The sequence below is a fragment of the Falco punctatus genome (assembly GCF_963210335.1).
Source record: "Falco punctatus genome assembly, chromosome: 2".
Taxonomy (NCBI): Eukaryota; Metazoa; Chordata; class Aves; order Falconiformes; family Falconidae; genus Falco; species Falco punctatus.
Window position 1 is genome coordinate 92,961,822 of NC_137581.1, and position 72,089 is coordinate 93,033,910.

At 42.8% G+C, this 72,089-nt stretch overlaps 1 protein-coding gene across 1 annotated transcript; it reads right to left on the bottom strand.

Moving 5' to 3' along the window:
• Positions 1–25,347: 25,347 nt before the first annotated feature.
• GRPR (gastrin releasing peptide receptor) lies at positions 25,348–52,938 on the bottom strand. Its single transcript, XM_080375169.1, has 3 exons — positions 52,057–52,938; positions 34,100–34,451; positions 25,348–30,478 (listed from the first exon to the last, which is right to left on the bottom strand). The coding sequence occupies exons 1-3, from the start codon at positions 52,473–52,475 to the stop codon at positions 30,086–30,088; spliced, it is 1,164 nt and encodes a 387-aa protein (XP_080231295.1). The 5' UTR covers positions 52,476–52,938; the 3' UTR covers positions 25,348–30,085.
• Positions 52,939–72,089: the final 19,151 nt, after the last annotated feature.

Below are 72,089 nucleotides of genomic sequence, written 5' to 3' on the forward strand. Positions count from 1 at the left end.
TGATGGATGCAGGATACACACCTGAGGGAAGCTTATACCATAAATGTATTTTCTCTGTCAATGTTTCTTAGGCAGTCTCAGGTGCTGTACATATGCCCTTTTGTGCTCTTTTCCTTTCTTTTTTTTTTTTTTTTTTCCCTGACTTCTTAAGGACTGCCAGGAGTAATGCTGAAACCCAGTCTGACTTTTAATGCACCTCTGGAGAACTACTGGATGAATTGTTTTTCTTCTGTAAACAGAATTTTGCTTCTTCTGCACATCATTTATGACACCTATCTGACATTTTCACCGTAACTTTGGAATGGGTTCTCCCAGTCCCCAGAGTTGTCATTGCTTACTTTGAATTATTTTGCACAGGAAATTAAGAGGCCTGTGTTGTTTACATTGAGATACAGTCAAACAAGCACTTTTTTACTGTGCACATAATATTCTAACAATGTTCTTTAATTTTAGAAGGCTAATCTGCGTTCCTGCTTTTGTAATAAGGGATGCCTTTACTTCTAATAGTCAGCAAAGGAAGAAAGGAACTTGTCAAGCCAGGAGTGAGATCACTCTCACAGATCAGATTTGCAGGTGTATTCATGTGGTCAGAAATCTTTTGCTATCCAAATACCATAAAAAATACACAGAATTTTTCAGAAGTGGCTATTTAGAAAAGATAATTTATTGATGCTCTTCAGGATAATTAATGGATGTGCTAACTTTTAGAACTTTGCCTGTCAGATATGGCAAAGCAGCTGATGCTAAACCATCCATCTCTCCTCCCAAACCCCTATATTTAGATGCAAAGAGACTTGCCCTTTCTGAAGATACGTTACACAAAAAGACTAAGCATGCTGCGGCAAAAATATACCAGAAATGAACAATAAAAGTCTTATGAGGAGTGCTGAGACAACTGAGGCTGTTTAGCTTGGAGGAAAGGAGGCTGAGGGGAGACCTTCTCAGTCTCTACAACTACCTGAAAGAAGGTTGTAGTGAGGTGGGTGTTGGTCTCTTATCTCAAGTAACAAGCAATAAGGCAAGAAGAAATGGCCTCAAGTTGCGCCAGGGGAGGTTTAGACTAGATATCAGGGAAAATTTCTTCACCAAAAGTGTTGTCAAGCATTGGAACAGGCTGCCCAGGGAAGTGGTTTAGTCACCATCCTTGAAAGTATTTAAAGGACACGTAGATGTGGTGCTTAAGGGACATGGTTTAGTGGTGGACTTGCAGTGTTAGGTTAACAGTTGGACTAGATCCTAAAATTCTTTTCCAACCTAAATGATTCTATGATTCCGTGATTCTAAATATTACTCTGTTCGGACTGAACTAAAGGCAGCATAAATGATGGTATTACTCAAAGTAACATTTGTTAAGAACACAGATAGTTAAAATGAGGCTTCTAGAAACAATAAGGCGCTGAAGAGTAAGTATTTACAACTTTTGTCCCAGTTGCTCATATGGTTAAACCTGCATTTGAAAGCTTAATTTTGGGAAGACATTAAAAATAAAGAAGATAAAATAGGACTTCTACTACTTCTAGTACAGAGATTTGCTTTTCTAAGTCTATCAAACACTTCCGTTTGTCATTTCTTAAGGGGAAAGAAAAAGTAAAAAAAAGAGCAGATTTCATTCATCCCTCCAACCCTGATGGAGTAGCAGTATTAAACACCAGCTAGGCAGGCTGGCAGGCAGCAAAGTCTTGTGTCTTTTTTTTAAAAAAAAAAAAATTGGTTGGAAACAGAAGTGCTGAGGTATTAACAGACTGACTCCTGTTCTTACCTCTGCTGTCAAGAGTGGTTCCAAAGAATGTTTATCAATATGGTGATAGGCACTTTATAAATATAAAAAATATAAATATAAATATAAATATAAATATAAATATAAATATAAATATAATATATATATACACACACATTCAAATGTGTAGTGGACACAGAAACTTCAGAACTCCTCTAAAACATTTTCTTCGACTTTTGTAATCTCTGTGCTGAAACTCCCACATGCAGTAAAACTCCTTTACTCTGTATTTTATTGTAGAATCATCAGAAGAAAAAACAACAAATCAAGGCATCTTTATTTCCATATTTTTGTTAGTGTTCATGACCAGTAGAAATCAGGAAGAAAGCTTTGCCTAACTAGAGGCCAATGCTGATTTCTAATGCAGTCAGCACGTAAAAACTGGACACCTGGCACCAGCCAGGAAGCTAGCCCACATCTTTCCTCCTCTGGGCCAGTTAATTCAAATGTCTTAACTCCCCAGATCTTTCCTCCACACTCCCAGGAATTCATGCATAAGATTTCAATGTGGATGGAGTTTGGTATCTGCAACTTTATGATGCTGCCTGATATAGATTTTAAAACAAGAAGCAGGAACACACACCAAGGCAAGGCATGAAAAAAAACCCCAACCCAAGCAAGAATTTAAAAGATTAAGGGAAAATATTTGTCCATTGCATTTGTTACTTACAAAAAACAGACTCTTCGATGAAATGAAAAAGTACCCCTTAGGCCAGAAAAGAAAATGTGTCATGAGTACTGTTTGTGACCTGGTACAGTTGTGATCTGCAGGTAAAAGAGTGGCAGAAGGAAAAGGAATCAAAGCATACAGCAGAGCTTTTCATATGAAACACAACTTCAAATAACCTCCAGTGAATTATGTCATTTGCCTGCTGTCTCCTATCCAGTCTTGCGGTCATGTCGCTATGGGGGCTTCAGTATGCTCCTATAAGCACAGCCACGTTGGACATGCCGTCAGTTGTTAATGCAGCCATTCTGCGTTTGGCTTTCTTGTGAGAGATATTGATCACAATGGGGTTGTGGAAACAGCCTTGAGGGAAGGAGTTCACACCTGGGAGCTGGAGGATAACCATTCTGAGAGGGTGCAGCTCAGAGATGCATCCCACCCTCATGTGAGTTCCCAGGGGGATGGGGTGGTGATTAGGACCACAACGCCCATGTGTTCAGAGCACATCTCTGTAGTGGCACATCTTCAGTCAGCATAATTAATGCCACTCGCTTCAAAGAAACCATGCAGGCTGGTCTGCCTGGTGGCCTGGCCACCTAGATGGAAGAGGTAATGCTGTGTCTGTTGCTTTCTGCACTATGTTTCCCACTAACAAAGAAATTTAAAGCTGTATTTCCAACCAATTTCAGCTTATATCAGTTACAGCTAACAATACCCTGTGCCCCTGTGATTAATTCAGACACAAGCACGTAATTGTTTGTCTTGGCAGGTTCACTCCATTGCACAGTAACTTATGGCCTGAATCTCAGAAAGCCCAAGCCATACATTAAAGTCAACAAGCACTGCAATTGCTCACCACTTGCCGAGTCCGGCAGTTGAAGCTGCCTGGCTTCCGAACACCTTTGCCATTGCCTAGAGGACTTCCTCTGTCATTTATCTTCACAAATTGTTAATGATAACTGTTAGGAAGATGAACACATTGAATGGATTAGTAATCAGACACATATTTAAAAAGGCATAGTATCAGTTTCAATGGTAATAAATTTGTGTTACACTTCTCTGGCAATCGCATAAATGGTTTCTGCTCCTATTTAAGGCCTTGCTTTCCCTCCATACAGCATGAATTTTTTATATCTGCAGCAATAATAAATAATATAAAGTCCCAGTGTAAAAGGAGGTCTCAGCATGAGTTCTCTAACTAGTTTACAGCCTGTACAGGCAGTTTGGTACTTGGGTACCTGCACATCTCAGGCTCAGAAGCAGCCCAAGCGCACTCTTCTAGTGCCAGTGTCACCCTGAAGCCAGATCGTGCTTTTCCAGGCACTTCAGTAGCCATGTTCCAGTGGTGTCCTTCTTTGATTTCTCAGTTGGGAGGTCTGGGTCTAGCTCCCTTTTCTCCAGCTACTGACTCTTGTTAGACTTTGCTCACCAGAGCTGTGGTACTAAGGAACCACTGAGTGTGGATCTCTCCCAGTCCATTCTTCGGGATGACCTTTTTTGTTCACCCTTTTTGACAAATCATTTTCCATAGAGATTGCTTCTCCTTTGAAAGACCAACACACCTTTCAGACACCCTGCTTTTCCGGGCACAGCACCTCTTTGAGAAGAATGACTATCTTCCCTCCTACCCTGATGTATAACTTGCATTTAGCTACACCCAAATGCACTTTCCTCAATGTGGGAATTTACTGAATGACCAACATGCTTTGTTTCCCCAGTCCTTAGTGTTTGTTGACCTTCCTGATAATCTCTGTCATGCCTGTGATTTACCAGATGTAACTGTATATCTGCTTGCCGATCACTGATGATGATCATGAGGCAGATCCTCATGAGGAACCAGAGGTACCAGAGGCAGATCCATGAGGAAGATAAATATCCCCATTCAGTGACCTCCTTGCTGACAGAAGCTTGAAGTCTGTCAACAAGCTAATTATTTTGCTCTCCAGCCTGTGTTTTTTTTCCTCCTCTAATTCTACATTTTTAATCAGAGTATTGTGAGTTAATAAGTAAAATGCCTTTACGCAGTGTAAGTCTATCATATCAATGCATTTATCTTTAGTCATTAAATCTGTCAGCTTATTGAAGAATGAAATCATATTTGTTTGACAAGATTTCTGTTATCCAGAAAATTGTGCTGAGCAACACTAACTATATTTCTATAATTTAATTCTTTTTTAATCAAATCCTTCCATTAGCTTTTCTGGTATTTTAACTGCAATTTATGTCAGGCTGGGCTATGAAAAAATGCTCCACAGATGGAGAAAATAGGAGGTTATCCTCCTCCATCCATCATTAGGCACTTTTTTCCTGCACAGTGCTGCCCAAGGTGGTCCCAATCCGTTTATAAGAACTGAGGCATTTTAGAAAAATAGCTTAGTAATAATATAAAAAATACTTTACCCAGAGTAGGCAAAGCAAAGAAGAATAACTTTTTCTCTTCTCTTAAGATGAAGTGCAGAGCATTAAACTGATACAATTTTGGATACATTCTATTTCGCAGTTGCCAAGAAAATCCTGCAATTGAACTATTAATGGATAATATTTATTCCTATTTGTTTATTTAGACGTATTATTATAGAACAGTTTCTAGGAAGAAACCCTCCTTTCACTCAGATATTTATTTTGCCGAGCTCAGGCCCTTTCAGTAATTCTGCTTATCTGCTTTTTTTCAAAGCAAGAGCTCTTGGCATTCCCAGACCTCTTGACTGTTCCCACTCTTAAATAAAATTTTCCTTTGATAAGCCAAGAGTTTTAACATTTATTAAATTTTAGTTAGGTGTTCTGTTGCAAAATATGACTTTATTCCCACCCAAATCCACTTGAAGGTCTCTGGCCAGTCATGGTGTACATCCCACTAGAGCCTTCCCTTTGAGGCTCAGTTCCCTGAGGATCTGCATGGACTGGGTCTTGGACATCTTGCCGAGCCTGAATGAGTGACCTTGCTGGAATATCTGTGGTGCAGGAGAGCACTGGGGAGCCTGGCCCCCTGGAGAGCTGGATGAGCACCTGAGGTGGAGTGGTGTGACCACATGGGGGAAGCCCACGTGGCTTTTTTGCTGGAGTTGGACAATGTGACATCTGTGGCCATGATCACAAGTGACCTTAGCCCCACACTTCCCAGCACAGGCATACTCAGATAGGGCGGTGTGGTTCCTGCACTGTCATCTATCTCCTAGGTCCCTGGTTTTGACCAGAGTTGTGCTGAGCCTGGAGGCTGGCAGGTTGTCCCTCTTTGCCTAGCCAATACTCATTTTAAAAGCTGAGAAGGGCTGTCAGAAAGTCAGAGACTGACATTTCAACCTGTGCAACATCTAATTTTTCACCATTTCCTCCCAGCTAGTGAGAGTCAACAGGCCACCACAGCATGTGACAACCGTACAGGCATGCAAGTATGTGGTACAGAAAGAGGAATGTGTTTTGTTCAGTGTGAAGTACTTTGCTGCTGAAATATTGATGTGCCCAGGTCACCACCTGCCTTGTTCCCTCCTAACTCAATGCTTTCTCTCCTTCCACAGCCCGTGAATTGTGAAAGCAGCAGAAAAGCAAGCTGACTGTGCAGAGCAGAGTTGTGTCTCATGTTGCTGCCTAGCCAAGACTGTGGGCATATTTCGGCAGGATAGGTGGGAACAACTCATGTCATCCCTTGCACAGTTGTTCTTCTGCATCCTTCTGCTTTCCTTTCTTCCCTTTTGTTCAACTTACCTGACTTCTGACCTCTGTGATGATCTCAACATGCCTATCCACATCACTGACTTCCACCAGTGCCATGTTAAGTCCAGCTCCCACAACAGATCAGACTTGACAAGAACTTGGCTAAAATGCAGGGTGGAAGAAAGGCATTGCCACTCTGCCTTTTCTGAGAATGTGTTTCAAAATCATCATGTCAGGTTATGGATCTGGAGACTGGAGAAAGAGGCCATGATGAGTGCTGAGTGTTCTCATCATTTGTACTGGTCTAGTATATGACTTTCTTAACAGTCATTTCATTGTTCTCCTCTTCTTAGAAGGAGCCATCTCAGTTTTTTGGGTCAATGGTAACAACTCTCCTAATAAACATGAAAAAAAAAAAGGGTGTGGAGAATTACACACCAATGAACTAAAGAAATTATTTGAATCAAATGATGACGTGTTTAGAAAGTACCTGGAAGATAAAGAAAGAGTTAAGGAAGCAGTTGTGGATTTGTAAGGAACAAATTGTATAAAAATAATCTAATATTCCTCTGCAGCAGAAAAGCAGATGTGGAACTAATCTATAGATCTTTACTTTGGGAATTCTTTTGATTTGATCTTACATGACATTTTTATAAACCAGCAAAAGAAATACAGTCTGGATAAAATCACTAGGTGGTATATATAAAGCATTTACTGTATCTATACTCAGAATTAGTTCAATGGCAAAATATAAAGAGGTAGCAAGGGCTTTTCCAGAGGTCTTTCTGCTCTGATTCTGCTCAGTGATTTTGTCAGTGATCCTGCTCATACGCTTACAAAAGACACACAGCTGGGTTGAAAACAGGTTTGTGGTTCAAAGTTATCTTGATAAAGTAGAGAAAGGACATCTAAACCAAGGGCAACTGCAAAGGAAAGCTCTAAGAGGGGAGTGCTCAATGGCAGGGGCCCTGTATGTTTTAACAAGTAGTCAGGTTGCTGTTTTTGGAGAAGGATCTGTAGGATTGTGATGGATCACGAGCAGAACACAACAATGCACTGTTATGAAAAAGTCAAACATCGTACCACAATATATAAACAGACATCAAGTTGGCAAAACACCTAATGTATCAGGAAAGCCTGGGTGGGAATACCTTTCCAGTTTTGGGCTGTGGTTCAGTGGAGATGGAGGCCAATTGGGGAGTGTCAAAAGAACAATGCGAGCGTATCCATACTGCTGAACTCTCTTACACTCTAAAATTGGCTGTAGGCAGACAGCTCCTTGGCCTGCGCTAACTCATCAGGTATGCCCTGCAGCTCTCTGGGGGAGTGCTAGCTGGCCCAGGTCAAACTGGGACAGCAACTGCTTGTCATGGCCTAAAGGGTTACCGAGTCTGCAAGTATATAGACATCATGAGCGTGGTTTTGCAGGATTCTGTAACACAGAAGAACACAGAAGCTTTATCTTCTAAATTTATCTACGTTATTACAGATTATACAAATGCCACGCAGTATCACCACTAGCAAGTATTACTAATAAAGTGAATATATATATATATATCTCAAGATATTACAAATTACTTACTATCAGCAATCAATAATATAGTATCAACCAACAGTATCACAACAATCAATTGTATAGCAACAATCAATATTTTAGCAATCAATAGTCAACAACCAGTAACAGCAGCAACTAAGCAGGCGTATATACTATCACAGGCTACTACAAACTTATCACTAGTGAAGCAAGCTTATCAACAATGTTATCAACAAGCTTATCAACAATACTTATGACAGATTACTTATACAGGTGTCTAATAGGGGTGTCAAGTGAATTAGATAGATTTCAGAAGAGGCCAAACCATCCTGGAGGTAGGAGGGCAAACCAAACTGACCCCAAAAGTAAAATAACAGAGAAAGAGCCCGGTGTCACAGAGCCCAGCGTCAGTCAGCCAGGTCCCCAGTGAGAGCCCAAGATCTCATAGAAAGTTCATGTGGAGAATTCAACCTGTTTAAAAGATGAAAAGTATGTGCAGCATGCATTGTTCTTGAGAGAAGGGCTCTATTCTGGATCAAAATTAAGCCCTTCTCATATCATAGATATATAAGAGAGTGTAGACATCATCATTTCAAGCAGCCAATAGATACTTGAAAACAGAATTTTTGCATGTAACAGACAATAGATGATGATGATATTTTCTGTTTATTCAGAACAATTTTTATTTTTCTAGAGGCTTTTCCACCTTTTCAGATGATAAGTTACCATTACAGTCCCTTGTTTTTGCACTTACCAGTGGTATATCAAGATGTCTCTTGTTTCTAGATACCCAGAGTATACTTCAAAGAGGCCAGTTGCACTTTTCAAGGATGTTCCTGGTTCACAGGCCTGGTTCTCAGGCTCACAGCTCCCAGGCTGGCAGGTGTTTTCTCTGTCCATATATTTCACCAGACATTTTCTTCTGTTCAGTAATTTTCCCCTTCTAACCAGGTTGCCTTTGTGGCTGCTCACATCACTGGTCTAACACCTACTGCCCAGAAATACTCTCTGATGTTATTTGAATTATAAAAATAGACAAAGCCTATGATTGTATGACCCTGGTCTGAAATGCCTGGCATCAGCCTATGAAAGAGAGCTTTTGTCTGTGCACGCTGGTCAGATTCATTGCCAGTAATAGTTTTGGGGCATGATCCTTAGTATTGAAACATCTACTATGCATTGTGGATGCCAACCATAGGCCTTCAAGCCATATCTGGGTATACTGATTTCTTTGGTATTTTTTCTTATGAATGAGTTTGCTGTGTTATATTGAGTCAATAGTTCAAAATGCAGCTCTTCAAATTGATTTGAAGTCTATCCCAGGAGAAAAGAGAGCCCTCCAGTTTTTTGTAGGACAAAATGCTGTCTCAGGGGGGCATACACAGCAAGGGTTCCCTTGCTGGTGTGGGCTTTTTGCTTCAGGGTCCAGATGAGAAAAGGTTGGCTCCCCATGAAGTGTCTTCTTTCAGAAATCTCAGAGAGGGTGATTTGGGGGAGAGGGGAAATCCATCCATTACTGTGACAAGCAGCTTTCAAACAATGATGTGTCATGGAGATGCTGTTTTTTGGGGACTGTCTGTGTGGGTCTGTTCCTTGACCACCACTCTTGTGAGTGAGCAGATTTTTAATCCAAATGAGGTAGTTCTTTTGCTATTTCTCCAAGGATACCTGGTATGACACTTGGGTCTTTTCTTTTTGTGTTGCCCAGGGAAGTTACTTGGGTCTAGTTTTGCCCTTTGTCCCACGGAGAGACATACAGACCCTGAGAGGTGGCTGGCACTTGCTTCTGTCAATATGGCCTGAGCTTTGCCTCTCTGCTCCCTGAGATGCTTTGGAAAATCTGGTCTAGGCATCCAGGATCCCACAGGACAGAGCCACCCTGGGAACACAATGGAGAAAGACAATAGGACATGCTGTGAGGGTTTGACCATACTGTCTTCAGCAAGAGTCTCAGCTAATCCTGTGTCCTGTCCCTGATTTGGGCTGGTAAAAGAGGGAAGTGGTATAAAAATAGTGGTTCTGTGAAGAGGTACTTCTTGAGCAGGAGTTAATAACAAGATGCTTAGCCATCTTGGATGGGCTTTCTCCCCACTAAATAATCTAATCAGTTTCTGAATTAATCTAAACTTCAGGCAGCCACAAAATTGTGTAGTGATTAATCCACAGTTAAATTATTAACTTTGCAACACCCACCACCATTTCCTTTAAGGTTTTAAACATGTTACCTGAGAATTTAATCAGCTGACCTTTATATATTTTGTTGTGAGAAACAGTGAATGCGAGTTCCTATTCACTCCTCCATGCTGCTAATGACTACGTACACAAGCTCCTCTCTGAACCTTTTCTTTCAAATATTAAAACATTTTGAGCTCTTTAACCTTTCCTCATATAAAAGTCATTCCATAGCTTTGACTGCTCTTGCCTTTTTCTCTGTATTTTCTGCTTCTGTCCTCTTGGAGAAAGAAAGAATCAGAACAGCATGTAACATTCACAGTACAAGCATGCTTTACATGCATACAGTGGCAAAGGATTATTATTATGTTTGTTCTCTGTTCCTTTAAGAATTCTTAATGTTTTATTTACTTTTTTTTATGCATACTGAGCATAGCAATGAGATTTTAATGGTATTGTCAACAGTAACTTGAAGATCTTTCTTTGCTGCGTGCTGATAGCTAATTTAGAGCCCATCACTGTTATGCATGGTTAAGAATGGTTTTATCCATGTGCAATACTTTGTATTTATCGGCATATCATCTGACATTTTTTTGCCCAGTCACTCAGTATTGTGAGCCATCTGCATCTCTTCACAGTTGAATTCCATTTTATTGCCTTAAATAATAGAGCATCATCAGGAAATTTCATTACTTCATTTTTCCAGATGACTTATGGACTTGTGGGATAACATGAGCTCCAGCATGAATCCTTTCAAAGAGCTACAAAGTGAAAAGGCTGTCTGTTAACTTAATGATTTAAGGACATGCAATGACAAGAAAGAAATTTCTTAATAGGTGAGCAGTAGATGGTCTCTGCCTTCCTGTGATATTTTTTTTGCTTTTATCGGTTCTCTGGGGACTCAAATGGAAGAATATCTACAGAGGATATCACTGAATATTTCTAAAGATTCTGCTTTTTACTTTTGCATTGGTGCTACTTTTGCATAATGATCTGTTCTGTATCAGGGCAAGATCTAGTTTACCGCTCAATGAGAGCTACTGGTCCTTCATGCAGTATCGTACTTAAGCTTCTCATCATCTGATCCAGAGATACGTTTTTCATTTTCATCTTATACTCTCCACCTGTAATGTCACAGAATGAAAAGTCTCTAAGCCATGCCTTCCTACAGTATTTTCAAACAAGCGTTGCAAAATCAGTTGAGCTTTCACATAGTGTCTTTTGTTTGCTCCACTAGCTCCATAGCACAGATGAGAATTTCTCCATCCCCATTGCCACTCTTTCTCCCAAATACAGTAAAGGGCTACATAATAAAGAACTTTACAGAAATGACCTGTTGGCACCATCTTAAACAGCTAATTCATATCAGCGGCTTTTCCCCTTTTCTCAAGCCTCTTGCATTGTATACAGTAGCTTTGTATTTAATCAGGGGGCCTGGCGTACTGTCGACAGTATCTCAGTTTCAATGTCTGCTTTGAGACATACATAGATGCAATTCCCTTCTTTTCATCAACATTTGAAGCCAGGCTTCAGCAATTACATTTTTTCCCAGGCACGATGCCATGGCAGCACACAGTGCCGTTTGCAACATCAAGAAGTGACATGCTTCATTAGGCCTCTGAGACTCTCCCAGCACAGAGAGGAGGATGCTCTCAATGAGAATACCTAGCCACAAGCACATTTCTTGCTCTGCTTGGGACAGCTGGAGGAGGATGATATGCATGGTTTTGTTCCACCTCTCTTCTTCTTGGTCCATGGTATTTACAGATCAGGAATGACTGTACATTTATAAAGGTGCTTGCCTGCAGGAATTCCCCCACCCTATTAGATAGTGCAGGAAAAAAAGTCACATTGGAACCAGGAATCAGGGTACAAGAAGCAGCACTGTTCTGCACGCTGTCCCCATCACTGGAGACAGTGAAGATCACTGCATGGTCTCCAAGATCTGCTTGCTACTGATGGAGCTTTTGCCATGTCAAGCCTATGCTTCATCTAACTCCCTCTGTGAAACTTTGGGAATTCACTTGGTTATTATTTACCCACCAAAATCTTCACGTTCAGCACTTGCATCACTCAGGGAAGATGGAGTACACATCTTTTTTCATAGAACACATATATTTGGGCTCATGTCAGGAATGAGGGTATGAAACTGAGTGGCAGCCTCAATGGAAAAGAAAAAGGAAGACAGCTAAGTTATTGTGGTGTTTCCCTGGGTAAGAAATCTGCTGCCAATACTCATAGTGGATGGATCCCTCCTCCCTAACAAACCAGAGCCAGTGTGAGGCTCCCAAAGGGATTCAGGGATAGGACTGGTGTTCCACATGTTTGGTGCAAGAAGATAAACCCTGTTGCTCAGCACACAGCCATCTCCCTCTTTTCCAAGAGAGGTATGAGGTGGTGTTGTAGCGTGGAGTGGGATAAAGGTTGGATCAAATGGAAACTCTTCACTGGGTGAAACTATTCAAGGAGTAAATCCCAAGGGGTGGTTTTTCTGCTATATAAAAAAAAAAAAAATCAGTTCAGAAATGGGTCTGGCAAATTTTCTGTATTTAGCCACCCAAGGCAGCACTGGCTCATGCTCATGACAGAGGGGAAGCTACTCAGACCCATTCATGCATCCCTCTGAAGTTTATCCTGTTTCCTAGACTCCTCAGTTGAACCAGTTTCTGCCACAGAGAAAAACAGTTGAAATATTTAATCATGATTGTTAATGTGAATTGTAACATGATTATTGCATGAACAAATGAAGTCTACAAATTTTTGCCCCACTGCAGATGTGTGGGACTGTCCCAGCAATACTATGGTAATTGAAACTTGTGTGTCCTGTCTTGTATTAGGGAGGCATAAAAGCAGCTAAAATAGTTTCTTTTGATGGTTTTGCCTATATAGAGAGGATGGGGTAAAGGTTACAAAAGCAAAATGGAAGTAAGGAAGCTTCATTTACCACTCTTAAACCCTATCACTGAGACAAGCCATTATTTGCAGCCAGCAAACTACTGTAGTAGGACTTTACCTCTTGCACTTCCCCATGCCCAGTTTCCCAAGTACGCAGCACCGTTCACCTCTAACTCTTCACAATTTACAGTTCCTTACATAGAACTACATGGTCCTGCTCTCAGTGTTGTCAGGTTTGCTTTCTTCCCTTCTCTCACCTTCAGTTAGCAGTTTGCAAAACCCTCTCTCCAGTCTCTAGAATATGTTAACTTTACATCTGTCACAGTTTATTTGGCTCAGATATCATCTATAAACAGCTGGGATAATCAGACAATCAAATGTTACATAGAAACTTTATTTATCTTTTAAATAGCTCACATGGGAGGGTAAACAGAGAGAGCACCACTTTGAAGGAGGGACATTCCACTGGCCAAGTGGAGGGACTTAAAGTTCACATAACCCAGCAACCAGGCACCCCTTCTTGTTGGTGAGAACAAGGTCCAGCACAGCACCTCTCCTTGTTGGGTCCTCTATCGCTTGGAGAAAGAAGTTATTGTCAGCACATTCCAGGAACTTCCTGGGTTGCTTTTGCCCTACTGTGTTGTCCCTCCAACAGATACTGGGGTAGTTGAAAATCTCCCATGAGGACCAGGGAGGGTGTGGGGGATGCGGGGTGTAGCCTGTAGCATACCCCCACTATAATGTCACCTGTCCCTGCCCTCCCTTTAATCCTGACCCATAAACTCTTGGTTGACTCCTCGTCCATCCCCATGTGGAGCTCCATGCACTCCAGCTGGTCATTGATATAGAGGGTGACATCCTCTGGTCTAGTGGAAGGTGTCCCTGCCCTTGGCAGCAGGGCTGGAACTAGATGGTGTTTAAGGTCCCTTCCAACCCAAAGGATTCTATGATTCTATGAAATGTAGATAAGACAGAGTATCATTTATATTTAAAGTATGTACAACTGTGGTACAACTTGCAGATGTATCACCAAACAGTATTTCTTTGTATCCACAGCCGCAGAAGAAGAGAGAAGGAACAAATCCCCAGGAGAGCAAGGAGGAGCAGCAGGTACATGCTGATCATGGTGTCAAATGTACTTTGCTCCCTTTGACCACCCGACCCTGCTGGCCTGTGTTTCCCAGGTGAGGTACCGCAGTGGAGAATTTGTGTCTATTCCTGGTACTGGAGGTATCAGAACCATTTGAGTCTCTTCTCATCTTGCTCCTCCTGAGTCAGTGCAGCAGGAACAGCTGCAGTGAAGCCCTTTTGATATCCAACCCATTCATCTCTTCTTCTGTCACAGCTCTCTGAGCGTTTTGTTTTCCAAGCCATTTGACCTGGCGAACAAGGTTAATGAAATTTTTGTGAAAGGCTGACTTCGCTCTGAGACCACCACTCACTGCACATCACCGTGTGAGGTAGCAGAAGTTATTACTAGCCCTTTCAAGGAATCGGGGCACAAACTATGGGCCACCAAGACCCAGCGGTATTTTGTTATTATCTGCAAAAAGCCTTTGGATTCAACTGTCACAACCAAATCCCTTTGAAGGGAGCCATCAGGCCAGCTGACCCAAGGGGGAGCTGGCATGGAGCATGAATGGGGCGTACACAGTTACAGAACCAGTGTCACACCTTGCAAACTGGGTAGTTTTTAGCTGGGAAACTTTTCCAAGAGAGAGAGGGGTAATGCTGGATGTTTGATAGGCTGTCCAAAAGGATGCAGTCCAAAATATAAACCCCAAAGTAAACAAAAGAACATTTTGGAAAATTGCACTTCTGAAGTCAAGAGAGCGTTGGAGACCCTTTTACATCGTCTGTTCTAGTTCAGCTGGCACAAATAAAAGAAATGGTGTATTAAGCTCCATTTCACACCCTCTGATTCCACAAACACAAACATCCACTAGGGGGAAAAAAGAAATATGTATTTGCAGCTTGGCAGCATGTCACAAGAGTGGGAAGTTGGGTCTACCTTTCCATCTGTTGCAAGTCACTTTGAATGACAGCAAGATCTTGCCCCAGCCAGCAACTAAGCCCCACGCAGCCACTCACTCGCTCCCCTCACAGTGGGATGAGAGAGATTCGGAAGAGCAAAAGTGGGAAAGCTTGTGAGTTGAGGTAAAGACAGTTTAATAGGTAAAGCAGAAGCCATGTGTGCAAGCAAAGCAGAACAAGGAATTCATTCACCTCTTCCCATGGGCAGGCAGGTGTTCAGCCATCGCCAGGAGAGCAGGGCTCCATCATGTGTAACAATGACTTGGGCAAAACAAACACCATCACTCCAAACGTCCCCTGCTTCCTTCTTCTCACTACAGCTTTATATGCTGAGCACAGTGATATATTCAGTACAGAATATCCCTTTGGTCAGTCGGGGTCAGCTGTCCCCGCTGTGCCCCCTCCCAGCTCCCTGTGCACCCCCAGCCTGCTCGCTGGTGGGGTGGGGTGAGGAGCAGAAGAGGCCTTGGCTCTGTGTGAGCACTGCTCAGCAGGAACTAAACATCCCTGTGTTACCAGCACTGTTTTCAGCACAAATAGAAAACGTAGCCCCATACTAGGTACTATGAACAAATTTAACTCTATCACAGCCAAAACCAGCACATTCTGGCACCATAGCACAACAGATTTATCTCTCACTTCTTTCCATCACCTCCAGAGATATCAATATGGTAAATAATCAAGATTACAAGCAATAAATATCCCTAATATTTATCTTGCAGTTATATGAATAATTCTTGCTCACTGCTGTTTCTCATGTCCTGGTTTCCTGCATATTTTACTGGATGATATCCTACTTTTTTGCTGCTGCTAATATATAATAATAATAATAATAATTCATTATTAAGTGCAGATCAAATATTATATATAAATAAATCTTCTAATAACTATGACACTAAAATAATCCTTCAGGGATGGAGAGAGATTTGCATAACTACTGATAAATCCAAAACATTAATAAGTTCTGAAAGACAATTTAGAAATAGTAATAGAATTTAAGCCTAGAAAGATTCAAGAAGATTCTGCAAAGACTAGGAATGACAGATGAAGAGCATCTAATAACCGTTTCACCCATGGCATGTAAGTGATGAGCTGCTCTGAAAGGCTTGGGTGTTTTGGAAGGTGGTACCAGAGCAGGTGTAATGATTAGATTTATTTCTCATCTTGGTCTCTCAAAAAGTGTTTTAGAAGCACGCCTTCAAAGTATTACTTAATTAATCTAATGCGAATTTCAGGCTTTGTGATCCAGTTCAAGAGGTATAATAAGGCATCTCTTAATAAGGTTTGAAGAAGATTGGATTACCATGGGAATTGAAATTTCCATGGCATAAGCAGTAAGTCATGATTTTATGCAGGGTGTTATAAATCATAAATACAAGCATGTCCCCACTGAAAAATGCCCTTGAATCTCAGCACAGATGGTGTTTAGTGTTTTTCTTATGAAAACTGCCATGCAAGCAAGTTACTGGAAGGTAACTTGGAGTGTGAGTTTCCAGGGCTCTGATACAGCAGAGCATATGCATGGTCGGTCTCCATGGTTAAGTGTGGGGTTGCTGACCCCAGGGTGAGAAGCCCAGGGTACCTCATGTTTACAGCCAGTCCTCTTAGGCAAAGAACTTGTGCAAAGTCTGGTGTCATGATGTCCATACCTGACTGCTGCTGCATCTGCAGCTCCCTGTGGAAAGGCTCTGTAAGCACTGACAGAATCAGGTCTTGGAGCTTCTTTTTGAAAATGCTGGAATGTGTTAGTACCAGCTAGGATCTATGCCTGCCTCAGGTTGCCAGAAGGCAGGTATGCCACCATCAGCTGTAGGCAGACCGGAGGCATTGTGAGACAAAACAATTAGCACAGTTATTTAGAAGTGTTCTAAAAATCCTAGCTTTGTGTAAAATACAATACTGGAATGAGACACCAGAAAAGTCTAGGGATACAGAGTCGTAACAAGCTTGTGACAGCTGACAGACTTGTACCCCATCAAGCGTGAGTGCTGTTCATTCCCCTGCCTTTTAACCACTATCAAGGACATGTATTCACCAAAGCACAGCTGAAGAGAAGTTTGAACCTATGACCTAAGTGTTCAGCCTTGGTGGCGTCAACACCAAAGATTGGAACGGGCTGCAGTGGTACAAATGGGAGCTGCCTCAGGATGTCTCAAGATGGTCTGTTACTAACATCTGTGACTGAGAATATTCCCTTTAAGGTGAGAATTTACCATTAGCAAACACTTATCACAGGAATGAGTCATCATGTACGTGGCTCAAATGACAGTTAAAAATTGCAGTTTGAGAACTTTTTTTTTTTTTAATCTCTAAAATCCACACTAACTAACTTTCCCTTCAGTCTTTTAGCTTTTGTGGAAAAGTGCCCTGACAAGACCCTGCACAGCCAACTTAGAAAATAAGAGGATCTGAGAGTGCCAAAGGCAAACAGATCTGCTGATGTGATGCTTTGCACCTCTGCCATTCAAACAGTCCTAGAAAATCTCAAAAGCAACCACCAGTAGATAAGGACCATTGAGATACACCCAGGAGAAGCTTCACACTCACATGCTTCTCTTCAGTATTCAAGATACATATGCCTCCCCACTTTGGAAGGGGCTGAAGACTATATTCAATCCAAAACAACACCAAACTCCTTATATCTTCCTTTAAGAAGAGTCTAATGGGTTCTTACAGTATCCTTGAAGTTGAGGGACCATCCATCCCCAAAGCAAGTTAGAGGTAGTGCTGTTCTCTGTAGTGTGTCCAACTGATAATTGTTGCAGCACACAGGGAGAAGATTAACTTTGTCATTGGGACTACAGTTTAGACTGTCAAGACTGATAAATGCTTAATCAAAAAGAGTACTTTATAAAGGACCTGTCAATGTTTTCTACAACTCATCGTTTAAGGGCATGAAAATTAACATTAGCTTTCTGTTTCATGTTGGTATAAAGCCAAACCCTTCCCTGATATCTGTGGAAATGTAGCTCTTGTGGTAACGGTGCCTATGAAAGCACGGAACTGGTGTATTTCTGGTGTTCGCATTTTGTCTATACTGCACCAATTTTAATTACGAAATGCACTGCAGCAAGAAGCAAAATCTAGAAGCAAAGAATCATATTTTTGTTTTTAGCCATGTGCTTTGCTTTTGTTTGGAAATTATGTTTAGACTCACCTTAATGTTGTCCATATGCTGCCAACGGCCATGTTTGGATGAGAGGCTGATCCTGCACTCCTAGAAGTCAGCATGGCAATGATGCACGCTCAAATAATGTAATGAAAAGAATTTGAAACATTTGGCAGGAGTGAAATCTGTGTGACTTTTTTAACGAAGAGGGTTCAGGCAAAGCTAGGTAAGGCACAGCTGTAGCTCACTGCAGTGCCCATACTGGAGGTAATGGCAAGGGCTGCTATTCTTTGAGAAGTGTCCTGACTCTGAAAAAGAGAGTAGGGTAACGCGCTTTTTTTTTGCCCACTGAAAGTAATACTGGCCTGCGTGGCCAGTCACTTTTGCAAATTTCAGCCTTCCTTTTGGATTTCTCTGTCACTTTTTTTTTTTTTTCAGTTGCCTCCCTGCCCATTTCCCCAGGCACAGCAACAGCTTTTCTCAAAAAATAAGTTGCATTGTTTAAGAAGACTCCACTTATCCTTCTCCATAGCTTTCTTTGAAGCCTTATTTTCATGTGGCACCTAGAAGAAATCTGCTGTCACTGCTGCTGGAAAGAGCTGGCAGGGACTGTTTTACAGGCACTTTCTGTCACCTCTGTGCTCTTACACCCAGCGTGCTCATAGCTGGTCCTCTGACCTCCCTCCCGATCACCCATCAGTGGCTCACCAATTTTGATGGTTGTAATCAATACCTGCTTGTATGCATACACTACACATAAAGCAGCAAGGCCCTGCTACAGCAAGCAAAGAGAAGACACATTTAATTAATGAGTACATTATAGTGTCTTAAAACATTAGTGGGTGTTGGTTCAGCTCCTGCTGTTTGCAGTAAAAGAGGGGTTACTGTGTGAGCAGTAAAGGGGTACAAATTTGTGCAGGTGGAGGTATTAGAGTTTTATAGAGTTTCCTTTGTGCTCTCTCATGTGGACCTGAAAAAAGACTTGGTGCATTGGTAGGGTTCAGAAGACTTTTTAAAACTGATCTGCCACTACAGCCTTGGACCCAGAGGGGCTTGTTAACAGGCTACATTAAATGAGATTAGATTGGGAGGCGTTTCCTTTCCATAGGGAACACTTTATCTCCAACATCAGAAGTGTTTCAGCTCTAATTTCTCAACCACTGACACACCACAACTCAGCTGTAGCAACATTTTGCTTGGTCCTTCCTGCATAAGCTCATTTCTATTTCTGGAAAAGCTGTATGTACCAGGTAGACATCCTTGCAGACAGTTATCCTGGGCTGGTGAGACAGCAGGGAGAGCACGTTTTTCTGTCAGCAAACATGTGTTTGTTTCTGCCAACACCATATGCTATATTCCTTTTTTCAGTGCAAGAGAATGTATTTGTAGATCCTCTGCCTCAATTTGCATTTTAGAGTACTTTCTAAGAACTCTTTGTATTTGTGGTGACTGGGAAGTGACTTCTTACCAGATCTGTTCCCTTCTTACATGACAGTTGCAGTCCCAACCTTACCAGAGTCTCTCCTGGGGTTTTAACAAATTCATGAACAGTTGCTACTAATAAATTCAAACATAATAAAGAAAAATAATAATCTACCTAAATCAAAGGCAAATATTCTCTGCTCTAGCAGGACTAGCAGGCAGTTGAGGTTTCACAATGCTTTGCAGGGTGGGGAAAGCCTAAGAATCAGTTCTAAATCATATTAATTAAAATGAATTGATTAAGTAGCCGGAAGGACCCTAGAGTAATTCCCTGTAAAAACATCCTTATCCACATTTGACCAGCTCTGAATGAGAGTGCAGCTAATCCTCCTAATATAAATATAATATGGAAAAGAAGCTTCATTAGCTCCATTGCCTGGTAAGAGTCTCTAAGCCTGTGGCAGAAAATTTAATAAAACCCAATAATCTGAGGAACTACTAGGTGGAGACTTAAAGTATTTTCTTAATGAATATCTTAATAAATCTCTAAGTCTGTGGTAGGAAACATCAAAGAAATATATTTCCCCAGTAGAGTCTGCAAGATCTCCCACACAAACGGAAATACGTATGAACTGATAACTAATGTTAACATCAGACACCAGGCAGCAGGAACAAAGAAAAGCACAGAAAAGTGGGCAGGGACAGAAGTTCTGCCCTAGAACATTTCTGCTATCTGAAAGTAATGTAAGGCAGCATAAGGCGATTCTCTTCATGTATTGTATGACAAAGCTGTTCAGGATTTGCTAATGCATGCTACCATACAAAGGTACAAAACTTTCCTAAGGCTAATCGATAACCAATTTAGTATCATTTTAGAATAGATGATCTGGCATTAATATCAAATGTCCCATTTACATTTTAAATTTATGCTGATAATTTCTCATAGTCCAGAATTTTTAGAAGTATCAGTAGATGACCAGATTTCTTTAAAAATCCCAGTCTTAAAAGCTATGCAAAGACACTAATTATTTTACTCTTTCATGTGCAGAATTCATGAGATCACTGACATGCCAGCACAATTCATACTAGCCTCATCTGCCTGAGTAGAAAGAAACCAGACTGCAGACATGTAGAATTTGCAGTCTTCAGGCACTTCATCATGTGCAGTGCTACGAGAGTTCTTACAGCACTTCTCCACGCTACAGGTTTTCCAAGGAGCAGCAGGGACTTTCCAATTTGTGCAAAGTGCTACACTAAAAAAAAAAAAAAAAAAATTAAAAAAAAGGAGATTATTAAACTCCATACCTTTTCACGTGAAATTCACAGTGAAAAGTCTGTTTTGATACCCATACTGTCTGTAAAATACCTGCTCAAATGCAGCATTCTGCTTATTTCATGGTGTTTATTATTATAACACACAGATTATTTGCACAAAAAGGCAATATAAGAAGAACTTTTGTGTAATAATATACAACAAAACTGTAACCAACAGGACAGAAAAAGGAATTCAAGCTTTAAATGGTGGATAACACGAACATGTAAAGAGAACCTCTCCAATAAACAGTCCTTTGTCAGTTGCCTATATTGTTTAAGCTTTAAATAATATTATTAATAGTAAGTCAAATATGGAGCAAAGTGTAAGCAGCAATGTAAATCTGCATCAAAAAAATGCCAAACAGAAAAAAAATAAAGTATGAAAGACTCAAAGAAACAGCACCTCTTAGTGTGACATTCTGCCTCCTGCAGCAGTCCTACGTGCCTAATTTCAGCATCCAGCTCATGTTTTTTGTAAGGAGGATGGAGAAAGTGTTAAAGGCTTGGTGGAACGCGTTGATGACCTCAAGTGCAATAATGCTCAACAAAAGCATCATCTCCTTCAAGCTGCGAGGTACAATTGATCCTCGGTGGGCCAAAACTGTTGTGTAGCAGATGTTCAAAGTGACACAGATGCTAAAGCAAAGGCTACTCACAGTTTCTTTCCAGTAGCCAGACACAAAGCCCAGTGATGCCAAGACAGCATAGGAGAGCTTCCATAACTTGGTTTTGTATTTTTCTTTTAATTAATCAACCTAATGCAGCTGAGTTTCACAGCCAATAATTGTTAGGCACATTCAATTATTCTAACACAATTGCTCTGAGCCTTTTGTTTTCACAGGCAACACCAACTGCAGCTTTTCATTGCTCTCTGTGGCTGTGGCCTTCTCTGTCCTCAGCTCCATCTGCAGCCCCTTTGCACTGCATCTGCATCTCCATTGCTGCTGCACATTAATGGGGGCAGAAATGGGAGTACTAAAAATTTTAAAAAACCTCACCAAGTCCTTAGGGTCTACACATCTGTTATCAGTCTAACGGTACCCAAAGGAGAAAACTGGATCAGGGATAAGGGCTGTCAGCAGGAAAAGAGAATTTCTCAGTTTTTTTGATGACACTGCCTCTGCTGTTGTGTATTTGGTCTCAGGAAGATAACTCTTTCTAATGCTTGAAAATTGACACAAAAGCAAGTGAATAAAAATGCTTATGAAACTTGTTATTTTTTCTAACTAAAAAGCAACAAAAGCCTTCATATTTTGTCTATCATGCTTTATTAGCTGTAAGCCTTGTGTAATCCAATATTTACTTTTTGATAGTGTGTTCAGTTTGAGTGCTTATTTCTGTAGAGGCCACTCATGAGCATTTTTAAAAACATGGTGTATAAAATTAGAAAATATAACCAAAGGCAAAGAAAAATAAGAACACATGCTTTCAATTTTTGAATTTTTTTCTTCTAAATTTCCTTCTAAATGTTATTTCAAGGGAGCTGGGACATTAACATTTATGCAAATTTTCATCTGATAAGGAAATTACTTTTCAGTGGTTTTCATACTAGATTACACAGCCTCTGGAAAAGAGAAAGCAAAGCATGTTTCAAGTAAAATAAACTGCATTGCCTCTGTACAAAGCAATTCAAGACATTTGCATTCTATACAGATGGCTGAACGCACACATACATTACAAAGCAATAAGTTATATTCATAGGAGATATTAAATTTATGCATACTTTATGAAATATGTGCAGTCTTGTAGTTCATAACTAAGCTTTTTGCCCACATGCATTTGGAAACTGATATGAAGCGGGTCGTGTCTTCAGCTGTGTTCAGAGTGCCCTACTGGTAAAGCCTGTCTATGATATGTAACTCTCTCTGTCATAGTTTTTATAAAAAGCAAATACTGTGTGGTCTTTTTAAGATATTTTTAAAGTGTGTGACACGGCAATAGATCACCACGCTTCCTGTATCAATTCCTGGTTTGTTCTAGACTACCAGCAACTGGCCCTGAATGCACATTCAGAACAATTAGAAGTGCACAATGATTTTTTCTCCAGGAGCAACCAAGTGAACTGGAAATGCCCTTCTGGCGTTCAGTGCTCACCTATCTTTCATAGGGCACTCCTTGGAAATGAGATGGGTCCACTTGGAGACTCCTAACAGCCGAGTGAAGGAAGTTTTTCACTGTTGTAAAATTGGAATTTTTTTCCCTCACATCATTCAGCACAGCCTACCTCTTCCCTGAAACGCAACACAACACTTACAGGGAGAAACACACCCAACTTTCCCTAAGAGCAACACATTTCCTTCTGGACATCAATAAATTATGTCGTTCCTACAGGTTGCCCCTTTCATGGCAGACACAACACTAGTGCATATCAGACCAATGGCCATGACTAACCATTGCTCTTTCTCTATACCTTCAACCTCTGGCATAGATAGCAAAAGTATAAGCACTTTAGGCCTGAGATTGGTCTGAGAATTATCTGGATTTCCTATTATCTTCTCCTGAATGCGTCTATGGCAATAAGACATTTTTCTTCTGAGTTTTCCTCTTATTCAGTCTGCTACATGAGTAATCACATGGCACAGGGGAGACAGGCCACTTCTCTGTTAGACTTATGGTCTAACAAAACTTGAGCAAGATGTTTAGAGTCATCTCAAAGGATGACTGTGGCCATTAAGAGTGTATCCACAGCAGGTTCCCTCTATCATGGCAGCAAGGAGCTAGACAACCACAGAGGGCCAGCCAAATGAGCAAAGGCTTGGACCACTACCTGAAGAGGTGTCCTATGTACCTAATCAAGGTTACTTATGAGGAGTAGGAGCCCCTTTCTCCTTGTTACACCATCTTAACAGCCTGCCTAATGTGGCACCAGATGATGCTGACAGGTCTGAGGCAGCAGTTAGTAAGAACAGAAGAATGGGGCATCATGTGCACCCTTCTGCTGGCCAGCCTGGAGGCAGGGCAGGCCACTGAGGGGCCCTGGGCTGAGGCTCAGGTGTGGTGGGACTTGGCTGGACAGACATCAGCCATTTAAAATTTAGTCATCTAGCCTATGCTGGTCATCTAGAGTTGGTCTGAGTGGTGAGAGATGGGGCATAGTGTCTCATGCAAAAGAAGGTGTCCGAAACAGGAGGTAGGGTGTGCACTGGATGTGGTGCCATCTCCGTGGATGGTGGAGGGAAGATGGCAGCTCACTGAGGCTGGGCACCTGTTTTTTCAGGGCAACAGCTAGGAGAGAGGCACCCCACCCCTGGGGACTATGCTCGACTTTGTTGGTGACCTCCAGGGCCCGTAGGCCATCCATTTCTACCTGCTTTGGCTTGGTTTTAAACCAGTCATAAAACACAAATATAAACATCACTTTTTTTTTTTTTTTTTCTTTTTTTGTAAAATTCCTTGAACCCTTTGGACAAGAAGGCTTGTTCAATGGACAGGTGTTAGAATCATCCTTCTCTGCCTCGCAGTGCGGAGACTGGTGTCAAATCTGCCACTGACTGCAAAGCAGCGGCAGGGTGGTGGTGAGCAGCAGAGATACACCCACCGCCTGGCTGCGGGCCTGGGAGGGCTGACACAGAGCACAGGTCCACCCGCGCCAAAGCAACACACTGGAGAGACCTGCGGGACTGACTTGCCTTGAAAACACTGAGCAGCACTTGCAATGAGATGTTTAGCATTAGGCAGGCATTTTACCACTGAGCATAATTAATTTACATTAAGATAGATTAAAACTTTTATTTAAAAAGAATTCTATGATCAATTCTCTAATTTGTATTCACTTATGGTAAAACAGTCACGCTAATCACAGAAATCATCTGAAGTAGCTATTTCTGTAAACAAGCAATTAGGCACTTCTGAAATGTTTTGGATGTGATTTTAGTATAAAATTAGATATACTCTTCACTGATAATTTTAGCATTAAGCAGAGTGCTATTCAGTCTCTATTCTTAAAAGATTTTTACAATTGCAGTGATCAATTATTATGAAGTGCTAAGTAGACATAAATACTCATCCAGTCGGCCAGAAGTGACAGACTTTCCAGGAAGGCACTCTTCCCAGAGGGAGCTCTTCCATCCCTTTTGTGGCATGACCTACACAGATGCCCTACCTGAGTGAGGACTCATAGGTTAAGTGTGAATCTGCATCCAGCTCCAAAAATTTCAAAGTATCGAGCTGTTCAAAGCAGCCTGGCAAATAAACTTCAGGCATCCTAGGGAAATTATTACAGAGGAGAAATAAGTTATAGGAGATCTGTAACCTGGACCCAAGTTAACAGCACTTGGGGTGCCTGAAGTGACATTTGGAGATGTAGAGTGCCTCTCTTTCCAGGGGTCCAGCAGGATTCCACACATCCCAGCACCCCTCCCACCCAGCTGCTTATAACCCCAGCTGCAGGCAGGATGGCAGGAGTAAACCCTGCCAGCTCTTTTGGGAAGAGAGAGAGAATAGGGACAAGACGGTCTCCCCAGAAGAGATGTGCAGGCACACAGCTGGTGCAGGGCTACTGGCTTTGGGGAACAGTCAGGCTGCAGTCTGTGTGTAGAGGAATGAAGCTGGGTTAATTAGCACTGATAATATACAGCTGTGGGCTGGCTTCAGGGGCGGTGGGTTGGCTGATGTAGGTAAGGTGCAGCTGTGGCTGGTGCTGTTCAGTGGTTGAGAGCCAATGAAGGGAGAGCAGCTGAGGGAGAGGCAGAGGGAATGCATGCCTGGGAGGAGGAGAAGGCAGCAGAGGGACTGGTATTAAGAGTATGTTGGTATGAGATGGTAAATTTACAGAAGACCCAAATCAGCTATCTCTTTACATGCATGTTTTTCAGGCTTAAAAGTTAGTATCATGTATAAAGATGGTCATGAAAATAAATAAAAAAAGTTAAAATGGAGTAGGAATAGCACAAATATTTCAATAAAGGTGCAGAAAACTTTCAGGTTTGAATAATACCATCTAAATATTTCATTGCCTCCTTGAACTTCTGCCTTCTTCCTCTTGGAACGGGCAATATAAGAAATCTCTAAAGGTTTATTGTGAATGATACAGGCCCATCACCTGCTGTGGTTTCCCAGGATGGAGAGGACAAGCTACCCTGTTACCATCACGGTACCCAGCACTACCAATGAGCCAAGCAATTAATGTTCGCGGGATTGCTTACTGCTCAGATAAGTAATACTGAATTCCTTGCCTTTAAAGAAGGCTGAAAGACATTTTTTTTCCCCAACTGAATACACACAGATAGTTTTCTGCTATAAAAAATATTGTATTTTGTCAGAAAAATGAGCCAGAAGGTATATTATTTCTACCAAACCATGCATAAACCTGTGATCTCTCTGGTTTTTAACTATAGCATTCATTCCATATAAATCAAGCTCATTGGGAGAACCAGGACTACACATAACAATAACAGATTTCTTGTTTTCTTGCTAGGTAAATAGACCTTTTGGGTTTTTTTGTTTGTTTGTTTAAAACAAATTAAAAATTCATTACCTTATATATTATTTTGTGGGGTTTTCTACTAAAATAACTATTTGTGTTCAACAAATATTTCTATACATATTTGTGTTCAACAATATAACCCTTCCTTTCCACCATGTGGCATTTATTCTAGCTTACAGGTATTGTTGCCATGCAGCAGAATCACATACCTTTGATTTTTCATATTTAAACATTTCCTAAAAGGCAATATTTAGAAACACTGCAACACAAATTCTCCTCATAGCCAGAGCGGAGGAACTCTGGATTCTTTACCTGGTGTCAGTCTTAGAAAGTTTCCATACTTTTTGATTCTTTGCAGTGATTTTCCAAAGCTTATGAGAAATCATTTTAGAGCCAAACTGCCCTGAATAATCCTGAATAAAGCAAGAACAGCTGAAAACTGTGATTTACTCAACATCTTCATCTCCCACTACATTCAATGGGAGCAAAGGGAATTCAAGGATCTCAAAAAATTCAAATTCCTAACGAAGAACAACATTTTGACCTATTTAATTTCTTCTGAGAAAAGCATGGACATAACTCAATATGTTCCTGTTTGATATTAGTTTTTTATTTCACACCAATTCATCTAATGGCAGCTACATATTTTTACAAACCCTCTGACCTGTAGTACTTCCGACCCAGGATGAAGGCATAGCTGCACTGTAGTAAACAGCAATACTCCCTTGGTGTGGAACATACAGCATCCTGACCCAGAGGCCATTTTCCCCCCACCCACACCCTGCAGCTAGTTGAACATGACAAAACTGCCACGTTTTGGGCGAGACAGAGGAGACTGAACCCAAAGGGCTATTTGGTTCGAGGGGAATTTCATGTGTTTCCAGTTTTAGAGGTGTCTGTGTGCCCCCAGGGTCACAGCCAGGGGCGCTCCCCATTGAGGACTGCAAAGCTTCCCAGGACTGAGCAGTACCCAAGCACATGGCGCTGAAGTCACCTGCCAGGGCAGGGGTTTTATCTTGGCCACTTTGAAAATTTATCAAACACATGAAACACTGTGGGCAATGCTTCAGGTTGAAAGAATCAGCGCTGTGGTTGTGCCAGCAAACACCGAGATATCTCTAGATAAGGGATTAGACTGCTGCAGCAGTGTAAAGTACATCATGTTTCTGAAACCAAGGTAATGAGACAAGAAGCGGGAAACAAAAAAACAATTACAGCTACAAATATTTCAATTACATGCTGGGATATTTCAGAAAACTTTCTTGAATCTTCTTCCCCTGACCTCCACTACTGTGTTGAATTTTTTCATTATTTTAATACAAGGATGAAATAGAAACAATGCCAACCTCAGATTTGCTCTTTCTATGATATTAAAAATTGAGTGCAATTTTGTGAAACAGATTCCAAAATATTTTTTGCAGGTAACCTTTTGCTAGTAGATCTTTTTTTTTTCTTCACAGAACTGTATATTTGTCTTAAAGATATTATATGGGAGGGCAGTGATCTGAATAAAATGAAGAATGTTAATGAACATTTACATCTCATGTGAAAAGGCTTTGTCTAAGTTGCTAAAAATTAAAAGAAGTTGTAGATATCTTAGATTCTGATGAAAGGATTACATTTTGCATGGAACTCCCCTCTAAATTTTTGCCTACCTGCTTTAAAAACAAAGAGAAAAGGAATACTGAGCAAATTAAGCAACGGTGAGGCTGTGACATATGTAGACACCTGCAGCTGTATTTCTGGAAAGCACTTTCCAGACCAGAGCCAACCATCTTTTCTGTCCTTGGAGGGTTCACTAGCTCTGTAGGAAGAAGAGAGTAAAATCAATTGCACTTATTTAATTCTGTGGTGTTGTATCTTCGTAACTCCCCTGTATCTTTCTCAGGGGGCAGGGTCTGGATTCAGCTTAGCCCTGAGCAAGATATAGCAATGCTCTTTTCCCCGTATTTATGATTTTCTTACGTCATAGCTGTGCTTTTCCCTTTCCCTCAGAAACAAAAATTCAGTAACTATTGGAGACTTTTGTAGAACAACAGTAACCTTACCAGGCAGGAGGACACATCATGTACAGATGGTGTGGCTGCTGTTGAAGCATGTCATTTCTGCTTGCCTTGATTAAATTCTTACAAGGCAGAAGAAAACATTTTGTTAAAACGTCTCAGGCCAGATAATTTTTTTCTCATTCTGAAATGCCATAAACAGCTCAAAACTTGACCAAACTCTCTGAAACGGTCACAGACTACGCTTCTGGTACAGTATGTGGTTTTAATGTTAAAGATCAGGGAAAGCACCATCCTGCTGAAAAGTTTAGTAAATGAGGACCTCAGATAGCCCAGTAAATTGAAATTAACACCATATCTACACAGACAGCAAAGCAAGGCAATTGACTTAGCTGTAAAAAAACACCGTGACATTAGTTTTCCTCCTGATTGGGGTGTGGGGACACTCATGACTGCAGGTGGGTGGTGCCCAGGGATGGTGGGGGACAGGGCAGGACTGGCCTCAGCAGCACATCAGTATGGTGGTGTGGCCACATCCTGAGCTCACGTACCTGCATGTTGAACCTCACCCAGAGGGCACTGCTCTCAAAGGCAAAATCAGTCCAAGTTTTCAGAGCTCCGCCTTTGGCATCACAGCCCTTTTACAGCCCCTGGAGACAGCAGCTCCCACCAGCACCCTTGGGCAGCCGCACATACAGGGCTGAGTGGTTTCACACTGCACACATGACTTTGTCTACATTCACAGAGTGAGCTCAACACAACGTTTTACTAGCTTTCATTTTTCTTTTGCCGTGGTAAGTGCAAGGGTCATCACCAAAGAGGATGAGGGCCATTGAAAACTCAATATTCCACTACAGCGTTTGGTTTATGGTCTCATTTTGCAGCAGCTTTCTTTGTTAGGTGTGCGGCTTCATTGCCTGTCCTATAGTCCACACGCTTGTTACCTGTGGGACACCATGCTCCTGTTTCCAGAATAGCTGATACTTGGCACAGGAACTGCTCTGGAGTAAACGTTACAGAAGACCTGAGTCTCCAATCTGTTAGCCAGTTTTGGCACTCTGTCTTCACAGATTTCTGTGAAGATAGATGGAAAAAGCCTGTCGGCTGGAGATCAGACCTTGCATTGCTGATAGCTTTTACTGAAAGACTAGAGTGTTTTTTACAAAACACCACTGCATGAAAAATAGCTGTGCTTCATTTTCTGTTAATTGCCTGACATTAGACAAACCCAACTAAAATTTTGTGGTATCCCTTAGGTGATGAAACATTTGCTATCTCACACCTTGAAGACAGGAAGAGGAAAATAGTAATGCTTGGAGGATGCCCTGCTGTCTCCTCCACAACATGGCAAAAGCTCACACACTGGAAAACTGTAAACATATTCCAACTCACATTTATTCAAGTTACTGCTTTCACATTGATGTGGTGCAAGATACCGCTCATTTCAGATGCGGCTACCGACATGCCCCAGTAAACTCTTGACATCTTTTATACCATGAATTAACACTGTACTCAGATCATTAATAAATACTTGGAAAGTCTCTAAATGACCTACACTGAACTCTTTTTTTAAAGTATTTACCTTATTTAAGTGAATTTATTTTGGTATCAATATATATTATACCATGAACTGCTGGATGCAACTGTTCTGACAGATTTTGTGCACCTGATACTGTCTTTGTCCCTGCTGTAAGTCTGCCGAGTTTGGGATTGCGCAGAAAGTGATGAAGAACCTGCAGAGCCAAACTAGTTTTGATCTTAAGATGCTCACTTTGCTCTCATTAAAAGCAGCAGGTCTTGAAGCAGCGCAGCGCTTCCCAGGGAGCTCCTGTGGGCTGGTGCTCAATGGTCTGCTGCTCTGGCAATGCCTCAGTCCAGGATGAAATGGGTTGGATGCTTCAGCCTCAGCCCAGGATGAAACACTGGATGCTTCAAGCTCCTCAGAGTTCTCTGAGCACATCGGGCTTCCTCGCACGCACGTGTGTGTGTGTGTGTGTGTGTGTGTCGCTACTCATCATCCCCATGGAGCAAAACCAAGCGGCCATGCTGAGTACCTGATGCATTGGTCCCTGACTGTGCCCTTTAGACATAGCCTTCATGGCAGACATGATTGCCGTTGATAAGACTGAAGGTAGCCAGGGAATGGTTGGTGCTCTTGAGGGAGGTCATTCGTGTGGTGCTCCTGGCCATGCTCTGGGACCGCATGAGGAGACGAGCTCTGCAGCAGAGTAGCTGGTTGTTGAACTGTTTCCGAAAGCTCTTGCTGAGCAAGTAGAGAGCAAATGGGTTGACACAAGAGTTAGTGAATGCCAGGATCCGAGCGCAGATGCTGGCAATGAAATGCAGCACTGAGGTGTCCACCTCTGAGTAGTGGTAGGACCGGTATAAATAGATGATGTGAGTGGGAAGCCAGCAGAAGGCAAAGAGGCACACAAAGACCAATACTGTCCTGGCCAGGCGCTTACGGGACTCAATCTGGAAGAAGAAAAAGAAATTCAGATTAGCAGCTAGTCCTAGCTCCGATCAGTAACTATTTTTCCCAGTGCTGCAGCTTTGGGGCTAGCACGTGGCAGGCAGCACAGCTGGAGCAGGGCAACCAGGACTGCAGGAGAACACAGAGTCAAGAACCCTCCTTGTTTCTCCTCAATCCCCTTCCCCTAAAAGCAAATAAACATGAAAAATTATTACAAAAGTAGTCATTCCTGTCCTGTTTAGAGATAAAATTCCAAAGGCTTGTCACTTTGTAAAGTCCCAGCTCAGCCAACAAAAGTGCGGACATCTGCATTAGTTATCCACATAAAATATATACAAACTTAGATAATTTATATGTATTATCTTGTTGTTATTACTATTATTATTATTAATTATGGTGTAGGGGTCTGGGATATTTCACAGAGTCCAGAGGCAGGACTTTCTGCCTTGGGGCCATGTGGTATATGTACACAAAAATGCTGCCAATAGCTCATGGCCCTTGGAGACCATGTGCAGCACTCAGAGGCCAAAGGAACTGGAGAAACGGAGAGAGGAAATTCTGTACTTGGAGAAACATCAAGGCAGCGGTGAGGTGAACCCTTCAGCTGAAAGAGCTGGGGTTACGAGGAAAAGACAGGTCTAGGTGGTGAATAGATGAATGACCACCTCTCCTAACATGGCTTGAGCTTTGTCACGGAGGGGTGCTTTTACAATGTCAGCTAGCATGCAGTGTAACCTTTGTGCGGACTAGCCACATTTGTATTTTACTTATGTCTACGGGCTTGGAGTCAACCCAAGGGTATTACTCAACTGAGGGGAGCTGAGGTAAATCATACCTTGTCTTTTGTCCACCAGTGCCGCACACTAAGATAACAATGCCAGTGAAAGCCACATCTTTCTTCCTAACAAACACAAGAGCCATGGCAGAGGTCACCCAAAAGGAGAGGACAGACAGGGTTGCCCAGAAAGACCTGCTAAAATATGCTGCTCTCTGGGAGAGGCTGCACAGTCAGAAGTTTGCAGGTACAAAAAGTGTAGCACTGTTGGCTTTTTAGGGCTTTGTAATGTTCTTCTCTGTGGTGATCCCTGCACCTCTTCCCAGCCCCCGCTATGGAATTTGTTGCATCCCATTCCCTGTATTTGAGCAGGACCTGAACGGCCTGAAACTGCCTCTAGCTCCTAGCTCCCTGCTGCCCTTGCTCCTGCCCCGGTGCCTGGCCACGCTCCTGGGACACTTCCCCATCCTCACTCCCCTTCCAAGCTGCACAGGTAAAGCAGAAACCGAGCATCTTACACAGGCTGATCTTTCCTCTGGACAGCTGCAAGCAGGGAGCAGGCAGGAGAGACCGCACAAACCCATTCTGACTTTATTTTGTGCCTCTTTACCAGCCCCCACTGAAAATCAGCCATCGAGCTCAGGGATTGACGTGTACCAGATGATGATGTCTCCAGAGAGCGGGCTGAAAATTAAATCCTTTGAGAAAGGGCTCTCCTTTGCTGAACAATATATTCTTTTTAAATTTATCCTTAATTTGATAGAGGGCTATTGAGGCCACATCTGCACTATAAAGAAAGGAAGCAACACAGTAAAGAAATCGATACCAGTTATCTCAGATAGAGACCTATAGCTCCTGAATGCACTGCAGGACGGGAGTGATGGAGTGATGGTGCTAGACTGCAGCCCCGCCTTTGGCTTTCTTTGGAGCTCTCTCCCCAAAACCAACGGGGGAAAGGGCTGCTTTGACTACTCGCTTTGTTGTCACTAATCCAGTCATCAAATCAACAGAAAAATGGCCTGCAGGGGAGAAAGATTTACACACATTCAGAAGGGGAAAAGGGTAAGGATTTCAGGGATGGCACATCATTTAATGGGCAGAAAACACAGCTTTCCAGCCCTACTGTTTCACCTTAGCAGCTGAAGGCTGCATGAGATGATTGTGTTAGGTCAGCCCAAGGTGATGGCAGCTGGGTGCATTATACGGGCAATCATTCAGCTGAAGAACAGCTGTGTTAGTTTAGCTTAGGTTGAAGCACACCTCAGCTGAAAGGATGAGGTAAGATAAATAAGGTAAATATGTCAAGGTAAATAAGTTGTTTAGAAACAAGTTACCCTGCTGTTGCTTTGTTACTTGGACAACCCAAGGCTCAGATGCATTCAGATTTAAGCACTGACCTGAAATAGCCAGTTTCCCCCTGGAGATGACTTTTTCTCTCCGCTTGCTGACAACAGGAGCAGTCAAGAGGAAGCAGCCTCCATTTGAAAGCTTGGAGTTAGGTGGGCCAAATCCTGGCTAAATCCCCTCACTCGGTTCAGGACTCTCACATTTTCAGCCACACATTGTCAACCAGGGCATGAAACTCACTTGAAATACATGGGTCCCAGCTGAGCCAGCCCATCTGTGAGCTCTGCAGTGGGATGGTTTGGGGTTTTTTATAAAACCACCCACTCACAAGTGACAGTAACAGAGGTAATTCTGCATAGTAATAAAGGAAGTTTAATAATAATATATATAATAATAATATTAATATTTATATTAATTATTAATGATAATAATAAAGGGAAGGTTAAAAGGCTGCATTATGCCAGAGCAAATGGCCTGTTTATATAAATCAAAGAAAATTGAAACCTGAGGCTACAGCTATTGGACCAGAAGATTGACCAGTCTGGCTTATTAGAGGGCAAATAACAGGTGGACAGGTCATTCTGTCCAGCACCACTCCCCTCCAGAGACCCTAGGAAAAGAGGTGTTTTTAGAGAGACAATTATAATGACCGAAGAGTTTAAGGGGAGAAGCCAGGACTCTCATCTTCTGGGATACCACACTGCAAAGATCACACCATCCACAAGGCACATAACTTCAGTGCATCTGTGAAGACCCTATACTGTCCTGCTCCATCCTCCCTTCTGGACACCCTGCATCCACCACCATCTGTCCTGATCTCCACTCCCTCAGTCCCTCTCTAGCCCGTACTGGTTTCTCAACATGGTACAGCACCAGCGGAGAAGGGCTGGATCCATGGTGAGCGCAGCAGGCATCACTGCTTTTGTGGAGCAGCCACGCACCTCCCTGACACACCGGTGCTCCTGGCCCAGGGGAGCTTTGCAGAAGGGGCTTCCCTCACCTCCACTCCCTATTGCTGTGTCCTATTTGCCTTTCTAGTCCAGAGGACTGAATGACAGAGCCAGCATTTCCCTCTGTGTGAAAAGGGACTGCTCCACAGAGCAAGGCTTTATCCAAGGTCCTCTCTCTGACAAAGCAGCTGTGAGAAGTTTTCATTTTCTCCCATGTCACACCTCAGCTTCAATCTCCAAACACCATAGCAAGCTCTGCCTCTTTCCCTGCATCCTAGTCAATACCTTCCAGGGCTTTGGCATGGGTTTTCTGCTGTGTTTGCCATGGTAACCACCCTGCCAAAATCTCTGAACTTAGAAACAGGAGAAGATGCTTTAACTGCTTATTCCTGTGTCATGGCTTGTTTCAACCATTTAAAATCTTTTACCCCACCTAACCAATTAAATTAGCACAACAGATGCAGTCTGCTCCCGTATAAATTTCCCTGTACTTCCTCTTTACTCCCAGATTCACAGGGAATGTGGATTTTTGAAGAAAGTTGAGTCTCTACCTGTTTCCTCACGTGCATGTTTCCTTCCACGGGGATGTTGTAAGCGCTTCGGATCAAATTCTTAGCAATAAAATAATAATATACTGAAATGACAGATAGCGGAATGACATAAAAGATGAGAAATGATGCCATTGAGTGAATTTTGGGATGCAGCCCATCCGAATGAGGGTAAGGGGCACAGCTGACGAAGGTTTTATTAGTCACTTTGTCATGGAAAGGGTGCAGATCTGAAAACACTGCTTCAGGTATGGCAAGCAGCATGGATACAATCCAGATTATAGCAGCTCTCACACAAATCTTCATCAGTGCATGGGATACTTGGATCTCCATTGGCCTTACTATAGCTTTATACCTAAAAAAAAAAATAAAAAAAATAAATATTATATTGATCTCAACACTCAGGCATCGTATTGTTGCTTCTCATTTCCATTTAGAAAAAAAAAAACAACCCCAAAACCAAACCAAATCCTTCTTTACTCAAGACTGTGATTTTTTCCCTGGTGTTTTAAATTTTGATGCTTTCAATAGATTTCTCATTTTAAACTGAAGCCACTTGTCTCGGGTCCATTCAGTTTCATATGTATTGATTCTGCGTTCATTTAATTTGTAACTGACCCAACAAAGCAGGGTGCTGCCTGTATGTATGTGTCCAAATAGCATTAAGATAGGAAGTGCAATCATAGACTCCTCTTCAGAAGCAAGCAGTGTTTTACATCCCTTTACAGAATAGTGTTGAAGGAAACTGGATTGAAATTTTGCCACACATTTCGAGCTGTGTGTACACTAGCCTCTGGCAAGCCAAATCTTATGTTTTCTCAAGCTACGAAGAGCATGTTGCCTGCTGTAATTGCTATTTGGTGGTGCAGCTGGCAACTAAGAGTTGTCCATAACTCAGTGCACCCAGGCTAAGTAGCCAGAGATGCTAAGTGACTTTCTTGAAGAAAAAAGCCCTATTGCTTGCTATGCTAGATATGTAGAAGACTTTTTTTGATTTGCAATTTTGTCTTTCATGATTTCAGCCTTTCAGAAAATTGTACTTTAGAATCCAAGAAAATGAAAGAATCCAATTTATTTTGACTTGATGTGTATAATGAGAGGACCAGAAAACAGAAGAGCTTCATAATTGCTGGAGCCCTGCTCCAGCAGGAATCCGCACTCTGAGTAAATCACAATTCACATAAGCGTTTAAGGAACACAGTAAAAGAAAAGATAATTAGGAAGGAATATCTACAGGTTTCATAAATAAGTATTTAGGGTCATCAACATAACAATTGCAATCTGTTAGATGTTTCTTTCAGGATCTATCCCACACTGCCCATGGCCCATTTGGTCCCCTCTTGGTCACTATCAGCTCTCCGGGGATGGATGGGTGCCTGGGTGCTAGGCTGTCCCAGCCGCTTCTGGCATGGTGGGGTCTTTCCCCATGTGGGTGCTCTAGAGTCCATTTCTAAGCTCCTACCAGGATCCTGGCTTTTTCAGCTGGCTGAATTGGGCACTGGGGTGGGAGCAGAGGTAGTAAGCATAACACTCTGCCTGAGTCCAGGCAGCACACAGCAGCTTCCATCTGCCTGGCAGCCCAAACCCATGCTTTAGGGATGCCTAATGTATGCAACTGATTCTGCATGTACAATAGCCTGCATTACCTTAATGCTCAGCATTTGAGAGAGGAGTCTCTCAGTCCTGCACTGTTTTAACTGGGTAATCTCCTTATTTGCAGGATAAGCATTCCATTTCTAATTCTAAGCAATATCCTGCTCATCATACCTACTCTTTCCCTCTATGTATGAATATACGTGTATAAGTGTCTACATCTCTGTGTGTGTGTTTTATATACATACACACATTTAGATGCATATATTTTATACATATGCATGTATATACGTGTATACATAAGTACATACATGCTCACATTTATTTATATTTACTTTTATAAAGACTGTTCCTGGACATCTCATAATTTGCAGATGTTTCTTCATACAGGTGTCTTGTGTAAATGATTTTTCCTTTCATGGACTGCACTTTGCTCAATAGTTTTCTGTTTAATCACTTATTCTCCAGCCTCTCCAGCTCCCCTTTGTTTCAGCTATTCAGATGCAGGAGCCAGACATAGTATTTTTAAGGCTTGCTTAGCACCTCTTCAGCTTGCACTCTGAAACTGGGAATTAAGTGGTGTTATTCCAGAAAGCAAAATCTAGTGCAAGATCATGATCTCAGGTGAAGAAAATCACAGCACTTCAGCAAATATGATGTTATGACTATTGCAGTAATAAAATGGAAGAGCTAGGCAGATTACTAAAACAAAGTAGCTGAAACAGCTCAATTTATGATATGATTCACCAGTCATAGATTATTGACGGAACACTAGCTAACTGAACATCTTCAGTAAAATCTAAGGAAGACAAATGCAAAAGAATATTAACTACATATCAAGGTATCCATAAATCTAGCTAATGCAAAGTTATTTCTGCAGATGTTTATTGTATGCTTATCAACATGGCATGTTAGCGTAATTATTTCAGGGATTTTCTTACACAATATAGCCAGCTGAGCGAATATTTTCTTATATTAATTTCCAGTAACATGAATGAGTTAAAGAACACAGAGAAAGACAGATTCTGTTTAGTTTTTATTAACATTAATGGCGTAGGGAGAGTCAGAAAATTAATCTGTTTCAAGTTATTAGTACATTTTAATTAGAGATGGCATTTCCAAACAATATAATTCTGAAATAACACAATTAGAAAGGGCTAGGAATGCTGGCATTGATTATTAGGCATTTAGTTTGTTTTTAAAGCCTACTACAGCAGACACAAAAGAAGATCTGAGAGATGCTTTGCTTGCAAGGGGCTCAATGTAGACCAAAAGCACCAGGTTGAAAGCACAAAAACATAAACCAGCAAAAACAAAGATAAAAAATATGTTTTGAAATGTAGATTCTCAGATGTGGGAACACAGGTTGATATTTTCTTAAGAACCTGATAATTGAATCAAATTATTTTGCTGACTATCTCTATGACTTCTTTGATGGTGGGCTCACTCACTCAGAAATCTTCAGTAATCTATGTTATCCTCTGAGTACTAATGCTTAACTGATCAGCATGATCTGGTAGGAGTCTCCATTTCCAGCCACCTTGCTGATGCGTTGAGTCTCTCACCAGCTTGCATCTCAGCAGCTCTGCTCTCCCACACCAGCTTGGGTTCTGGACAGCAGCTGCAAGGGCTGCTCTGTGTACGGGCAGTGGGGGGATGCACAAGAGATCGGATCCCTGGGTTGGGGCTTGGTCTGGGAAACCACTGGAAGATTTGCCTGTGGTTGGTGCTCAGGGAGTGGAAAAGCTGCAGCTCCTGATTGGTTTCTGAGTGGGACTCAGAAACCTCTTTACTCCTTCTCCACATCATTTTCCAGATAGGGTCAACCCTGGATTTTATAATTTATTTGACATTTCTTAAGAACTTCAGCAAGGTAGACTGGATTTGAGCAGCAGTTGGTTCTGTTTTTCAGCATCTATATTTCCAGCTTGTGTCTGAAATATCGTTTCAAGCTTTCCACAGCTTTGTCCTCTGCAATGTTTTTTTGGATGAGTGAGCCTGAGGCACATCGCTTTCCAACACTTAACATCCAGCATCGGAATCACCCAATCTACTTTTAAGGGGATGTTGATGAATGCGCTTATATACCTCAGTGGAGCCGTGGACCTAGGTGGCCAGGCAAGTGAGCTCCCACGCAAAGGTCTTACAGCAGTGCTATTGTTAACCCATGCAGCAGCACGGGCTCTGAGAGTACGTGTCACATTGCATGCTCAGCTTGTCTGCAATAGATCTAGGCATGGCCCTGGCTTTATCACCTCTGCTGCTCTCACATTGTCTCTAATTACTGTTTGACACCACTTTTTTTCAGCTGAACTCCTTTCTCAACCCACTTTCAAAGAAATGTTTGAAAAATATTGAAAACCAGAGGTATGATTCATGCCCTACAACAAAGGCCAAAATTTTAAAAGAAAAATATGCCTTCCGAAGATGGAGTTGAATAAAAAATAGTACAGTCAAGAACTTGTATCAGCGCCAGTCTCTCTCCAGTTGTCAAACGGCCCAGATGAAAATGACTGGGTTGCCAATCTGATAGGAAATATGAAAGAAAGAGATGTTGACCTTTTCTACTGCTCAGTCTTTGAATGTCTCTGTTCCCACTGCGCTTGTGAAGCAGCAACCTTGCTTTATGCACAGCAGCTGCCAATGACCTTCTGACCAGGATGGATGCCAGTGCTCTCTCTACTTTGCAGTCTTGTTCAAAGAAGCCTGCACAAAGAAATTACACGTGGGGCTGTCTTAAGTGCAAATAATATAATCACAGTTCATTAGGCACTGTGAGGATTTGCCCTGTAAGGCACTCCTCCCCTGCACCAGCCACAGTGACCTCACTGCTATCCTTCTTCTCCAGGTCAGTCACCAGGCCTCCAGGAGCTTGGTGAGAGGGTTGCTTCAACCCAGAACATCCAAATTCAATAACTTATAATGTATGGTCACTTCTCAACCTAATTCCCAAAATTCTTTTGGGATTGGTAGAAGCTCACAGAGGCATGCCTCTCCACTGAATCCTGGAAAATGTCTTCTACTTGTCTTTTAGGATCGCTGTCATGCTCATTGAGTAATCGTTTCTCACAACCGAAACTACTGAAATGACCATAAACTGCTAAAATGTGACACACACACACTATTTTTTTTTTTTGGTAAATACTTTTCCCACTGAAGTTAATGTACCAGGGAAACTGGAAAACTGTGCCATTACCCTCATGCTAATAATAATGTAACTAATGATAACACCACCTAATGTACTCTAAAACTTCGACTATGCAAACATTGGTTAATACCCTACACTTAGCCCCAAAGCTGCAACTTCAAATATAAACACAGAGGTAGCTTTATCATGAAAAAGACAATTACAGGTATATTCTCCAAAGACACAGATCAAAATAACGCCCCAAATGGATGTCAGAATTTCCTGGATGCAGCTTCTCTGCTGGTGCAAAATATTTTAGCCATCTTTGTGGTCCTCAGCTGAGCCAAGAAAATGCACACCAGCTGAGGTACAAACATGCTTTGCCTTCAAAGCCATATTGCCTATATGTTCCTAAGCAGAGAGATATGAAGGGTGGCAATTTTTCTCTCACACTGGGGAAGAAATAACCTTATCCCTAAGGCTGCAGCTTCAGTGCCTCCTTTATGTTTTTCTTCCTGTCACCTTCATCCACTTACTTGTGCTTGCTATAATAGCCACAAAAAATAAATTAAAACAACTACAGCATAGGAGGAAAATCAGATCTTTCCCTTGGATTATAAATTAACTTTGCTCCATATATCTCACTGTCTTTTTTTTGGTGTTTTTTTGTTTGGGTTTTTTTTTAGGGAGGTAACTTTATGCTGTGTGGGGAAGCTGGTGCTGTAGGCAGCCTTAGTTTGCTTTCCTCTTTTATGATTGTTTTGTATTAATCCTTTTCCCCTTCCCTTATGTCAGCGATTAAAGCTAATAGAGATGGCACATAAATCAGCCCTCATTGTATACCTGGTAGGTATGGACTACAAAAAAAGAGGCTTTTTTAAGCTGGGAGATACCACCTTCTGCAGCGTCTTTACAATTGGAAGGTCAGTAGATCCTAATTTCAGCTGCAATAACCTGTGCCCTCTGTAATAACTGCAGTTGCTGCCATTGGCAATGGGAAAGAAACATCCTTCCCTCATGGCAGCGAAGGCAGCTGGTCACACAGGTAGGTGGCTGTCAGAGATGTTTCTGGTGACTGAATATGACAGCAAGGTTTGTACAGCAGCTATGTGCCAGCCACTACATCCCTCTCATCTATTGAATCTGGCTTAAAAAGAGGCACTAAGTTGCTTTCATAACTTTTTCTTCCTTACTTTTTTCAGCAGGAGTGTAACAAAACGGCTGAGAGAGGCTCTGCCACAGAGTACTGCCCTTTATTTATCTCAATCCTTCCAAGCATGCCCATCTCCCTGCAGCTGAGCCTCATGCTTGCAAGAAATATAAGAAGAGAAAAAAAAAACCCTCACCATCCTTCCTACAGGCAAATGGGACACTGCCTCTCAAAAATGAATTTGTAGGAGTACTTAAGTTTCAAGGAAAGTTTCCTCCCAATAGTATCATCCATTATGATGTCCTACACTGTTTACATAAAAAGATCCTGGGCTCCACTCCTGAATTTGTACAATGGTTTAAAAAAACAAGTGCATTAAAACCTGTTCAAACACAGTTTTAGAAGGCTTGCCCGTCCTTCCTTCATTACCATTCCCCGTGTTTAGACTGCATCGGGCTGGCGGAAAGATTTGCCATATTGCCGCTTTCTGTTTTTTCTCTGAAGTGAGAAATCCACTTACAAACTTTGAATCTGTTTAAACTAAGATCTATTTTGAGATGTTGCACTAATGTGAACCTGAAACTTAAATAAAAAAGCAGAGATCAGTGGGAATGGACTGATGTCTTACAAAACCAGTCACCTAAATTGTTGTGAAGTGAAAACGCTGGGTTCTTCCCATCTCTAGTAAACGAGCTCCTGAAATTGCCACGACTTCCTGTTGCAATGATGGAAGAACTGCCTCTCAGTTAGCATGTCCCCATATTTCTTCTGTTCCTACCTGTAACTGAAAGAGGGAGGAAAGATGTGCAATTCACAGTTCCTCTGATTCCCATCCATCTCTCCCCATCTGTAAGCTGAATGTGCCCACATTGGTCTGATCTTGGCCCATCAATAGACTGAAGGAGAATCTTTTCATTAAGATTTTGTAATTATGTTCTACTAGCATCACATTATTGTTTTGCCCACATAATATGAAGGACTGGCTCAATTACCATACAAACAAGCCTCAGGCAACAGAGACAAAGTTGATGCTATGCAAAAACTGCATAAATGAAGCACGTGGAGCCTTGTTGAGTGTGAAGCTCCACTTTGAAAGCAAAGAAAAAGCCTCACTAAATATCCCAAGAAATTTATGAGAAATGCAATGCCCCAAACTTTCTTTATATTGTTTCCACCGTGAATATTATGAATATTTATAGCTCTGAAGACAATTCAATAAATCCACACAATTGCTAGACTGTCTAACCCTTCAACACACTACGACAACCTATTCTGAGTCTATGTGCTTTCTGCGTACTTAGTTGAGATTATCATTATTAAGCATGATTCTTGGGTGAACATCTGTTATTAAAATCTTTACTTCAGTAAATTGCATATGGGCACAAAGACATCTCTAACGGGCTAGTCTTACATACATTGGCAGGTACTGCCTACTTTCTTTTTTTATTAATTAACATTTAAATGAAAAGGAAAAGGAGGCACTGATGGAAGTGACATAGTTCTCACTTTTTGAAGTGTGCATTCACATTTCAGTCTATACCTGCATACTGCTGCATCATCCTGGAATATAGACAAATAGGAACTTCAGGCCAGGAATGACTAAGGTCAAAATTGAAACAGACTGTTTTAGAGGTCATTGAACTGCACTACACACTGGGGAAGGACAGCTTAAATAGTAAGCATTCGGTAGTGAACGTTCTATTCCTAATCATGACCATCCAGAGCATAAAATATTTCAGAATTAACTATACATATGGAAAACAACGGATGTAAACATTACTGCATGAAACAGTAGGAGTCCCATGGATAGTGCTTTCCTTATTAGAAAGATCCCCTTTGCACCTAGAGTATTTATTCCCTGTAGGTGATCTTCAGCCAAGCCTCTGAATGAAACCTTGATCCCAAGTCAAAGATTTCAATGGGCCAGCCTCGCAGTTTGTCACTGTCCTGGCAAATGGTTGTAAGACCTGCTGTTTGAAGGAGGGGTGGGACCCATTCATTGAAAAACATCCTTTGATTTCAAAACCAGCAAGCTCACACACACAGCCAGTGCCCCAGCTCCTCAATACCAGCTAATTGCTGTGCACATTTCTACATGCTCAGCGCTCAGCACAGTCAGAGAGACGTGCCCTGCTCAGCAGAGGGACGTACCTGTTCGTGCCACACGGCAACAGATCACACGCTGGTGGAGTAGCTTGCTGGTGCCAGGGTTGCAATGTGATGTATGCCCAGAGCAGAGCTGGGAGGGCTGGTACTGGCATCTGGGCCACCAGGCATAGGAAGGAACAAGCCCCAGTGATGCTTTCCATCCAAGGCTTTTCTGTCTCAGCCCAAGTCTCCGGCATTATCAGTGGGGTGGGACCAGGGGCTCTGCATGCCTGAGGATTGAACTCTTACCAGGGCAACTAAAGCTGCAGCTTCAGACAGGGACTCCTCATCTCACTAGAGAATCAACCTTATTTCTCCTGAAAATATCACCTTTGGTACATAAAACCAGCATCACTGGGTAACCTAACAAGTGGCATAATTGCTGGGTGTCTCACAGAGCCAGTTACAGAAATTCATTGGGGTTTCTAAAAATGGAAGTATTTCAACCCAAAAAGTCCTGCCTGTGATGTACAATAAATCAATATTGCACCTTGTTCTGACAGAAAAATAATTCATCATTGACCTTAAAATTAGCAGTTCAAGTTATAGCAGCTGTGGTGTGGTTACCTTAATTTTGTGGAAAGATAATAAAAAGTTATATACAGACATATTTATATATATGTGTATGTATGAAACTTTAGAGAAACAGTTTTCCTGAAGTGAAAAGCAGCTCTCAGATCAACTGACTGGGAATATAAATATAAAAGGGGCAATGCTAACTATACATTAGCAGCTGACACCCAGTCTCCACCTTTGTCTCCCACACCTTGCCCTGAAAAAAAACATGCAGGACAAAAAGCTGCCCTGAATAAAAGAAAATGAGGATCCATGCTACAATCTCAAAGAAGTAATTAAAAAAATCAATATACAACAGATGGGAAAAAAGGCAAAAGTAAATGACAGCAAATATCAGAGTTTAAAAATGTCGGTGACTGATAAGGGAAGCTGGAGGAGCCAACAAATTATCAAAGGTCGCTGTGTAACAGACAAACGTGCATTTTTAAATACATCAGGAGCAAAAATAACCAGTAAGTCAGGCATCCATGTAAATGGTGGAGATACGAACAATGACGAAACAAGGCGAAAACAACTACTACATATTTGTCTTCAAGACCAAATGTGGAGGAGGGATCTATACCATATGTGTAGTACTATAGATGTAGCAGAAAATTGTCAGCTCTATTAAAGAAGATGTGAGCCAACATTTGCTAACACAAACCAGTTTCACACCATCAGGCCTAAATAATTTACACCTAGGAGTATTAAAGGAACCAGACAGGGAACAACCAGTGTTAATTTTTTTACAAATCTTGAAAAAGTGGAGAACTTCATCAGAAGTGGAGAACTGGCTCCAAAGTTGTGAAGTTTGGAAAGCTGGAAGGTGTGACCAAGAAAACTGCAAGAATTTGGGTAACCCAAGGCCAGTTGTAGACAGAATAATGGTGAGATTAATCCTGCTACACAGATGATAATTAGTATAAGCCTGTCTTGTTTAATACATGGCAAATTTAGGATTTTTTTTTATATTGTCACAACATTATAGGTGATGTAAAAAGGGTGTGGGCCATGCTGGTGTACAAGGGAGGCACAGCCTGCATGGGCACATTGGCACGAGTGACCATGCATGTGAATACATGCACGTGTGTGTGCCAGGGCATGCATGGTCCATCCTCCCCTAATCACATCCATGCAATCCCTTCCTCTCTCCTATGGGACAAGGGTTAAAATCCCTGGGAGGACCTCAAACATGCTGGTGGAAAGGTAGCAGTGTGTGGAGCCACTTCTAGCCTGGGTCCTGGGAACCTGCTCTAGCTGCAGTGTTATTTATTGTGTATATCAGCTGCCTCCAGCAGGCTATAAAACCTTTGCTGGGAAAATTTGCAGATGACACTGTAAAAATATTGTAGAATCATTGGGGTAAATGACCATCATCTAACAGAAGCCATTTTAACTCAGCCAGGTGTAAAACAGTAAATCTAAGACACAAGTGAGCAGACTATGCCAAAGAACTAGCGATTTTTCAAGGCAAGAGGAAACCGAGAGAAGATATTGGAACATCTCTTCTGCACCTGACAAAATGAGATATCCTGTGCCATTCTCACTGTGTCATGGCTTTAGTGTGACCAGTACCTGAGCTAGCTAGTATAGAGTAAGTCAGCTATATGATGCTTAAGTCCTTTCTGTGGCTTCAGTAAACAGGCAAAAGAGACCATCACCTCCATATGAACTTTCAGCTGCATGTTGGGGCTGAACAATCTAGTGCCATCTTTGACTGCTTTTGTCATAGAATCATAGAATAGTTTGGGCTGGAAGAGACCTTTAAAGGTTATCTAGTCCAATCCCCCTGGACATCTACTAGAACAAGTTGCTTAGAGCCCCGTCCAACCTGGCCTTGAACACTTCCAGGGATGGAGCATCCACAATTCCTCTGGGAAACTTCTTCCAGTGTATCAGCACCCTCATTGTAAAAAATGTCTTCCTTATGTCCAACTTAAACCTACCTCTTTCAATTTAAATCCGTTGTCCCTTGTCCTATTCCTACATACCTTGGTAAGAAGTCCCTCTCCATCTTTCTTATAAGCTCCTCTAAGTATTGAAAAGCCACAGTAAGGTTTCCCTAGAGCCTTCTCTTCTCCAGGCTGAACAACCCCAACTCTCTCAGCCTTTCGATTATGCTAGATTATTATGCAGTGGTTAGAGGTCAGATGAATTTCAATTTGAATACGACACAAGTTTTAAGCAGTGAGGATAACAGGATGCCAGAGGCACATGAGGGGGACAGGGTGATATGTGTACCTTTAGTCTGAATGTTCAGAAAGTTGCCTAGAGTCACTGAAAAGATCTGTTTTAATCCAAACCCTGTGAGGTATTCAGCAGCCTCGGTACATGGGTACAGGCAAGAAATGCTGCTGAACTGGATGGCTAGTGCAGTCAGTGCTGGTCAGCGTTTGCATTTCTTGATCTTGGGAGAACAGAGACGGTCATTTGACCGTCCATGTCTAAATTTCATGCTTCAGGGCTGTCTTCAGCTGTGAACAGATAGTTTTTCCTCTCGGGGTGTCGTGGTGCTGTTTTCTGTCCTGCCTTCCCACAGAGCTGCAGAGACTGGCTGTAGCGAGAGCAGACAAAGATAGGATGGGCAGAACTCTGGCAAGACTTCTCTTTTGGTGTTCTACAGTCTTCCGCCATCTGGTTAAACTGGTCACTGGCCTGGTGTCAGGAGGAGAGTTTTCTGCAAGGGACTCCAGCTTTCTGCCTTTCTTCACAGCACAGCAATTGGCTTGCTGCTAGGATGCCCTCTGGTGCCTCAGCAACGTGGGGGACCCAGGCACTGCCCTCGCTTTCTGCCCCAGGGCACAGGCTGAGCTTCTGGACACCACCCCCCCGCTCTGCCTGAGGTCCTATGCAGGCAGTGTGGGGGGAATCAAGGAGCCTGCTAGGAGCAGGAGCTCAGGCAGGATCTCATGGCCTATGGTGTCCTACATGGTATGGGGTGAAGTGGGCATGTGGGTGCAGAACTGGTGAGAGACAAGGTGAGGGGGCGCCACCGGGCTAGCGGTGCACTCTTTTTTTTCAAAACAGGAGGAAAACAGGTTATTGCAAGGGCTGTCTGTGAGCAAGGCAGCTACCGAATGTTTCACAGCATATACAGGGCAGGCTGTGCCTGCTTCTCTTTTTCAGCTCAACTCCCTGCTGCTCTTCTCAGTAAGGCTGTCGTCCACATCTGAACACCAAGTAGTACCACATGAACTGATAGGACCACTGTGAGCTTGTCTCCCTGCAGCGATGCTGACGTCCCAGCTCACCACGTTCAGTCTGACACACAGCCGGCAAATTCTCCGTGGCCAGTCGCTCTACTTATTAACAGTGTGTACAGCACTTCATACCATGAGACCATGACAACTGATTGGGGTTTTCACATTTTGCTGAAATGTAAACAACAGGTAATCTAACATTTCTTCCTTTTGATTGCTTAAATATTGACAGTCTCCAGCACATTAGCACTGACTCTAACCTTGGATTTGTGCACTGGTCCCACTGATATAAATGGAAGCTCTAATGTTCCTGGTTATAGAAGTACATCTACTGTGTTTTGCCCATCTGCTCCAGCTAATCAAGATATTCAGACAGTTTGTGCTGTTTGATCTGTTTCTCTTGGTGCAGATGGATGCAGGGATGGAGGAAATGAGAGCTAAACCCAAGGGTTCTAAAAGTGTTTATATTATATTGACACAGTGGCCAGCAACACAGGATCTAAGACTCTGTACAGTGGCTGAAAGAGGTCTGTGTATCTCTCTCCTCACACACCCTGTGCCATCAGCACAAGAAGAGCAGAGGCATGGACACCGTGCCAGCAGCAAGGGTCGAGGAGGGTCTGCGCAATGCTTCAGTGGGAGGGAAGGCTTTGGGCTGGGGTCCAACACGCCTCTGGTTTTCTTCCCTGGCTTGGGAAGACCAATGTTCCAGCTGAGACCGCATCGGTGGATTCAAAGTACACATTGGGGTATCATTCTGCCAAAGCACATTGGCTGGGTTAGAGGCTGCCTCAGTAGTTCAGAGAGTAGCTTTTTCTCTGTCACCCTCTCAAAACTTTCCTGAGGCTGCACAGTAAATTACAGCGCAAGTAAATTGCTCCAACATAGTCTTTTAGCGACCTGAAGGGATTTCATGAATGCTGTGACTAGACTGCCCAGAATAAATTCATAACCACTATGGACCTGACACTTTACAACTGACGGTATTAAAAAAAAAAAAAAAAAAAGAAGTGTCTCTCTGTAAATCAACTTGATGGAAATCCAGTTTGGCTTTCCATAGCTTTATTTTAGGGTGGCACATTTCCCTTAATCCTCTTGTGGAGACATAACCCAGTGACTGTAAAATAAAACACATGAACTGACATGTAGATATTACTTTTCCTCTGGTATTGTATCTAATATTTATAGTCCGGGACGGAGACACCAAATCACAGAAGAGATGAGTGCACTAAACAAAGATTGTTGCATATTTAAAAGTACGTTTCTAGAGATTCTGGATTTGTTTCTTTCCTTACACCACTGTGTTTTTAGAAGAGAGGGTTGCTTAAAGTTTTTCTCTCTTAGATAAACAAACTGTCACATGAGTTCAGAGTAACATCAAAAGCTCTGGCTGTGACCCACTCCAAGGGACCCAGCACAGATGGAAGCACTGCAGCATCCCTGCAACCAACCTTGCACCCAAGCACTGGGGCCAACATTTCCAAAGGTAACATCCTCATTTCAGGTCTCCCACATGACTGCAACTCCTGCTGTCTGCAGCTGGTCCTACCAAAGTAAGCCACCTAACCTCACGTGTGATGTCACCCGATGTGTCTCACTACCCTGTCACTCCCTTCCACTACAGGACAGCAGATAGCTCTGGCTGGCAGGCATTGCTGCAGTTTTCTGGTGCTAAAATCCAGATAGTCCAAGGTGCTTCAAGTAAAGATGCTGCTCGTAAACTCCAGTTACGCTTTACACTTACCCTGCTGTGTGCTTGCAAAGCCAGCATTACTTCAGGAAGGTTTCACTGCATGAGCACCAGGGCATTTTGATTTTTTACTGTCAGCAGAACAGTGGGGAAGTATGATCAGTGCTTGACAGCTTGGGTAATTCAAATGCAAATGTATAAACCCTGTCAGTCATGGGAGAAACAGTCAATTAAATGAAGACATCTCCCATGACAAGGGCAATTAAGAGGGTTGCTTTTCCTCTTACTGTGCAAAGATTTTCCTTCATTTCCTGCCACTTGCTGAGCCAGCCTTGGCTTTTCTGCTTGGGCTAGTGGCCCAGGTGTCACTGCTCTCACAGGCACCTCTGTACCCCTTCCCTTTGCACCGAGGAGGAGGAGGAGGGCAGGCTGTTGGGCGAACCCAAACTCCCTCTTTGCTGGGATGAGCTGAGCAGTAGCTGAAGAAATGTGCTGCCTCGACAGAGCAGAGCAGCAGGGCAGACAGATGTCCTTCCCCGGTCAACCTCATTCACAGTCATACACAGGCATAGACTGCTTGATTTCTTGCTCTTGTATACTGGCCCTGGCGCCTTATCACTCATGGGGGGTGGCTGTAAGCACACCGCAGGCCTTAACCCTCTCCTGCCCGCTCTGTAAATTCACCAAGCTCACAGGGAAACAGGTCTAGCCCACAGGTCCCACTGCTCCTGCAAATGCAGCTGGAGAGATGCAGACACCACACAGCCAGCTGAGTAGTACCACAAAAAATACATTTCTAATATTAACTTTTTTTATTATTATTTTCTCCCTTTCTTGCACACTGTCTCAAATACTTTAACTTTAGCCTGACACAATCTCATGATTGTACCCAGAGCCAACCTAAGCACCCGGGGATCCTTTGGCTATGCCCTACCTAACCCAACCTCTGCAGGCATCCTCTTCTGCCTCCGTGCACGCAGAGCACCTGGCAGGCTGGGAGGCTCCCGCTACAGTAAAAGCTGAGATCAGCAGTTTGTCCCTCTGTTTCTCCTTGAGAAAAGTTTGCAAGTGAGCAGCCAATCCTCTGGACAACCACTACGTCTTGGCAGCTCAAACCGCTGAGCAGCTTTAGGTGCTTGCTCCGTGTGGGAGATTGGCGCTTAGCTGAGTGTTTGCAGTCACCAACAGAGGATCGATTCAGTACGATTAACCCTGCCTAAAACACAGGAAAGTGGCAATGGAGAGAGGAAAAGTGTGCCGTGGGGAGGCATACTTTTGTGCCCCTGATGTGGGCTCTGCAAAAATCTATTAAAACTGAGTCCCTCATTTTCAGAAGGTGATCCAAAGCAACCGACATTATTTGTACAATTATCGTAACACGTAGCATGTGTCTCACCGCTCGCTCATGTACTGTATCTGCCATCACACCTACCCGCTGCCTTTCATCTTGTGTTTCAAGGGTCACAACTTTGGAAATGTCCCTGTTGTATCACACTGCAATGCTTTTCTTTACACAGCAGATTTCTGACTCCTGCAATGCCAGGTCTCTCTAGGCATCACCACAATTCCTTCAGTAATGCCAGCAGTTGCTCCCAGTTGCTTTTGTCAATGGAAGGGAGCTGGAACTGAGGGTGTTTTATTGTTAGTTTTTGCAGAAGATAAATTATAGACAAAAGGCCTGTGGTGGACTGACAGGTCTCCCCTTCCTTGAAGACAGTGCCATGCAATGCTATTCACAGCAGATGGTTTAGGGAGTTTTTTTCTCTGCCATGGTCTATGGCTTTGATTCATGAGAACGGGGACATTCACATGCCTCATGCGAGCAGCTCAGATCGGGTTCACATCACTGATCATTAGCCATCTCAAATACGGGCATCTGATCTGCGCTAAACCACAAGGTTTCCTCTATACCCAAGGAGGGAGCTAGGTATCCTGACATGGTGATTTGTCCTGTCTCCTCTGGAGGTGTCTCTTTCCATGGATTAGGGGACACCTTGCTGACTATCCTGGAATGGCTCCTCACCTCAGACAGCAAAAGCCAAGTGAGATGAGCTATGCCTGAGCAGTGTTGCCTGCTGGACTTCTGGGTCCTTGTGTTACCCTGGTCTCACCACCATGGCGCTGACTTCTGCAGGTGTTTCCCTGCAGTGCTGAGCTGCCACTCATCCTTCATGCAACACCATGTCTGACCTTGGAAATGGTTATCCACGAAACCAACCCCAAGTGCTAGGGTCAGCATCTCCCTGCCCCAGGGGCCACAGCAGGGTACAGACAGACCCATGCAGGCATCACCATGCTGGTCACAGTCAACTTGCATCTCGGAAGTTTTCCCTGTACATTTTAAGGTTATTTTCCTAATTATTCTGATGTGGTTAATACTGGGGCCTAGAATTCAGGGTGACAGTTTTAAGAAAATAAAGATAGACTAATGGGCTGTAAGCTGACAAAATATAGATTGGATTATTTTGTAACAAAATTATCCCAGCACTGCTGTTAATATACTATTACAAAAACTTCAGCAAACATAATAGGTAAGGGCCATTTGTGGTTCAATGCACAGCATTTCAGATTCATATAGCTAAGAAAGGTAAAAGTTTCATTATTGTTTCCTTCTGCAGTGGACAATAGATGCATTATAAGAGGGTAAACTGATCTCTTGGAAATGGGAATATAAAGTCTTCTCCCACATGCATGCCTCTCTCCCTTATAGCCAAGTGGCATTGAAATGTGTGGTAAAGTTTGCTCACCAGTGCAGCACAATGGTTAACAGGATCCGGATAAAGCTGAGATTCAGAATTTAAAGTCACCAAACCCCAAGCTTGCCACAGCTGCTCTTTTCTGTTCTGCTCGCCCACTTCAGGCAAAAATGGTATTGATGTGCTGCTCAGTAAAAGCATTTGCGATATTTACTTTATGTGGCACATGATTGGAGAGCAGTAAATCTCTCTAACATAATCTTCCATATGATGTATTTTTCTTTTCCTTACACTCCTTAAAACAACTTACGTTACAGCTTTGGAAAGATGAGTTTCCTGGATAAAGATTTATTATTTTCCTAACATTTTCTTCAGAGCAGGCAGAGGGGCTCCAGCCACTGCACAAAACTCAGAGTAGTCCTTTCCTAGGGAATTTGTGCAGTTGTCCTATTTCCCCAACACTTCTAGAGAAAAGTGCTTAAAGACTTTTGTCTACACATAGTCCTGTTTGTCATCTGCTATTGGGACTGAGAGCATTCTTTTTATATGTACCCCAGCATGGAGGAGTTAATAAACATATTGGCTGTTCTGTCTGTGAAGCACTGTGGAGTCACCTGCTTTCATTGAGGTCATGTACTGTATATTGAAATATATATGAACTACCCTGAAAACTGAACAAAAATAGTCTGCTGATTTGTATTAGGTTAGGAGGAGAGACACAGAGTGGCATGCAAGGGGCTACCAAAAGCAAACCTAATGTCACTTCTTTGTGACCAAGAAATACAATACCCGGGGTTTTTTTTGAGCAAACCAAAACCAAAATGATTTTTCTCATTGGAAATCTTCATACTTCTGTGAGATTTTCTAACTTTAGCACAGTGGCAATATATTCCTTAATCTCCTTCTGAAGCATCCAAATTAGAAACAAAATATCCTGGCTCCTCTGATGTGCACAGGAGTTTCTATAAAAGCCAACAGTCTAATAAATACTTTCCAGAAAGGTAGGCTTCATCCTTCCAAATAACATACAAATTAAAATATCTTCTGAATTTAAATCTGAGTGCTCCGAGACAGTTTTCAAAAGCCTCACAGAAACCTAAAATAGATTAGAAGCATATCATTTGTTAAAGTCAAACTTGTTTTCAGATACTCTAAAATAGCTATCACATGTTGTTTTTACTAAACTTTACTGGAAGACAAAGTTTCCGAACCAACAGCACAGATCAGTTTCGATTGGATAAGGGGCAAATGGTTTAATCAAGGAAAGTACACTGGCAATAGTGAACTGAGATTCCTGGATTCAGACATCCTCATTTGAATATTTGAAACATATTTCATGAAATACTGCCTCACATGTAATTAGCCTTAAGAAAGCAAGCCACTAGAAAGAATTGGTTCTAACTGCACTTTAAATTGCTGCTCTAGCACCTTCACACTTCATGAAATATGGATCAATTACCTTTTCGGCAAATGTGGACATGATGTCTTTTAACAGGGCTTCATTAATGGCATTTTCTCTCTCTGGTCTTTAGCTTCATCTGCTTTTGTTTTCCTTATAATTAAGCTAGACTCTTTGCTAAACTGCACAAACATTTAGTTTAGCCTAGAATAAAATTGCTTTCTTCAGTCTGTGTCCTCTCCAAGTCGTGTGCTCTGTGAACTAGAAATTAACTGAAGTTGCTCCTTTTCCCTCATTAGTTAAAAAACGTACTTGTTACCTGAAAATATACATTCAGAATCATGCATTTCACGGAGTCATGATTATGCAGACTTCTTTTCAAGCCTACAGCAGCTGGCTTACCTGTCAGCTGAGAGAGCAGTGAGGGTGAAGACAGACACCCCTACCGAGGTGAGCTGTATGAAGGGGATAAGTTTGCATCCAGTTCTGCCAAACAGCCACTCGTCAGCAAGGTACCTGCTGGCGTCCACGGGCACGCAAGTCACTAAAAGCAGCAGGTCTCCCAGAGCCAAGCTGGAGATGAACAAATTAGGGACATTTCTCATGGATTTCACAGTACAGAAGATCTTAATCAAAGTGATATTGCCAATAAGGCCTATCAAAATGATGATCCCGTAGATCGTGGGGATGGCGTAAAAGAACGCTGGGTAGAACCAGTCGTCACCGAGGAGGGAGAGGTTTGTACTGTGGTTGACAGAGATGTTGTAGAGAATGAAGTTATCTGTTTCCAGGTCTAGCAGGAGGCACTCTCCAGATGCCATTGTCCTACTTTGCTCTTCTCGGAAGACAGCTTTCTTCTTTGAAAATCCTCAAGTAAATTTCTTGCTTTAATTTTGCTGCTGCTTGCTGGCTTTGAACAGTCAGAAGAGTTTAAAAGTCACATCACTTTGTGACATATCTTGGCGATAAACAAACCAAAAAGCAACTGCAGCTTGCTCGACAGCACTGTTCCCATAAGGTGAAGGGAGAACATCTTTTAGTGTAGTTTGGATCCTGAAACTTGCATTTTTTTCATTGACTTGTCTCGCTGTTAGGTATTCCTCAGCTCTGAAAGGCCATTGATCAGATTCAAAGACCGGTAAGCGGGAGGCATTTTCAAAACCGAGGCTTGTTAAATTCCCAGCTGCAGGTCTGCTGAGCAGAACCAAGTCCGGAACAAGGGAGTTATTACTACAAAAAGCGAGAACTTTTGGTAGTTGCTGTCGCGCTGCATTGCCAGCCTCCCCCCCCTCCCCCCCCCCCCCGCCCCAATTTCTCCCCCTCCCCCCGTCCCCCCCCGCTTTCAGCACTTGCCGGCGGGATGCGGGGCGAGGCGGCCGCGGGGCTGGATGCGGCGGGACGCGCCGGGCAGCGGCTGCCGGACGCCAACGCTCCCGTCCCCGGCGGCTTCCCAGGGCGCCCGCGGCGCCGCCCGCGCCCGCCCCCTGCTGGACAAGCTGCTCACTACCGGGGGGGGGGGTGCGGGGAGACCCCCACACCAGTCACCCTTAGTTCTTTAGCTGGAAAAAACACCGACAGCAACAACAATCTGCTCATTTATACCTGGTGAGATGGGCTGCAGAGCCTCGCCAAAAGAAATTAAAAAAAAAAAAATGAAGAGAGAAAAAAAATGTACTTTTGTTTCCTACTGCAAATAATGTGATCAGGAAAGCAATCACACCTCCTTAAATAAGACACACACACACACACTTTGTTTGCACGCTGGTATTCAATTGTTCCGATGAAGGAGAACAACGATACAAAGCCAAATTCCATCCTCCCGGGGCAAATGAACTGAATAAAGACAATTAAGATAAAATCAACATTATACTTAAGGTAAGCAAAGGAGTATTAGCTCTATTTCACCAGTAGTTAACCAGGGAAGCCTGAACTCTGCACATTTTTTGTTAATGTTTTAATTTAGAGGTAGCAATAACAATGGACAAAGCTTACCGGTCAATGTCATCATTTCTGTTTAGGAGGTGTCCATCACACTGGCATCTATAGGTAATGCGTGTTTAGACGCAGAAGAGAGAAACTTCCTTGGCTTATAACAGTCTAAAAATGCTCTTTCTTAGAGCTTAATCAAGATATAACTATTACCGATGCCTCACTGCTTTACAACAGGCTATTTATGATTATATGCAAGGGCTTTCTGGATTGTGGAGAAATGCAGTTAATTTGGAAACCAGCCTGCAGAATTAAATGGAGCTGTAATTTACATTCTGTCTTGCAACAGCTCATTTTTGTAGGCAAAGGAATGTTTTACCGACTATTAAAATTACTCAGAAGCGAGGGAGGCGATCCAAGTCAGGCACTAGGGTGTGATCACTGGTTTCTAGATAAAGGAAGCATTTCAGGACACAATCTGGAAAATCTCCAGGTGCTCAGGAGCCATGCACCACAGTGGGACTCGAAGCAGGAGACTTCAGTAGCTGTTTTTCTGCCTCACTCTTGTGACCCAGGTCAGTGTTTTCAGCTGCTTTGCCACTGTTCACTCTTAAGTCAACAAAAGACTTATGTGTACCCTTAACTTTAAGTAGGGCTACTTACATACTTTTTTCAAGCCAAATACCCAAGAGAGTGCTGTGCTGAGAGCTCGAGGGAACAGAAAGGAAGCCAAATTTTCTGGTATTCCTTTCAGAAGAAAGCCTGTTTTTAAAAATAGACCTGAAGTCGCTGCTTTTAAAAGCAGAGGATGCAGAGTGACTGCTCAGTCTGATCAGGGCGCGCAGGCGAAACCACCTCTGTGGGTCAGGACCGGCTCTGTGCAAGGCTGCCAGGCTGGGTAGAGGCCATCCAGAGGCAGCACCATGCTCGGCACAGCACAGCAGGATCTGCCGAAGGCACGGGGAGGTACCATGGGAGCTACTGAAGCAGCTGAGCCACAGCACGTGGTGGAACATATCTCCCAGAACTTCCTCCAGGATATTTGAGAGTCTGGTCAGAGGGGCTGCATGACAAAGGGGTGCATGCTTCCCCCTCTTTGCTTTCCGAGCTTTGGGATAAAGTGGAAAGGGCATTGCTCGGAAGCAAGAGGAAGGAGTGGCCACTCAGTGTAATCCTGATAGACCCCAGTGCCCAGCAGCCTGGTCAGCAATTGACTGTGGCCTGCTCTGAGTAGGAGGTGGGACCAGAGACCTCCTGTGGTCCTTTCCCATTCAAATAACTTGAGACTCTGGGATTTGTAAACCCACCACTCAGCGACATAACAATTCTAGCTCCCATCATGAGCCTTTATTTTTCCAGATGGACAACAGAATGGTCTGTTTGCCGAAACCCCTCTAGTAGAACCACCAAGACATCATTCATCACCACTTAAACTTCTGCACTGAAATCTCTCATATTGTTACAAAGCACGGTATGTGGCAAGGGAGGAAAAAGTATGAGCAAAGGCGAGGAAAGAGAATACGTGCTGGCACTACTTCTTATCTTCCAGCTGACCATGGTATTCATCACTCTTCTTTTGAGGTGAGTGTGGGCAGATCACCATGTCCCAGGTGTCTCCATCAGTGACAGAAGAGGCTCTCATGACCTCTGGGAGGATTCACTTTGCCTTCATCTTTGCGAGACTGGTATTTGATTCCAGGAAGCACTTCAACTCTACAGCTAGAGCTTTATCATTTTCAGTTTTGACAAACCCAGGCTTCAGGTTTTACAACAACCTCTTTTGGCCATAAAGAATAAGGAACTGTAAAGGCAAATACAGAAAAGCTGAAACAAAAGCAAAACAGAAAACCCCAAACGAAACCATATTCTGTGAAGCTTGAAACTTAGTTTAGATTATAAAAACATACATAATTTATGTCAAATCTAATAGGCTGTTCCAGGGCCCATGGCTACTACCAACATGGACACAGGTTTTATTCACAATTGCCTAACCTGCAGAGGCTCCCCAGAAGTAAGTGTTGAGTTTAGTTAGAAATGTTAGAAATGTTGAGGATGTTTCCCAGAGGTGTTTTTGTTTTGTCATAAATTGCATGTGAGAGGTTTTGTTTATTATAAATGATGTACCTTTTTCATCATGTCACTCTAGCATTTATCTTCCCTGAGCAGGCGAAGTGTCTGGACATTTGTTTGAGCATAGCCACCTCTGCTGTAGTGTTCCTTTCAAACTCCCAAGCCTCTCTCCAAAGAAAGGTAAGCATCAATACCCATATTTCACCAGTGGAGTGACCTTCATGCATACATACACACAAAAAAAGAAGTGACCAGCACAAAGTTACTTAACAGGCTGTTGGCAGAGTTGTGAATAAAATAATGCAGGTCTCCCGAGACTGGTCCTGCATTATAATGATTTTCTGTTGGACAATGACAGATTCCACAGCTACTTTCAATACATGCTTTTTTCAGCTCTCAACCTTTAGCCAGCCTCTAAATGACAGCTGCAAAGAGACACTCTTCTTACTCTGTAATTGTGCACAATGGGGAGATTTGTGAAAGAGCTTGATGGGTAAAATTTTCAAAAGCAGTTAAACCTATTTGAAAGGTAATGACATTTAGGCTCCTACATTGCCGATGAGCTCACCACTCAGAAATGGAGCCAGAGTTTCAAACAAATGCAGTCTGCACTGAGAAAAGTACACGAGGACCTGTTTTGCAAAGGCACTTGGACAACTGCAGCCACCACAGGCTGGTTTTCAAAGAGCCCAAACATCCAGTGCGCCGAGGTCTTTTGAAAGACACTGATCATTTATTCTAAACACCTAAATGGTCTTCTTTTGAAAATCCCATGCCACAGAGGGTTTCTGAGCCCCTGTGAGGTCCCATGGGAGATGCTGTGGTGGTGGGAGTCAGAGGATGCCTCTGCAGACCCTGAGGCTGGCCGAGGCTGGCACAGCCATTGCATCACCTCAGAGGAGATGGATAAACTGTCTTCCATAGTCAGGTGTCAGAAGAGATGTCCCTGTGCTTAGGGGTCCACTGGTCCCTGATAGCTGGGTTACTGGAACTAGGAGCCAGTGAACCAGGGATTACTACTCCCTTCGGAGCTTGTGGAGTGCAACATCCACTGATTTACCAAATATCCTCCTTCTGCAAATAGTTCATCTCCCAGGGGGAACAAAGTGATGGAGAGCATCCCACCTATAATCACTTCAAGCAAATTCTTCAGTTTTATTGCTGTCACCCTTACCTGCTCATATCACAGTCCATGTCTCAGTTTGTCCCCCTGTTTCAGTCAGCAAAGTTAACAGTGAATGTTCACAAAAGGCTAATTTTCTAACCCAGTCCATTCTAAGGATCTGATTTATAGAAGAGCTTTACACACAGGTAATTACATTAAAATATGTATTTTTATTTATTTTTTTTAAGCAGCGACCTGGGCTCATCCCTGCATGACTGGAGGTTAGAAGGACATGGGGAGGGAACTGAATATAAGCCACACTGTAAAAGCGCCCTGAGTGGATACTATGTGCTGGTTTCTTGCATGTGTGGAAATGGAAATGAGGCATTGTCATGTTTTCTCCTTCACCGAACAGCCTTGCAGATGCTCAGCCTGTAGTGCAAATGAAGATGCAGGCCACACAATGTGAAGCACTCCCACTGTGCCTTTGAAAATAGCTTATTCATCCTAAATGAGACAACTCCTTCAGTTTGTTATTGAACTTCATACATCCCCTACTTACTCCCAGCATTTCTTCATGACACACAGTCATCAAAAACTGACAGAGCTGGAAGGGATGCCTGAACTGCATAACGCCTAGGATGCGTGCTCACAGCGAAGGAAGTATTTGAAGGAGAGACCGAGAGACCGTGCAGATATTTATTTACAGGAACCTCCTGCTAGGCTTGAAGCACAACACAGCCATAACGGCATCTGAAAATGCAGCTTGAGAGAGTATGTTTGCATGGCGGGCCAGCAGGAGCAAGGACCCAGCCTTCACTGGGCAAATGGGAGGTGAAAAGGAACGGGAGAATGAAAATTGCTGCCTGTGTGAGATGTCCTCAAGGAGGGGGCATTTGGAAAAGATGCACAGAGTGCTGGTGAGAGCTGATTGCAAGGAAAAGGGTCTTGGTAGCAGCTGTCTGCACAGACTGGAGGAGCAACATTGCATTTTTTGAGAACAAAGAATGCTGTAGTAGGCAAGATGTGAGATAATGGACATCTGGGCAATAAACCTTAGCTACAAAAGGGATAGGAAAATCCACATTGCACATACTTTATACAGACCTACCCCTGCAAGACAGATAGACCTGAGGATGCAGAGAGAGGAACAAGTGGAAAACGGGCTTGAATGATAAGCAATCAAGAAAAGTGCCACACCTTGGTGCAGAGGAAAAATTAACATCTCTTTTAACTGTGCTGAGCTCCTGCTGGCAACTGATTATTCCCAAGGAAACACTGCAGGACAAAATTCCCATCCTGATAGATGTAGGCAAAGTCACAGAGATTTAAAAGTCAGCTGCATGAACAGGAGACATAAATCTGTGGATGGGGACAGCTCGGAGGGGCAAAGAAGGGTACAAAGGGAAGATCATCCCAATATCCCATAAACAGATGAGGGGAGACGAAAAGAAGCCATCAAAGATCCTGAAGAAGGGGAAAAGTGGGCAGAAAAAGAGAGGGCAGTTGAGAAAAGCAGGGAAAGCCAAGATTTTGTGTTAAGTGTATAACCAAATATGTCATCCTAAGTAACTACCTGGCCAAGGAAGGTGAGGCTAGTGGCCCAGTTTAGGATAGATTAGGCTACAAAGAAAGAATTACAGACTTTGGTGCAAGAATTTTCAGTGCAGTGGAAGGGGAGGAAACCAGATTAAAAGTCTGGGCTGCAGCTAAAGAAGACACTTTTCTTCCATGCAGTTTGTTTTCCAGGGTAAGAGGAAAAAGAAAAGAAGCTGGGTGCAAGGAGGTTGGGGACAGCAACGAGGTTGGGGACAGCAACATTAGAAAGATCAAGGAAAGTACACATACCCCATGCTTGTCCTCAGTTTCCTAGTTCTTCCTGAAGGGCACTTTATAGCCGGGCACTTTATAGCACAGCACTTTGGTCAGAAGTTCCTGGAAGGCGTACATCTCCTGTTCTCGGCTGTCAGTAGAGCCAGCACTTCCCTGCAGCTGCTGGTCCTTAGCAGGGATGTGGAACCATTTCCCTGGAGAGACAGCTGAGAGCACAGCATGGGATGGCGTGCACGCTGCGAGGCACATAGCCTCAGGACTGTAACAACAACCTCAAGGCTACAGACCCATCTGACTAACTACATTTTTTCAAGACCATCAGAGCGTGCTGAACTCCATTGGAACCATTAGGGGTTACCTCATCACCAGTTTGAAAGAAGTTACTTGGTAGGTGAAATTTGGGCAGTCAGGCTGAGTGTTTATTTGGCAAAGCCATAAGATCTATGTTGAGACCTCGAATTGTGCACATCAGCCCTTAGCTGTGTCACTTCACCGGCACCTGTAGGTGCTTATTTAAGAAGACTAAACCTTCCCTCCTGGGCCCTGGCACGCAGACACAGCATTCTGGACCCGCCAGCACTTGTACCTCCTTCCCTGGGCTGAGCAGTGCTGATGGTTTCACCGCCAGTTTTGCTCCATTCCCTGTTACATCCCACTACCCTCCTGTGAGCTTCTGGGTTTTGAACACTTTTTTCTTTCAGTGTTGTCACTGATGAGCAGCTGGTGCAATACATTACTGCTGAACACATGTTATTTTCTCTCTTTTATAAGGAAAGGCATGCTGAAGATGCGCTTTTCCCCCCCATCTTAGTTGTCATGGGAAAGGACAATTCCCCATGCTACAGAAAAGCAGACAAAAATTGAAATGTTGTTATTATTAATAATAAAAACTATACTCTGGGAGATAGGAACAAATGAAACAACACTGCGTCAAATACATATTTTTTTTTTTTTGGGGGGGGGAATGGTAAAACTCATTGTCAAGAAGGCTGTTTAAACTTTTTTTCTGAACAAGCGATTCAAAGCTAGCTGGCCAAACTCACCAAGCAATGTACTGGAGGCACACGGCAATGTAATGTTACCATTTACCATCTTCGTATTGTACTTGGGGGATGCTTCAGAAAGAAAATCACATAATATAGAGGCATTCAATAACGGCGACTCTGAACAAGTTGTTCCTGTTTACATCTAGTATCCGATTTGCTTTCTGTTACCGTCTCTGCCATGAGAAGGAGAGCAGCGCTCGGGTGAGGGAAGCGACTTGCCTTCTGCCGGCCGGGGGGAGTGGGGATGCTCTGGACCAAGCCCTGGGTGAAGCCCAGCATCAGCCCTGCACCCCCCGGCCCGGACCCGCATCCCCACGGGGGACAAACCCACGCCAACCCTTACAGCTGCGCTCGAGAAAGCCCTTTGTGATCTGCTCAGGCTGACCGGCTGGGACAGGGCCGCTTCTCCCCGGGGCTGGCAGGCTTTCGTCTCGAGAAAAAGGCCCTGCAGAGCCGGGGCCAGGTGTTCCTCACCGGCATTTCTCCCTCCCGCTCAGGACAGCAACCCCAGGGCTATCTGAACACAGGGAGCAAGAGCTGGGGGGACGGCACAAGTGGGTAGTTACAGACTGCCCCGTTTCTGCTGTCAGTGTGTCAGCAGGAGAGATAAGCCAGCAAGGAACAGGTGGCAAACCATAAAGCACACAAAAAAAGAAAATAATCTGTAAGAAGGTTACAGATAAAGCCATGAAAGTAAGAAGGCTGGAGAGCCAGCTGTGGAGGTGTTTGGAAAGCATCCTACTTGAGCACTTGACAACAAGTCCACCCTCTGGGACAGAGAAATGACTGAGGGGATGTCACAATGCTCTTGGGAGGACACAGAGAAATGGGGAAATGAGATGCCAGCAAATTACTCCACTTCACTGAGCTGTGCTGGTGGTGATGGATTTGGAGGATCTTCCTACAGCAGTGAGAAGAAGAGGCAGAAGTTGGACAGAGCTTCTGCTCTTCTCTCAGTTTGATTTAACTCTGGTTTTATTTGTGTGGGCTGTGCTCCCTTATCCCTACTACCCATTCGCAGGACTCATTTTAGTGGCTGTGCACATCAACAGAGCATCTGGTTGCATCATTATCACTTAACTCCAGCTGAATTTAAGACATGAGGGTGCAGGTTAGCATGTCTGAGGAGCAAGGGAAGAATTGGGTTTTCTGGAAAGCAAAACCATCTACCAGTGTAGCTGAGTTTCTTAAAACACCTCCTATGAATCTGGCAGTGCTGGGTTTTGTGCCAAGAAATGGGTTTGCTCTGGCAAAAGGTAGCAGAGGGTAAGGTGGTGCAAATGTCACACTGATGTCTAAAAAGTGGGGAGAGAGGACCAGGCTGCTGCAGGACAGACACTTTCCTTTTGGGGTGTGAAGAAGACAGTATATTAAAAAATAAAACCAGTAGCTAGGTGGAGAAATAAACAGTGTTGGGGAAAAATCAACACAATGTTCATTGAAGTCATAATTCACAAACCTCATACTATTTAAGTTAGAAGTCAATGAGGTTGTAAATAAGGGTAATCAGACAATATGTGAAAGCTCGGACTCTGAAAGCTTTCAGAAACTTATGGTTTAATAAAGGTTACAAAATTGGAAACCAAGAGTAGGAATGAGGCACTTTTCCAAGGAGAAAAGCAATGAGGGGCAGGCTGGGGAGCCACCCTGCACTCTGTGCTGGCCAAAATATTCGGAAGTGATCTGGTAAAGGGAGTGAGCTGTGAGGGACCAAAGTCAGTTGGTGGTCCTGAGCTGCTCAAGGCAGTGACGAGGAAAGATGATTGCTAAGACTGATAGAGAATTTGGCGTTTGGGTTGATGGGATGGACAATAAATGACAAGAAACACAGTTTCATACTCATGAGAATAAATGTCTTCGACTAATCATATCCATATTTGACAGGATCTGAACACCCTGTTTCCAGTAAGAAAAGCAACCTTGGAATCACTGTGATTAATTCCCTGAAAATGTCAGCTCGGTGCACACAGACCTAAAGTTAAACAATGAGGAAGGAGCAATGAAGGAATAAGGAGGGAACAAGCCACTTATTTTAATGCCTGGGCTTTCTGTCCCTTGCAAAATGTAGCAATAATTGTATTAAAGAATGGGAACTGCTCTGCATGACATGAAATGCCTTAATCTGCATTTGCAGGCAGTTATCACGTGGTAGTGTTTGAAGCTGCTGGGACATACTTATTTACAATACAGCAGAGAACTGGACAGTGCTGAAGCACTGGCTGGTGATCTTTTAGCTTTTAGCTTTTTTGAATGGATACTTAACATTGTCTCATACTGAGAAATTAGTTATGTGCTACCAAACCCATGGACGTTATTGTCCATACCCCCCGAATTCAACTGTAGGCCGACCACAAAGACATATAACCACCATTGACCCAGATTCGCAAAAACATCTAGGAATAAAAGTCCCATTGTGATCACTGGGGATTAAGTACCAAAATGCTTTGTGAATCCAGTCATCTGCAGCCGGCTTCTTATTTGGTGGCTGTAGATCAACTGAACCGATAAAACATGGATTAAATTTTAAATTATGATCTCTGGATGCTCTTGACATTCTTGTTCTAATTAACATATTGACATATCCAAGGCTTATGTTCTCTCATAGACGCTCATATTTCATCTGTAAAGACAAGGTATGAGCCCTGGGCTCTGCCAATGTGCTAACCAATACATCACTGTCAAGAATATCCCAATATCTCAGAATCCAAGCTGAGATGAAGGTTACGGTCTATCAGTGCTCATTCCTGGGGCTCAAAGGAGAGAGTTGATGTTTGATGAAATCACCACCTCAGTGGCACCTGAAAGAGCTCCACAGCTCTGCTCATCAGCAAAGTTTACATTGACTGCTAGAGGTGCCATAAGCTTAAGAAGTCAGAATATTAGGGGGAAAAAAATGTAAAAGTCAGATTTTAATTTCACCATTATCAGATCTTTTAATTAGCTAGACAGAAAGGCAACGAAAGGGAACTACAGTTTCAGACAAATAAGGATTTCTGTGGTAGCAACATGTTCTTAGTTTACATGCACATACCACGTAGGGCATTTACTTACTTCAGGGTAACTTTTGTTCACCATGCAATCTACTTATTAACATACTTCTAGTGTGCTTGTGTTAATTTGGATACAATATGCTGTGCCAGAAAATGCAAAAGAACTTTTAAAGCTGTCAGTAAAATTTTGCACGCAGATTGCTTCCGGCTGAGTTAAACTGATTTGATCATAATATGCTCCTGTATGCTCAGTAGATATATGTTGTTTTTAGAAGAGCTTCACCTTTCAGCAGCCATGGGGCAGGAGCTACAATATTAATACTTATTCACACAACACAGAGCTCCTAGGTGGTATGGAATATGCATTTTTTCACCCAAATGTCAAATATCAAGTAAACCCCTTAAGGAATTTGTGATCATTGGTAGTTTCCCTGCTAGCTGAATTCCCTCTCAAACTATCCCTGACTCTTATGTTAAAAGCTGGGATGCAAGAAAGGGCAAGGAAAAAAGGGAAGAAAAAAGGGCAAGAACATCGTGATCAGGTGCTGTACCATCATGTACGTGGTATCTTCCAAAAAGTCACAGGTGATTAGACTGAACAATAAAGATACAAAGTTCAGGCTGCTCTCTGCAATGTAGAATGTAAATGGACCATTTCAAGTGTGTTAAATGTGATGCAGGTAAAATGAGACCATGTCCATGGTGGTACCTAAAACAATTTCCAGACAGAAACAGAATCCAGCACAGCTGTAAAGCTTCAGCCACATCTGGAAATGCAGTACAGGATTTGTGATGTTTTTCAAACTCTCAGTAGTCAAATGGGAGGTTTCCCATTCATGCTGGTAGGCTGAACTGTGAACACTCTCTACCGATGTCTAACCACAGCCATCTTCCTGCAGTGAAAACCTTGCCTGAGCTGGACACTAAAAAGTATCGTTACCTGTGCACAGAAAGACAACCTACATTTTCCATCTGAATATCTCTGATTTGAGACTAAAGAACCAGAAAAGCTAGAAAATGTTATTATGAAATCTCTGTGAGGGAGCTGATAGATCAAATACCTTTCATGACAGTGAACCTCTATGTGTGTAAAAGGAATTTGAAGTGCTCTTTTTATCTGGGCTAACACAGCAGGTGGAGGCCCTTCACCTCACTGCCCAAGCTTTCTTTTGCTCAGAATGGTTATTAACAGTGCTTATTTAGTGCTTCATGAGCATAAAGTAACCCACAATAAAAAGATACAAGCAAAAGTCTTCCACTCTGAGAAATCACATATCAGTTTGTCTGTGGACATATATCAGGATTCAAAAAACTACCCCTCTCCTCGTCTCTCCCACGTCCATTGTTTGTTAGAAATAGAAGAAAGCATTTCAGATTTTTAGATTAATGCCACAGGCCCTGCCCCAGCAGCATGGGGAGAGGTGCAAGATAAAATATATCTTCCTTTATGTGATTCCTTTTTTTTTTTGAGGTCTAAAATGGATTGATGCTTCCTTTTAGGTTCAGACATCACAGCCTATAAATAGAGGTAAACATGTTTGCTAATGGATTATGCCCTGAAACTGAAGTAACTTCTCTTACAAATGTGATTCTTATCAGACAAATAATAAGAAATGTTTTGTTCTGGAATTGCTGCTATTTACTAATGATTTATAGAAACCCCAATCTCAGCCAGCTAAGCAACTTCTTATCAGTGTAGCTGTCCAGCAATTCCAGGGCCGCTGGAGCAAAGCTGTGTGAAGTACGTGGTGACTCATTTCTTTTTCATTGAAGAGAGAAACAGACGATGAGGATGGACTGAAACACAGCTGACACCTAATCCCTCTGCCTGCAAGGCAATTAGCAGCGCTAGGTGTGTTACCTTTGGCAGAAATGCTTGCTCAGAGTATTGTCTGAGGGATTCAAAGAATGAAATGAGTGAAGTGCCGTTACACAGTGAACCAAATGAAGTCATAAACGATACTCTTAACCACTCTTTAAAGAAAGATTCTTTCCCTTAAAAAACCCAAACAAACAAACAAACAAAACAAAACAAAACAAAACCCCAAACCAAACACCTGTAAAACATTCTCACAAGCCCTGTCAAGGCTCTCATGTTGTCCTGCATCGTGACTCCCTGCCAGCTTTTGTGCCCAATGACATCCCCTCTCTCTGTGTTTCAGTGACTCCGTTTCAGCTCGCTGAGCACTTCTGCTCCTATTTACAAGTGCAGACACAGGTTTTTTTGGACAAGTCTTAAAGCATATAGATCTGACTGATGTGAGACAGTATTTGAGTTGACATGTAAAATGAGAAGTATGATTCTTAATAGCTATTTATTTCTCCTTGGAAGTGCTGAATTCACTTGTGCCATGCTGGCAATGATTTATGTTTATGAAGATTTATAACTCAGTCATAGATACTCTGAAATAGCCTGAGTATCCCACAGCAAGTGTGTGACAAGAATGTGTTCAGGACCAGAGAAGATTGGACTGGGAACCATAAGACCTTTCGTACTGACATAATAATACTTTGAAATTTTATTGCTTTTTCTGCTATGGCTACCATTGCAGCTGCATTATCTGTACTGGCATTGGTCAGTACCTTATTCCACAGGTGAGATTAGTGAGACTACTCATGATGTAAGATGTTGCTCCCTGTAAGTGATGGTATTATGGTCCCTAAGAGTTTAAATTATTTGAATAGTGCTCAAATTACATGTGTGGAGACTATAGTACCAAACAGGCATAATGAGTTAGATTGTATGTGTGAAAGTAAATCTTCTTCTACCTTTCTAAAGCTAAAATATTTATGAAGGGAGCTGAAATTATCAATTACCCAACTGCCCTTTGTATCGGAAGCATAATTCCTCTTTCCTCACTATTGCAGAACAGTGTTTTTCACAGGACAATCTATAAAATGAACAGCCTGGATATTTTTGGAAGGAATCTTTCCTTTTTCATTAACCAAACAGGGTACAAATCACAGCAGGCTTGATAGTACATTTTTCCTTATGTGAATTGAGATTAGTCAACTATTAAGTTTTCTGGTATTGATTTTACATGCACTATCAACCAACTCCCAGTCAGCAGAAACTCTTGAGACTGTGAGAAGTACAGTCTTTAGCTTAATGTTGTATTTTTAAAAGGTAAATGGTAAAACATTATCTGTGGCAATTTTCACAAAAATGTTCTCCTCCTTTTTTCACCCATCTCAAAAAAATACATGGACAGCTTCCTTCCATAAGCAGTTGTTTGGCAGAAATTGTTTTACACTCAGCTGAGGAAACCTAATCCCCACATTTTCAGGCAAGCAAATAGTACGTTAGTACTATTATTATTATATACTTAAGTACTCTAGCTTTCCCTCATTTCTCCGTGACTGTCACTGGAACATGGTCAAGACAGTTCCCTTGTTGTGCAGGGGATGATGATTTCTCATTTAGATCTGTGAGATTTGGGAGTGCTCAGCATCTTGCAGAACAAAGCAAAAAATCAAAAAATCTCCCCTTTAAAAGCCTGTACTAAATAATATCCCTGGGCAAACCAAAAGACAATTGTGGGTTTTTTTGATCCAGAACAAAATAAGCATGTGACCAATTCCACCTCAGCTGGAAGGTGAGCAATGCTCTCCTCAGAGAAGAGGGTATCTTGCAGGCCACACAGAACCTATGAGAACAGCCACGTGCCAGTCCCAAAGAGCTAATACCTCCTTGCTTCTGGAGCTGCAGAGCTGCAAAAGGACAGAAGCATCGGCACAGAGAGCAACGACAATGCAAGTGCTGGGGTAGCAGCTTCCTGGGAAGAGCAATCGCTTTGCAAGGTCAAAGCACAGGCCAGAAGTAGCCTGAAAATAAAAGTGCCTTCGCTCCCAGCAGCAAAGCTGGGTCACAACTTCAAACTCAACTGCCTAAAGACACCCAGCAGCACACGCTTGCTCCTGAATGTGTGCTCCCAGCTCTCCAGCAGGCAGACAGCAGCGCAGCCCAGGGCAGCTGGAAACTGCCTGAAGGAAGGATCGCTTTCCCAGAGCTCTACCAGGTCTGTGCTGGGTTTCCCCTGCCATGAATTTCGGGCAGCCCTGTTACACCAGTGTAACAGGGACTCTTCTGAGTTATCTAAGCTTCATTGAGTGTAATTTGGTTGGGACCAGAAAGCTGGATTACTATCGGAGCCTGGTACAATCGCAAGCCTTGTACCTCTCTCACTGATTTAGCTCTCTTCCCCATCGGGGTCTCTGTGGTGAATGAGGTTGTGGTACTGCAACTGCTTTAAGCTGCAAAAAGAGGGGGACAGCTGTCAAAAGGGAGGTGCTGCCTGCCCCTCCACTAGGCTGTGCATTTTCCACATCCACCTTTGCACTCCCATGAGCACTTGTGCACCTGGGCAGCCTCAAGAAGTGGGTCCAGCTGACAACAGGAGCAGCAAAAAATGAAGAAACATTTTTTAAACCCAGATTAGCTCCCAGCCATGGCCAGAGAAGGCCAGTGGAGCCAATGGAGCTGGAAAGAAGACTTCAGCGGGTAAGCTGCACGCTGCAGGAGTGTGCCAGACCATCCCCACCTGCTGGGTGCTGCAGAATAGAGGGCAGGATCTTTCAGCAACCTATGCCAGTTCTCAGTGTGTGTTGGAGCTACCAGGTACCCCGTAAGAGGCAACTCATATGCCAGGAACCAGCTGCCTCCTGTGCTGATGGTACGTTGGGATACCATCAGGAGGGGACCACGAGCCCTGAGGATGGCAGTGCAGTTGGGCTCTGCCTCCCAACACCTGCAACAGAGGAGGAGTGCCAGAAAGGCTAGAGAAGGAAAAGATACTCCCACTTTCTGAGCTGTAGGAAAACCTCCAACACCTAACCAGATGCAGTGTATTCTTTCCTCTCACCCCAGCACTGCCTTGTCTTCTCCATCCCATGACCCTTGGTTTGGGGGTGGAAGTTGCCAAGGGAGATACCACGCACCAGCTCAAGCGTGGGCAGGCAGGCAGGCACCTCAGGGGCAGGCAGCCGCTACCTGACGCTAAAGGTGGATGGTGTACCCTCATCCCTGCACCACACACTACAGCACTGGGGGGAAGTGTGTTATCTTCAGTGCCTCGTGTGCACTGACTCTGGCTGCAAGGTGCTTTCCCCCTGATGCCCATGATAGGAATAGGGAAAAGGCGGCGTCAAAGTGTCCTCTCTAAGTGTACAACTCACGGCTGCTTGCAGCTTCTCCCCAGCCTTTAAACTCCCAATGTTCCTTGAAGTTTCTTTACCAACAGCAGTTATTCCTCTGATAAAAAGCAGGCTTTTTAACAACAGGTTTTTTCACCCCACTGCCTTTAAATCAGGGCTATAAATCATACTAAATGCCTCCACATTATGTAAATTGGTTCCTTTGCAGAACATTTTTCATTCAGTATAAACAGAGCAATTACACCCTTTGACGTTTGCCCAAAATTGCTATTTCTTCTGCCCTTTCCAAAGAGGGACTTTTCATCTGTGTCATATCTCTTCTGTTATGCATTGAATGAGAATGTGTTGCAAATGCTTCGTCCCAACCATCCTTTTCAAAAAACAGCTGTGTTTGACCCGCTGTCTCTCTAGCCCTCCTTCTGACGTGTGTCCTTTCCACTGGCCCACACAATCTCCTTCGCTGTTTGTGCATTCCGCTCGTGTGTTAGGTGATACTTTCCCTTCAATTTTCTTTCTCGCTTTTCAGAGCATATTTTATGCTTCAATACAAGGTATTCAAAGTGTCCTCTTTCACCATGTCATGGCGAAACTTCTTAGGCAGCTTCTTTTATGTCAGTTCATTCATTGGCTTGCCAAAGCTTCTGTAGGTTTCTATCTTGTTCATCCTAGGGATATCCTTGACTCAAACAGTTGGGTGCTAGAGCGCTTCTGTTTCTCTGCAGTACTGATGGTGCATTATATGCTGGCTTTGTATTTTGCATCAGAGTCACCTATAATAATGAGATTTTGAATCTAAAGATCCAAGAGAGCCTGAACAAAACAAGAATGACAGCAGCAATTCCAAAATAGGGCTTTTAGAAAAAGGCATGGGAACCCCAAAAATACAGCAGAGCTCAAACATTTCTAAGGTATCTACAGAACAACTGAAATAGAGAGACAGAGATGGATATTCTCAATTATGACTTTCTTTTATCTAGTTAATGACCTAATTAATTACTGAGGATTAAGATCAGCTTTGTGTGCCATTTTTATAAACTGAAGATGTAAGCTAAGGGATATCCGGCTTTGAACATCCAAGGTGATAGCCGAGTTGCTCGAAGTCAAAGCTACAGCGCAGTTAAGAAATTCCGATATACTCTTCTGTTAAAAGATGAATTTTGGTGCAGTTAAAGTCAGATAGATCTTCTTTATTGCTGTAACTATTTCAGATAGAAAAATCCATGAGAACAGTTTGCTTCTCTATATAATTTATTTTCTTAATTGTTTTCCCACAGTGTTTCTTTAGTAACAGAGACACATGGAGGCAGTCACCCTGACAAAGCGCTCTTGCAGTTAGCAGTGTTTTTCAGACTGAAGTCCCTATAGGCATGGCTAGAAACTCGCTGTTGGCTTCGTCCCCACAAGTGTCATCTTTCCTTGTCCTTCTGTCAGTGTTTTTGAACAAAAAAGTGAAGTAATTCTTCTGCAGACGTAGTTTTTTAGTCAGATTTACCTGCAATGCTGTAAACTCTTCAGCACTTCTGAAGCTAAAGCAATGAAGTGTGTCAGTTTTTCTCTTGGCCAGCATCTACAGTGCATCTTTAATTGATACAGACCTTACTGCTGTTGTCTAGAGAATGCTTTTTATAGTCTTAGTAGGAAGCTTGTCGCTATACAATTATTTGAATGTTTCCAGTCTCAGATGAATTGACCACACTGACTCTGCAGAATTTACCACAGAGTGAATTTTTCTTGCTACATCTAACCTCTTTTATTATTTTTTAATTTATTTTCCAGCTAATTAATGTTCCAATGGCTGGAGAATATATTCACTTTGTCAATCAACATCATAGCTCTTGATAAAAATGTTGGTACCTCTGCAATATCAGGGCTCTGCTGAAGGAGGTTTTGCTCACTTTGGAATAATTGGCTGTTGAAGTCTCAGTTGGCTTCCAAAACAACTGAACACTTCCAGCAAACCCCATTTTTTGCTTCTACATCACCAGCCCCTGACAGCTGTATCCTCTTTTTTTGAGGCAATGAGCCTCTCCTTCTTAATTTTCTACCAGCTAATTCTTTATCCTTAACCAGTCCATCAAACATCCCACGACTTTGTTCTTGGAAACAGCTGATTTTTTGCTCAGTAGCACACTGTCATGACAAACTGTCCACAAAAAACCCATGGAAGATATTGAATGGTTTTCATGTCATGGGTAAGGCAGACTGACGGCATGCTTAAAGCAATTAGGATCAAGACCATATTGTTTTCTTACAGATTGTCCCATCTGTATGTTCTTTCCTTTCTGTGACCTGGAACAATTTTCTTTGAAGCTGTCTTCCCATTTGAGCTCTCGGCTTCCAAACACAGCCCAGCTCCATAAGAAGTGGAGATGAAGGGCAGGATTTTGCCTCACGCTTCTGGCAGCTGCTGTCAAAAAGTCTCACTGGAAATATTCTTAAATCTTCAGTTGCTCTCCTTCGAAGTGAAAAATTGCTTACCTTCTTTTACTAAAGCTGGAGATGTTTACAGCCACTGACCACTTCCATGTATGAGACCCTGTCTACGCTTTATCTTTGCATTTCAGGGTTTACATGATGTGTTTTCCCGGACCTCAGAGGAAGAGTAAGAAAGGAAAAATCTATGGATCTTAAACCTCTCAGGACTCTCGGCTCACAAACTAAGAAATCATCTTCTATGAGAGTCACTGTTTACTGTCTCCAGTCAGAGAAAATGCCTTGTGACCAAAATTGTGGAGTGTTTATTTAAATGCTTAAAGGCGTGATGGTTCTTTCATTCCCTGTTAGAGAAGGTTTAGCATATCCTTTTATTTTATTTGAACACAGTGCAGGCAAATAATCCTTTTTTTTTTTTTTTTTTTTTTTTTGCCTCCATGGCAACCCCTTCTCACTCTCCTTTTCAGGCCTTAGTGGGGGAAACCTTCTTTTCCTTCGGGCCTCCCAAAAGCTCACTGCCAGCCCTGGACACTTCAGTGCTGTCCCTGAGCCCTCCTGATTAATTACAGCCCCACGTGGGAGCTGTTACACGCTGTTCCTGCTGCCCATGGGCTTCAGATGCAGAAGAGGGACTGACCTGTTTACAGTAGGCCAGCGCCTGCCTTCGCCGCACAGGGTGTAACGATGCAGTGACTGCACGACATCAGAGACATTATCTGTCTTGCTAAAAGCAGCGGTGTTAATTTTGCAGCAGTGGATTATGCAGGAAATAAGGGACAAATTTCTGATCACAGAAGTTTGCTCTGTAAGATGCCCCCTGAGTCAAATGCTGAGGACAGGGGGAGAGTCTTCATGCTGAGTTGGGCTTGACCGTGCTTTTGGCTGGATGATTTGAGAAGAAAGGGCCACTCATCCATGTGGAGCAGGTAGAAACATAGTTAGAAAATTGAGTAATAAGGAGATTTCCCATGGGGCTTGCTCTGCACGAGTACCATGTGAGAAATCTGCAATGGGCCAGAGCCAGCATCCCCACTGGGACTAGGACTTTTGAAAGGCCAACACAGCTGTCAACTTTCTTTCCCGTGCTTGCCTTCTAAACCATGCCTGTTTCTAAAGTCCTGGCCACTAGCAACGGTCCCTAGTGTTGATGTAGGCTGCATCTCCAAGGAGAGCAGGTCTTTTCAGAAGAAAACTGCACCAGGTTTTCTCACCTGGACATATCACCACTCCAATCCTGGACATATCAGCACCTTTATCCAACCTTTTGGTGTATGCTGCAGTGGTGGGGAAGGGCCGCTTAGTGAGGTCTGATATCCCACCCTAGACAGAGCCTTTAGCGGCAGCAGGAAGCATGGATATTTCATGTCTAAAGTTTAAATATTCTGGATCCGCTAGACCGTAGAGGTATTTAATCTTGGCTCATTACTGTGAGTGATCTGTGAATATTCTGAGGAATAAAAGCGGGGATTTAATTTTCATTTATTTTCATAACAATATTTGTCATTTATAGTAACTATGACAGCTTCCTGAATTTTGGGAAAGCCTTAATGAATTCTTACCTAATTTAATGAATCACCATGGAGCCCACATTGCATTTCAAACACTTGGAGTGTGCCAGTCATTATTCACCTGCCTCCAACTTCAAATCAACAGCTCTGGGAGGCAGAAAAATGAAAAAAAAAAAATCTGTTGAAATATACTCAGAGAAAACATTTGCTATTGCTTACAGAAATTAAACGTCTTTGCAGAAAATGGAATGATTCTGTAAATGCTTCGCAACAGGAGTAAATTTACCACCAGTTTGATTTGTAATGATTCAGTCAGCAAATAATAGAAGTAAGCATTTGATGATAAAAATTACTTGATAGAATGGCT

Excerpts from the sequence above, each read along its gene's own strand:
- GRPR (XM_080375169.1), bottom strand. The coding sequence starts at position 52,475 with ATGGCATCTGGAGAGTGCCTCCTGCTAGACCTGGAAACAGATAACTTC. Across the intron at positions 34,452-52,056 it reads ACTGCTCTCTCAGCTGACAG|GTATAAAGCTATAGTAAGGC; the intron begins GTAAGCCAGCTG and ends TTTTTTTTTTAG. Across the intron at positions 30,479-34,099 it reads ACATGCACGTGAGGAAACAG|ATTGAGTCCCGTAAGCGCCT; the intron begins GTAGAGACTCAA and ends TTCTTCTTCCAG.